The 72,089-nt window shown below is 43.3% G+C and overlaps 1 protein-coding gene across 1 annotated transcript; it reads left to right on the forward strand.

The window, feature by feature from the left end:
- The first annotated feature begins 1,070 nt into the window (after positions 1-1,070).
- Positions 1,071-32,911, forward strand: TMX1 (thioredoxin related transmembrane protein 1). The gene is made up of 8 exons (XM_033952551.1): positions 1,071-1,350; positions 7,504-7,619; positions 8,130-8,175; positions 14,724-14,852; positions 23,234-23,279; positions 23,381-23,482; positions 28,021-28,084; positions 30,502-32,911. Exons 1-8 carry the CDS (start codon positions 1,211-1,213, stop codon positions 30,681-30,683), a joined length of 825 nt encoding a protein of 274 aa, XP_033808442.1. The 5' UTR covers positions 1,071-1,210; the 3' UTR covers positions 30,684-32,911.
- The last annotated feature ends 39,178 nt before the right edge of the window (positions 32,912-72,089 follow it).

The following is a 72,089-nucleotide window of genomic DNA, read 5'->3' on the forward strand; positions in this document are numbered from 1 at the left end:
GGACAGGAGTGGTGGTAGAATCTGCACAAATGCGGAGTCATGTACTACAGGAGGTTCATGCCATATATGGGGATTGAATAATGAAGAAAAATTTAATTTAAAACATTTACAAAGGACAGGCAGGAGAGAAATGCTGAGAGCTGCTCAGAGGCTGGGCCCATGCACAGAACTTGTGAGCTGCAGGGAGATCAAAAAGATAAGAGGCAGGAAGCTTGGGAGAAGCTGCATTTAATAGCAGCTGTCTCATTAAGAGCCTCAGAACCATTAATGTGAGCTACGGGGGAGCAGAGAGTTTAAGGTAGCACAAGAAATTGGTGAAGAAATGGTGTGTGGCTACTGTGAAAATTTGTATACCAGCTCTGGAATTTGTGTGTATATGTGGAAAGAGTGAATACTTTTGAAATAATATTTCCATAAATGTTGATTTCATGAGAAATGCTGCAAATTAAACTTGCTTATGTGTTGTTGAGCTGAGGTGTGTAATGAGAAGGCTGTGAAGGAGGACACTTCTGAGTTTGTGTGAGTTGTGGGTCAAGAATTTGTCTGATACCTGCTGGTTCTCATGATTTACTGAGATTTCTAAATCAAGTTTGGAGTTATATTTCAAAGGAAAATTGTTAAGAACTTTTAAAGTGTGTTTCAGAGGTTAAACTGGATTTTTATGATTCCTGTTGTCAAAAAGAAGTGTTAAGTACTGGACGTAGAGAATTTTAATCCTTTCACTGTGTAAGACCTCTGATTCAACTCAGATTGTCTAATATTATTGGTATTTACAGTAAATGTTTTGTATGTAATTAAGTATGCAGCTGTTTTTCTGCTGGAGTGCATTCCTGCAGTCTTTTCTGATTACTAATCTGATGGGATCTTAGCCAGTATACACAGTTAAGTTTTTAAATAAATAAAGTAGTGTGAAGCTTGGAAAATCTGAAACTATTTTTGAAAGCTGAATGCTCTTTCGAGAACTGAAGGTCTACTCTAAAAGCCTGACGTCAGATATAAGGTGGCGTCTCACAGACGAAGAGAGGGGGCGCTGTTGACCTGGTTTCTGGATTAGCCTTAGCAGGGCGCGCAGGATGACGTACGATGAAAACGTGAGTCCGTGATGTGTGTCTGCGAGGACTTGTCCTGCGCAGTGTGGGCTCCTCTTGGCGCGAGAGCGGAAGTGGGGCTAAGTGGGTGAGCTGCCGAGACCGGGCGGGAAAGAGCTGTTATGGCGCTCTCCAGCAGGCTGCTTTTTAGCTGCGTGTGCTGTTGGCTACTTGGGACGGCGCTGGGAAAGAAGGACGAAGTGCAAGTTATCACCGACAGCAACTGGCAGGAGATCCTGAAGGGGGAGTGGATGATTGAATTGTAAGGGCTGACCACCTCGGCAAGCTGCGATAGCTGACGCTTGAGCACGTTTTAGTGTGCTTGAACTGGTTAAAGGCTAGAGAAGTGTTGCGGCTGTTTCTTGGGGAGGCGGTTAGCGAACAAAAAGTATACCCATAAATACCGGGCAGGATAGAAGGAAGCATTAAAGAGCCGTTCTGTATAGAAGACCTTTTACCCTGCTTGTATCCATACACGTTCTTATACTGTTATGGTGATTAAACTACTTTCTACACAATACTCAAACGCCAAAGGAATGTTCCCATTTTTGGAAGGACCCCGATGAGGTCACACAGCTGAGCAAGTTTCTATCTTGTGCTGCTAAACGTACAGTATTCTTTTAATGCTGAAAAAAAACCCCAGGGTTATGCACTTGGGCTGCAAAAATCCAGGAGAACTGTATAGTATAGGAGGTGAAGTACTTGTGTTTGCAGAAGAAGAGCTGGACTTGGATGGGATTGTGTCTGATGATCTCAGGGTGGCAAAACAGCTAGAAAAGGCAACAGTCAAAGTCAGGAGGATGCTTGGATGCATAAGGAGAGGAATGGCCAGTAGGAAAAGGGAGGTGATAATGCCCTCATACAAGTCTCTAGTGAGGTCCAATTTGGAATATTGTGTGCAGTTTTGGAGACCCCCACCTTCAAAAAGATAAATAGGATGGAGTCTGTCCAGAGGATTGCTTAAAAATTGGTTAGTGGACTTTGTCATAAATCATATAGGGACAGACTTAGGGCTCCTTTTATAAAGGTGCGTTAGGGCCTTAATGTGCGGAATAGCGCGCGCTAGCTGCTACCGCCTCTTGTGCAGGCGGTAGTTTTTCTTGTAGCGCAAGCTAAAAACGCTAGCGCACCTTTGTAAAAGGAGCCCTTAGAGACCTTAATATGTACACTTCTCCCTCCAAATTCACAGATTTAGGACTTGTGACTTTGGTTATTTGTGAGTTTCTAAACCCTGACCCACCTCCCGGACTTCTACACACCATACTTGGTGGCCTAGCAGTGATGCGGGGCAGGAGCGATCTTCCTATGCTCCTTTCCCGTGCAGAGCTATCAACAAAAATGGCTGCTGTGAGTTCTTGTGGTCTCACAAGACTACAGCGTGAACTCATGGCAGCCATTTTTGTTGACAGCTCTTCAACAGGGCAGGAATGTAGGGAGATCGCTCCTGCCCCGCTAGACCACCAGGTAAGGTGTGGGGAGGTCCAGGAGGCGGGAGTGAGTCAGAGTCGGCCCTAAAAGTTATTTGTGATTTTTCCATATTCGTGGGCTGGCTCTGCGCCTAACTCCCACGAATATGGCGGGAGAAGTTTATACTCTAGAACAGTGGTTCCCAACCCTGTCCTGGAGGAACACCAGGCCAATCGGGTTTTCAGGCTAGCCCTAATGAATATGCATGAAGCAAATTTGCATGCCTATCACTTCTATCATATGCAAATCTCTCTCATGCATATTCATTAGGGCTAGCCTGAAAACCCGATTGGCCTGGTGTTCCTCCAGGACAGGGTTGGGAATCACTGCTCTAGAAGAAGGACGGGAGAGATGAAATGTGATAGAGATGTTTAAATATCTCCGTAATGTTAATGCACAGGAGGTGAGTCTTTTTCAAATGAAGGAAAACTCCGGAAGGAGAGGGCATAGGATGAATTTAAGAAGTGATAGGCTCAAGAGTAATGTATAGAAAAGGTGGTAGATATGTGGTATAGTCTCCTGATGGAGATGGTGGAAATGAAGACTATCTGAATTCAAGATAGCATGGTACAGGCATGTGGGAGAGGAGATATAGGATGTTGTGGATGGGCCATTCGGCCTTTATCTGCTGTCATATTTCAATGTTTTTAGGGTAGAAAGTTGAGCAAGTTGTTAGTAAATTTGACTTCTGGTCAAGCATTGATCCTATTTTACCGTAGATGGCGCTCCCTGTCTGGTTTTCAGAATATCTTCGATGCATATGCACTCCCTTTAGTTGTATGCTAATATCTAATACATGTTCAGTAATATCCTTTATCTAACAATTGCCTTCAATGCTGATGAGCTGGTTATTTTCAAAACTACTTCCTTTTTACTCTCTTCCCACAATGTTTTTCCAAATAGTTTGGAAATTTGTTTGGAAGTCTGTGTTGGAAGTACTGTATTTTCATGCATATAACGCGCATACGTGTATAACACGCATACGCGTGGGAACAAAGCATTTCTGTAAACATTTTTTTTATATAGCACGCACACGCGTATACCGCGCATGCTGCTAAAACCTCCTCCCACCACCCTTGCTTACTCCCTCTTCTGGCCTGCGAACCGGCATCCTCCCCCCCGCTCGCGTCACACCCCCTCCCCCGCGATCCTACATCCCCCCCAGCACCGCAAAGACATCGCTTACCCAATTGGGTACTAGCACCAATGCACAGGACGTGCCAGTGCCCGAAGATCCTCCCTCGCCTGGGCTGGGCTGGGCGGTGCGAGGGAGATCCTCCTTCTTCCCTGTGCTGGGCTGGTCTGGGCTTTGAGCATTTGTGCATGCTTAAAGCCTTCTGGTCTCGCGCTCTCTGAGATTCTGAATCTGAGAATCTCGGAGAGAGTGCGACCAGAAGGTTTTCATATATTTTTCATATATTCATATTCTATGCCACCCTTGCATTTTATTGAATCTTGAAGAAAAATTGAATTTATTAGACTCCCAGGGAAAGGAAGAAACAGAAAAGGCCCATGGGTCATTTTTCATATATCTGAATTAATTAAAAATGAACTGTATATGTCTGAGGGGAAACAGCTTTTGAAACCACAACATTTCTTTTTCTTGCAGTAACTTTTAAGAAGCTTATTTACTAAGGCACATTAGTGTGGCTTTTAATATATGAGCGCTAATTGCATTAAACAAATAAAATACAGAAATTCCTATTAGCAGGCATGGAATGGGCAGGGACTGTAAAAATGGTACAACTAGCTATACCTTCAAAGGTATAGTGAACTGTATTCCCCATTTATTAGCTGTCTTTGATATTTGTTAGCAATAATTTCTCTGCCATAACTGCATGGTTGTTGCCTTCCTGAATATGCTGGGAACATCCCCAGCAGTTATGGCATTGCAGGTGTGAAACCTCTTCCTTAAATTTGACTATTAATGTGCATTAGCTTCAAAACCATAGCACACCTTAGTATATAAGTCCTATATAAAAGTAGGAGGTCTGCTCTTTCAAAAGCAAATACCAAGAGCAGTAAGTGAAATGTGTGTTAAAGAATTTGGTAGATTGCTTTAAGGTGTTGAATGCATAGAAATAAAGCTTAAAAATCAAATTGTGATGTCTTTAAGAATTTGTAACTATGAAGATTGATCTATAACTTCATCTTAATATTTTCAACAAACATTGAAATTTACTTGGTCTTTTCTAACTACACTTCCCCCTCCTGATTCATGGTTTTAGGACTCACGATTCACATTATTCACGATTTCCTAAAACTGGAATCGCCCTCCGCCTCCCGGACCTCCCCTGGTGATCTAGCGGTCTTTCGGGGAAGGAGTGATCTTCCTGTATTCCTGCCCAGTGCAGATCAATCATCCAAAATGGCTGCCATGAATTCCCGTCATTGTCTCGAGAGACTACAGGAACTCACGGCAGCCCTGTATGGCATCCCAAAAGACCGCTAGACCACCAGGTAAGGTCCGGGATGCCGGGGGGAAGGCAGGAGGGAGGCAGGGTGGGTCAGAGTTGGCCCTAAAGATATTCACAAATTTTCAATATTCGCGGGCCAGCTCTGCTCCTAACCCCTGCAAATATTGAGGGATGAGTGTAAAACTTTTGTAGCTTTCATAGGCTGCTGTAGAAAAGAGTGATGTACTGTATAAGGGCTTGATCAATCTAGGATGCTAGATCACCCATTTTGTGCCTATATGATTTTTTTTGTACTTGCAATGCACTGTTAAAGCAGGTGATCGTCTTCACTCTACACTGTCTCATCTCAAGTTGTGCATTGCAGGAATATTTGTGCTACTTTTGCAGACTTGAACTGAGTGGCACAGTGTATATTGGAGGATCACAGTGGTGGCAATGACGGGGATATACAGGGTGCCCACAAGAACACTCCTTGATTTTAAATGGTTACAAAATCAAAACATTATTGGAATATGTTTGTAAATAAGATGACAGAAAATACAAGTCCCAAAAAGCACAATTATCAAGATCTTACACAATCACTTGCACTTTCACCCTTATAAGCTACAATTGGTGCAGAAGTTACAAAATGACCAGGTGTTCCTCAAGTGGCCCCTGAGATCACTGGACATTACTGTTTATGACATTTTCCTTTTGGGGGTACATGAAAGACAGAGTATACGTACTTCCACTACCCACAACTATGGATGATCTGCTGGAATGTATCATTGAAACTATAAATGTGATCACGCCGGATATGCTTCAGAGAGTCTGATCCAAGCTCTATTATCGCATCGATGTTTGCAGCTGGGTTGCACATCGAGTATATGTAGTCAACAGATACCATATGAAACTTTGAGTTGATGAAACTGTAGCTTCAAAGGTGAAATAGTATGCCAATAAATTTTGGTTTTGTAACCATTTAAAATTAAGGAGTGTTTTTGTGGGCACCCTGTACATCAGGGCTACTCAGTTTGTGTGGAGGTCCAGAAACTTCAGCTGTCTGAAACACAGGGCTCGCAAAGTACAATGCGCATAACTGTGTTAGAGCACTATCACTTCCAATTACCCAAAGTTGATGTAATAAATTAGTAGATGCTTTTTTCCTACCTCTGCTGTCTGAGCCTTGCTTTGGTCTTAGGGCTAGGGCTCCTTTTATCAAGCCGTGCTAACGGTTTAACGCGCGTAATACCACGCGCTAAACCGCCGGCCACGCTAGCCGCTACTGCCTCCCTTGAGCAGGCGGTAGTTTTTAGGCCAGTGCGGGGGTTAACGCGTGATGAAACGTTGTGTGCGTTAACCCCGCTAGTGCGACTTGATAAAAGGAGCCCTTAGTGTCTCTCTTCTGCTTTTCTGTCCTGTCCTTTTGACACTTCTTCTTTCTCTGTGTCAAGCATTTATCTTTTCTTTGTGTCCTCTTCAGTACTGTTCAGCATCTCCCCTCTAGGTTCCTGTCTGTCCTCTGTGTTCCCTCCAGGGCCAGCAGTCTCTTCTGTGTCCCTGATCATCTCCATGTCCAGCTTTGCTCTCCTCTTCCTCCTGTACTCCCCCCCCCCGGCCCCCACACCAAATGTAGTCTAGCATCTTTCTCGCCCTCCTTTCCTGTTAGTTCCAGCACCTGTACCCCTTTCTCTGGTCCAGTCTCTTGATATTTATTTTCTGCCCCCCCCCCACGGGTCAGTTCAGCATCTCTTTATCCGCCCTGAGCCTGGATCCAGCATATCTCCCTGTTACCCCCCCCCTAATAGCTGTAGGTCTGATATTGATGTAGCTCCCCTCTTCCCCCTACTGGTCTTCCACACAGTTCCACAGAGTTCTGAAAGCTGCCTCTCTGGCCAGAGCAGCCTTTTTTTCTGCCATGCTCAACTCTAGTGCAACTTCCTATAGGGCTTGTGTGGTAGAAGAAAGGCTCCATTGGACAGAGAGGCAGCTTTCAACACTCTCTCTGCTGCAACATGCATGGCATGTGGAGGACCATTGGCGGGGAAGGGGGAGAAGAGAGATGCAGTGATATTGGATCTGGGCATGAGGAAAAGAAGCTGGAGCATTGCATCCCAGTGGTCCACACTGCAGGGCTCTGGTCTGAACTGTGGACTGCAGTCTGCCATTTGAGTATATCATATTTGCTACAGGAGGGGAAACAAGGAAGAGTGAAACTGCCGAGTAAAGAGAGGATGGTAGGTAGGGACTTAAAAACAGGTGAATTGTGAGGGGTTGAGAGAAGGGAGACAGAGGACAGAGTGTGAGGAATGAAATAGAAAAGGAGGCTGAGAGAAGACAAGGTAGGAGGATGAGGGAGAAAGACTGAAGGAGACCTGTGCCACAGATAAGTGATTCAAAGAGAAGGTCAATGTTGGTGCTGGCATATTTGGGGAAGGGAGGCTGTTGGCTTTTGACTTAACCCTGTATAACATTTAGGTGTGCTTGCTTTTTTACTTGATGTCTGAAGAGAGTAGTTGTTTTTCCTTTTTGATATAGGTTTTGTTTTCTAGCTATGCTCCATGGTGTCCTGCCTGTTTGAATCTCCAGCCTGAGTGGGAAGAATTTGCAGAATGGGGGGATGATCTAGAAATTAATGTCGCAAAAGTTGATGTTACAGAGCAGCCAGGTAACAGTTGTGCTTCCTTCTATAGAAGCGTTGAGTGAAAAAAAAAATTCTCTCTTATTTGTTTTAAAAGTATTGCTATGTAATTTCATGTGTATCATACCTTTTCTTCCTAAATAGTAGTTTAATGGCTGTATTTTGCACCAGCTACAGCCTTGAATTTGATTTGACTTACAGTTCATGGTAAAGGGAATTACAGTAATCCAGTTTAGAGATAGCAAGGGCCAGCAGAATGATCCTAAGGGATTAATGTTCAAGCATTGAGGGAACTGAGCGTATCTGCCTCAAAGCAAAAAAAGCTCCTAATAACAGTAGAGATTTGTTTGCAAAATAAGTGTGTTATCAAGGACATCTCTCAAGTATTTTGATAGCATCTCTAAGGGGAATACTGACACCATTAATGTTGCTTTTGGTGCTATTGGTAAAGACAGCAGTAGGAGGAGGAAAAAAAAGAGCAGTTCATTTTTCTTTGACATTCTCTAGCTTATAACAAATCATGTTTTCCTTTTGCAGGACTGAGTGGCCGATTTATCATAACAGCACTTCCCACTATTTACCAGTAAGTAACTAAAATCTAATAATTTGATCGTGAACAGATTACAGAAGATTTCATTTTGTATGCATTTAATAACAAGCATATCATTAATTAGTTCATTTTTTAAATCTAAAAAAATGGAAGTGGATATTGTCCAATTAAATTTAGATCAGTATAGCTATAGGGGCATTTTTACTAAAGTTTAGCATGCACTACCTCTGTTAGCACATGTTAAATGATAAGAAGTCCACAGACATAAAATGGGCTTCTTTAGCAACTCTCCAGACCAGCATAGGTTAATCTTACAAGCGGGTAGATATCTCATCATGATCAGCAGGTGGAGACTGAGACAAAACTTTGGAACTGTACATATCATGTGACCCCCCCTCCCTAATTACCTCAGTCTTCTCTCAGTCTCCAGCAAGTGTGGTAAGCTGTACCCATCTCACTTGGTAGCGCTCTTGGAATTTGTTTAGGAATTTTTGTCCCTTTTTGTTGCTGGACTGAGCTTGGGTAGACCCTGTTTGGGGATTCTTCTGACCTTGGGGGTGTCAAACTTGGCGGGTCTCGAGCGGGGTCCCTCCCCCCTTTCCTCCACCTCCCCAACATTTTTGTAAAGGTGCCTCAACAATAAGCCTTACCCCCTGGTGGTAAAGCATATTGTTTAGAGAGCCAGTGGAGTCTGTTCTGTGGAAAAAAAAAATCCTGAGGCAGTGTCGGTCTGAAGGATTGTTTTTCCTTTAAATATGCTGTAAATTACTGTATTTTTCAACTAACCGGCACTTTTCTTTCAGCTAGGTTGCATATGGAGCAATTGAGCACTTCTCAGGGGGAGAGGTGCACAATTTGGTCCAGATGTGAAGCACTTGCGGGTGGCCTGAAAACAGCTGTTTGGGTTGGTGCGGTGGAAAAGCCTCGTTGGCAGTACTTGCCGATGTCCAGGGCTGCCTGCCGCTAGTGCCTCGCGAGCCAGCAGAGCTTTGCAGGGAAGCCCGGTATTTTCTTGCCGCCCACGGAGGGATTTCCTCAGCTGCAGCTGGTGCATCAGGGGATTTCCTATCAGCTGTTTTTTTCTCTCAGCTGATGCCGGCTTTTGCCTGCTTTAGCGGCTGGGAAAGTTCAGTCTTCTCAGCCGCTACAGGCCCTGGAGGGGCTATTTTTGGCGTGTTTTTTGCCGTTTTTCCTCAGGTAGCCCCTCCATCTTGTATTTAGCCTCAGGTGCCTTCTCCCTGTTTTGACATAATAGGGACATGTTACAACTGGGTCCCCTGCTGGGGCAGGGAGTCCCATGGGGTCACCGGGGGTTCCCCTCTCATTTTCTTTTTGCTTTGTTTAAAGCATATTTTTTGGCGGCCGGAAGTCCTACTTGTGTCCAGGGGGGTCTTGGGGGTTTGTTCCCTCTGTGTTCCCTGAAGTTTTGACCCCTTAATTCTTTTCACGTCCCCCCACCTCCTCCCTCGTCCATGCGCCCATATATGGCCTTGGATGAGAACTTGTTGTTTGAGGAGAGTTTTAACTAATGTATGAGGACCTGGACCCTGGGGGACACCTCCAGGATCCTCTCGAGGGGACGACCACTGGTACCGGGTCTTGTTTTTTCTGTCTACCAGTGAGCAGATCTCCTTGGTGTTGCGCTTTGAGGAAGCGACGCCTACGACCCTGAGTGTGGAGGACCCTCTTCTTTGGGGGATTTCCTCTGATTCCCACTCTTGTCCAATACATCTATTTTTTTTCTCTGGATATTGTCCTGGCGCAGTGGACTTCGCCGGAGGCGTCTTTTTGGTTTGCGCGCTCCTTGGCTTGTTTGTATCCCGTCCCGTTGGGGGATAGGACTACCTTAAAGTCACCAGTGATGGACGCGGTGGTCTCGGCTATTGCTACGCGTCATGGCAGTTCTGTCTTAACAGACTCTGAGGAACATAAGTTGAAGTCCATTCTTAAACAGAATTTTGATGTGTCTGCCTTGGGGGTCCAGATAGCTATATGTGCGGGACCGGTGGCTTGGGCCCTGTTTCGGTGGGCCGAGTGGGTCCTTGACAGTGAGTCTGATGGTCAGGAGGTGGCGGAGATTCAGATGGCTGCCTCTTTCCTCTCAGACACCCTCTATGATTTCTTGCGGACGTCTGCCAAATCCATGGGTGCGCGTCGGACCTTCTGGCTTCGTGTTTGGTCGACGGATGCGGTGTTCATCACTAAACTCTGTAAATTTTCTTCTTCTAGGGGTCCTTGTTTTCCAGAGGTTTTGGACTAGTTAGTTCAAACTCTGATGGACTCTGAAGTGCCCTGCCTGCCTGAAGACAGTGCTTGCCAGGCTGTTTGAGGTAGCACTGCTCGGGGGAGTCTGCGAGATTTCTGTAGGTATATCGCCCTGAGTGTGGGACTGCTCCCTACCTGACCTCTGATTTTGCCAGGGGTCGTTTCTTTCAGCGAATGCAGTCCCGTCGGACCCGTCGGGAGGCTGAGAATCCCTCCACCGTTTCCCCCGCAGTCCGTCCTGCCCAATAACTCTGTGCCCGTACCCCCTCTGGTTCCAGTGGGTGCTCGGCTGGATGCTCTGGTTCAACCATGGCCAATGGAGGGGCTGTTGTATGTATTCCCTCCATGGCCATTAGTGGGCAGAGTTCTACTCCGCATTGTTCGTCACCCGGGTCTGGTGGTTTTGGTGGCTCCGGATTGGTCCCGACGTCCGTGGTATGCGGATCTGGTGCAGCTTCTGGTGTCATATCCTCTTTCTCTGCCTCTTTCGTCTGATCTTCTGACTCCCCCCGGCAGAGCTGGAAAGAAGTCGATAAACCGCCATTGATGATAAGACTGCCTGTGGCACAGTGTAAAGACCCTGGATCCAGTGAAGGAAAGGCCCAGCAACACCATACTCCTGTAATACCCAAAAAAGATACTGTCAAGAGATACTATCAAAGGCCTTTTCCATATCAAGGCCGGCAATCACAGAAGTGCCACCCCCTCCCCGATGTTCATGCAGTGCCGTCAATGCTTTAAGGAGGTTCATGGAGAAATAACGCTGAGGGACGAACCCTACCTGATCATCCCCTATGAGCCTGGGTAAGAACAAATTCAGCCGGGCCACTAGAATAGCAGCCAAAAGCTTGACATCTTGGTTCAACAACAAGATCGGGCGATAGCATCCAACCTGAGCGTGATCCTTCCCTGCTTTTGGTAACAAGGTAATATGAGCTAAATTACATCGGGGACTTGAAGCAATGGGAGGCACAGATGCGCCCTAACAAGGCTGTCCTGATGGCGGTTGATGCTGAGAAAGCTTTCGACTGGGTTTTGTGGGGTTTTCTTTGGGATGTTATAGAGCGTATGGGATTTGGGGGTTCATTTAGTAGGTGGGTGGAGGCCCTCTATGAATCGCCGCGAGCTTGTCTTCGATTCAGTCAGTCTTACACCAATTTTTTTCCTATATATCAAGGGATGCGTCAGGGGTGCCCCCTCTCCCCACTATTGTTTGCTAAAGGCTCAACCGAAACAGCAATTTGTATTCATTCCCACCCTGAACTGCTAGGGATTTCCAGGAAGAGGGTGGAATATCGTATAGCGTTGTTTGCAGATGAAATCTTGTTATATGTGGGAGAGCCTGCGGACACAATACCGCGGCTCTTACAGATTTTTGAAGAATATGGGAGGGTGTCCGGATTTAAAATTAATTTGGATAAAACGGAAATTATGAATTAGACACTGACTGACTTGGAGGTGGTGGGGCTCCAGTGGAGCGTCGCAGGGGATTAAATATTTGAGTATTCATATTCTTAGAAATCTATCTCAACTTTATGCTAAGAACTTTCCTCCACTATATCGGAGTATTCAACATAAGAACATAAGCAATGCCTCTTCTGGGTCAGACCTGGGGTCCATCGTGTCCAGCAGTCCGCTCAAGCAGCGGCCCAACAGGTCCAGGACCTGTGCAGTAATCCTCTATCTATATCCCTCTATCCCCTTTTCCAGCAGGAAATTGTCCAATCCTTTCTTGAACCCCAATACCGTACTCTGCCCTATTACGCCCTCTGGAAGCGCATTCCAGGTGTCTACCACACGTTGGGTAAAGAACAACTTCCTAGCATTCGTTTTGAATCTGTCCCCTTTCAACTTTTCCGAATGCCCTCTTGTTCTTTTATTATTCGAAAGTTTGAAGAATTTGTCCCTCTCCACTCTCTCTATGCCCTTCATGATCTTGTAAGTCTCTGTCATATCCCCTCTAAGTCTCCTCTTCTCCAGGGAAAAGAGACCCAGTTTCTCCAATCTTTCAGCGTATGAAAGGTTTTCCATGATTTACAGAGATGGCATGGACTGTGGGTTTCCTGGTGGGGTAGGATATCCATAGTTAAGATGAATGTACTTCCCCAATTGCTTTTCTTGTTTCAAACCTTGCTAGTACCTGTGCCTCCCGCCAACTTAGCTAGATTGAATGCGGAATTGAGGAAGTTTATATGGCAGCGCAGGCCTCCCTGATTGTCTCAAAAACAGATGTGGGCAGCTAGAGAGGAAAGAGGTAGAGGTGTGCCGAATCTATGGTGGTATTACCAGTCTGCCCAGATTAGACTGATATTGGACTGGAACATTGGAGATTTTAAAAGTGAGGTACAGTTGGAGCAGGAGAGTGGGGGGTCCGGAGCTGTTGAAGCATTGGCTTTCAGTTTTGGTGCACAGCAGACCTGGATTCAGGGTATTGACAGTCCTTTTCTCTGGCATCTGGGGCAATTGTGGACAAGGGTTCGAGCTAAATTGGGGAATGGGGCCTTGGTGTCTTCTATGGCAGGTATACAGGCAGAGCCACTTTTTCAAGCGGGACGGGATAATCACATTTTCCGTTGCTGGGCTGCTCACATTCTGGGATTTACTAGGGCCAAGCAGGATATTATCATTTGAGATGCTCCAGAGGAAATTTGAGTTGCTAGAGGGGGACTATTTGGCCTATTACTAGATCCACTATTTTATGCAAGCCTAAGGATGGAGATCTAGTTCACCTGTGGGGCAAGAATATTTAGAGAATATGTAGTTACTTTTGCGGAGGGTACCTCGACCGCTCTCTGTGTTATATCAGTATTGGAGGGGTCATTCTAATACCTCTTTCCCTTTTAAGACACGTTGGGAAGGTGATCTGGGACAGCGGTTTACTACTAAGGAATGGGAGATTATGTGTGGGGAGGTATATCGAGCATCATCTTGTGCTTTGGTTCAGGAAAATGCATATGGTATTATACCCCAGAGTGATTGCATAGAATATTTCCTTACGTGTCTGATCAATGTTGGAGGTGTGGTATGGGGGTGGGGACCTTCTTGCACATATGGTGGGAATGTCTGTCAATCCGCTCCTTTTGGAAGAGAGTGGTTCAGGCATTGACTGCTTTTACGGGAGGGCCAGTGGGAGTCACTCCTCAAGGTTGCTTGTTGGGCATTGACAACCATAGGGAACATAATTGGCAAACTAAGCTTCTTCATTTCGGTTTGGCAACTGCAAAATGTTTAATAGCGAACCATTGGAAAAGTAACTTAGCTCCAACCTATGATGAATGGCTTACTCGCTTGTTGTCCTTGGGCAAGATGGAGAGGTCTGTGGCATAGCGCTGTGCTAAATGTGGGTCTCAGGATTTTACTTGGAAAAAATTTGGGGTATACTAGATGATATTTCAGTGTTATAAGTTGTTCTCCTGCGTTCTCCTTGACCAGGATGGGGGTTGGTGGGGGGAGGGGGTGGCTGGGACTTAGGGGATCTGACTCCACTGCCTAGGGGTAGGGGGTATTGGGGAGTTGTTTATCAGGGATATTGTTATGTTGCTTGTTTCTCTGACAACTGCTGTTGACTGGTCAGTGTATTATTGCTGCTTTTTGTCAGTTGCTGTATTGTTGTATACTTTTATTTGAAAATTAATAAAAATTTTAAAAATCAAAGCTGTAAGTATTCTCACTTCTGCAAGTCTAGTTCACGGGAATGAATTGATCATCATATGTACGGGCTCCGGAGGAGATTAACAGATTATTTTCCAAGTAAGAACCTAATCTTAAATTTGTACATGTCTGTGTTTGGCAGGTTACCTTCAAAAATAGCTCACTGTAATTATATGGCTCTAGATATTTAATGTGGGGAGCTCTTGTATTATTTTTAATAAGAAAATAGAGATCCACTCACGTTACAAAAACTTCCATGTCTAATTTTTTAGATGCCAACAGTTACTTTCAATCATTCAAAACATGAACTTAAGGTTCATTTTTGCATCAAGGCTGCTTTCTTAATCCCATTACTGAACCAGTCCTGAATCTGGATTTTCCCCACCAAAACTGCTTGAATACTCCTCTGAAGAGAATTCAAAATAGTTGGCACCTGAATAGTTTGGCAAGCAAGGCTGCCATTGTTTGTAAGGATAGCAGATATGGACTGCAATGTCCTTCCTGTTTCTCCCCATGCAACTATCAGACTGAAGAGGCAAGCACAGGATGGTGCCTAATCACTTCTGTAAGTTGCCGAATGTGCTGGAAGAAATAAGTATAGCACGTAAGTGAGTGGCTTGTGATTTATATGCACATGAATACATTACTACTTTTTTTTTTTGCAGCTGTAAAGATGGAATTTTTCGGAGGTATCAAGGAGCCAGGAACAAGAACGACTTTATAAGCTTCATAAGTGAGAGAGAATGGAAAAGCATTGAACCAGTTTCCTCATGGTTTGGCCCTTCTTCTTTTCTGTAAGTATCCTGGTGGATGCATTTGGGCTCCACAGATTTGCTGGTAGTAATTTTGACTGATGGATAAAACTGTGCCTTATAGATGTGAACAGAGAGCATTGGAGTGCTTTGTAGTGTAGTAATTGACAGTGTTGCATTCTAGATTTATATCTGCTTGCTGCCCTTTGCAGGCTAGATGGTGTCTCTCTTTTTTTTTTTTTTTGTAATTCTTTATTTAAAACGCCGCAAATACAACCCACAGAGCATACAACAAAATAATGCAGTCATCACAAACAGCTCCAATACAATAACAGCACTAAAACTCAATGGCAGTGTTTACCTATTTCCAAAGTCCACAATGACCCCCCCACACTTGCATGAAAACAAGAAAAACTCCCTCCCTCGAGAGACAGCTGACAGAGCCCCCACCCGTATAACTACTAGCCCTGAACAGTAACATGACAAAGTAGAGCAATACAAGTGACAGAGAGTGTATTTATTGCCACAGCAGTAAGCTTCTGAGGAGGGTCAGGATACACAAATGTGAGTTTTATTAGAGCATGTGGGAAGAGCTTGGTCACCATATATGGAGCATAGGTAACATAATAAATATTGACAGATAAAGACCTGCATGGTCCATCCAGTCTCCCCCAACAAAGTGGCCAGAGTTGAATCTGGCAAGCGACCCAGGTTCCATTTCTTCATGATTAAACACTTGCATACTTAATCTCTATCTTGCCCATCAATTTTGAGGCACAGACCATAGAAGTCTGCCTGACACTGGTCTTCCAAACTACTGGAGTTGCTGTTGAAGCCTGTTCCAGTCTTGATCCTGATCTGATTTTTGCTATTTAAGGGACCCATACCATAGAAGTCTGCCTGGCATTGGTCTCGCTTCCAATCTCTGAAGCTGCCATCAAAGCTCACTCCAGTAAGATTTGGCTTTTTCTATATAGTGTTCCTCTATTTTATCTCACTCATTCTTGAATTCCATTACCATTTTTTGCCTTCACAGCCTCCTATGGGAGGGTATTCCAGGCATCCACCACCCTGTGAAAGCATTTCCTGGCATTGCTACTAAGTCTCTCACTCTGCAACCTTAACTCATGACCTCTAGTTCTACTGCTTCCCTGTCTCTAAGATTAGCTTTCATATTAATACCTTTAAATTATTTAAATTGTCTGTGTCACTTCCTCCCCTGTCCCTCTTTTCCTCTAGGGAAGGGATTCTCAACTCAATCCTCAGAACACACCAAGCCAGCCAGCCAAACACACAATGAATATGCATGGACAGATATGCATAGAATAGAGGCAGTGCATGCAAATTTATCTCATGCATATTCATTGTGGATATCTTGATAAATATACTGGTTTGGTTTGTCCCAAGGACTGTGTTGAGAACCCCCCTGCTCTAGGGGATACATATTGAGGTCTATTAGACATATTATGTAGGATGTATTTGCTTGAATACAATTTTGGAGGGTGGGTTGGGATTAAATCTTCTTTTTGAGAATTTGTAGAGTTTCAAGTGATGTTGTATATTGATTGTTGATTTTTCTATACACTTGATGTAATATTTAAAATGAATAAAGATATATATATATATATAAAAAAGACAATGATACAGGGACAGAATTTATCCCTGTCCCCACGGATAACTGCGGGAAACCTTCTTGTGTCATTCTTTAGTGTCTATCTCAATCTTAGTCCTTCTACATCAGCATTCTTCAATGCAAGACTTGAGGATTAGTGGCTATGCCCACTCTTCCTTGATCTGACCCCTTATATCGCTTCTGTTCCCTGCTTACATATATTAATTGTATCTGTACTCGCTGATTGTACTCATTCGCTGATTGTCCAGCCCTTCTTTGTTGTAAACTGCCTCGAACTACTACGGCTTTGGCGGTATATAAGAAATAAAATTATTATTATTATTCTTCATACTCTGATTCTTCCCTCTGTCCTTAAAGAATGACCTGGGGATGGTTTCCCGCAGTTGATTGTGAAGACAGGGACTAATTCTGTCCCTGTGTCATTTTTTCAAGTCTCTTTTACCTCTTTTGATGCAAGGGAGAAATGATGTAAAAGCCTAATTCCCCCTTTTTACAAAACAGTAGTGCGTTTTATCCCAGGACAAGCAGGCAGCATATTCTCACATGTGGGTGACGTCATCCACGGAGCCCCAGCGCGGACAGCTTTTCAAGCAAACTTGATTGAAGTTTCAAGTTTGCACACTGCACCACGCATGTGTGTGCCTTCCTGATCCACTAGAGGGCGCATACCCTCCTCATGGTCCTCAGTTCTTAGTTTTCCGCTGAGCCAGAAAGACCCTGTCTCTCTTCTCTGCGTTCTTCTAAGTGCCTTTCTGGCACCGCGGCTTCTTTATTTTGTTAAGGAGTCGCTGTGCGTTTGTTAATTGATCGTGTATTTCTTTGTTTTAAAAAAAAAAAAAAAAGGACTTTTTATTGTGTTTTTCCTCCGGCAGGCCTTTCTGGGGCCTCAGCCATGCGGCTAGGCCTCATTTGCCTGCAGCTGTATTTTCTTCTTCCCTGGCCTCTCTCTGGGCTCACCTTGGGTGAGCAGAATGGCCGGGACCCTCTTCCTTCGTTGGAATCGGACTGTGCAGCTTCGATCCCCGGTAAGTTTTTCTTTCTTTCCTTCTTCTAGGTGCGTTACCTTGGTAACGCCACCGGCTGAGTCTCAGGCATTCCAGGCATCGAGTGCGATCGTGCCCGCCTCGACGAGACCTCCGATGCGTGCCTCCTTTCATGGGAATACTCTTCACGAGGTTGCCCTTATGGAGCGTACTGCTGCACCTTTCTTACCAGTTTCATTGGTACGGTGCCGACTTCTGAACCTCGACTTCGGTGTGCCTCGACGTCGACTGGGGCTTCGTGCCTCGACGTCGACTAAGGCTGCATTCGTCGACGGAGGCTTTGTGCCTCGACGTCGACTGAGGTTTGGTGCCTCGACGTCGACGGAGGCTTTGTGCCTCGACGTCGACGGAGGCTTTGTACGTCGACGGAGGCTTTGTGCCTCGACGTCGACGGAGGCTTTGTGCCTCGACGTCGACGGAGGCTTTGTGCCTCGACGTCGACGGAGGCTTTGTGCCTCGACGTCGACGGAGGCTTTGTGCCTCGACGTCGACTGAGGCTTTGTGCCTCGACGTCGACGGAGGCTTTGTGCCTCGACGTCGACTGAGGCTTTGTACGTCGACGGAGGCTTTGTGCCTCGACGTCGACGGAGACTTTGTGCCTCAACGTCGACGGAGGCTTTGTGCCTCGACGTCGACTGAGGCTTCGTGCCTCGACGTCGGCTGAAGCTTCGTGCCTCGGCGTCGGCTGAGGTTTTTTTGCCTCGACGTCGACTGCGGCTTTGTGCCTAGACGTCGACTGGGGCTTTGTGCCTCGACGTCGACGGAGGCTTTGTGCCTCGACGTCGACGGAGGCTTTGTGCCTCGACGTCGACGGAGGCTTTGTGCCTCGACGTCGACGGAGGCTTTGTGCCTCGACGTCGACTGAGGCTTTGTGCCTCGACGTCGACTGAGGCTTTGTGCCTCGACGTCGACTGAGGCTTTGTGCCTCGACGTCGACTGAGGCTTTGTGCCTCGACGTCGACTGAGGCTTTGTGCCTCGACGTCGACGGAGGCTTTGTGCCTCGACGTCGACGGAGGCTTTGTACGTCGACGGAGGCTTTGTGCCTCGACGTCGACTGAGGCTTTGTGCCTCGACGTCGACTGAGGCTTTGTGCCTCGACGTCGACTGAGGCTTTGTGCCTCGACGTCGACTGAGGCTTTGTGCCTCGACGTCGACTGAGGCTTTGTGCCTCGACGTCGACTGAGGCTTTGTGCCTCGACGTCGACTGAGGCTTTGTGCCTCGACGTCGACTGAGGCTTCGTGCCTCAGCGTCGACTGAGGCTTTGTATGTCGACGGAGGCTTTGTGCCTCGACGTCGACTGAGGCTTTGTGCCTCGACGTCGACTGAGGCTTTGTGCCTCGACGTCGACTGAGGCTTTGTGCCCCGACGTCGTCTGAGGCTTTGTGCCTCGCCGTCGACTGAGGCTTTCGGCCTTGACGTCGCCTGAGGCTTGTGCCTCGAGGTCGACTGAGGCTTTGTGCCTCGCCGTCGACTGAGGCTTTCTGCCTCGACGTCGCCTGATGCTTGTGCCTCAGCGTCGACTGAGGCTGTGTGCCTCGGCGTCGACTGAGGCTTGGTGCCTCGAAGTCGTCTGAGGCTTGGTGCCTCGACATCGTCTGAGGTTTTGTATCTCGGCGGCGTCGGAGGCTTGGGCGCCGGCGCGGCGTCTCCTGAGACTTGTGCCTCAACATCGTCTGAGGCTTTGTGCCTTGACGTCGACTGCGGCTGAGGTTTGCTGCCTCGATGTCACCCGGGGCTTGGTGTCTCGGCATCGATGGATGCTTTGTACCTTCGACGTCGGCTGAGCCGATTGCTCCGCGTCGCCTGATGCTTGTGCTTCGGCGTCGACTGAGGCTGGGGGGCCTCATCGTCGGCTGGCGACCGAGGCTTCGTGCCTCGCCGTTAACTGAAGCTTTGTGACTGGGCGTCGCTTGGCGCTTTGTACCCTTGGGTTGACTGTGGCCTTGTGCCTCGGAGTCGACTGGGGTTTTGGGCCTCGGCGTCGACTGCGGGTTTGCGCCCCGGTTTCGACAGGGGCTTCGTGCCTCGACTTCGTCTGTGGCTCTGTGCCTCGGCGTCTCCGGCTCCTATTTGGTTGTGGTGCGGAGTTTGGTTTCCTGGTGGAGACTCTCTCCCTGCTCCCGCTCTATTGCTCCCGCCATGCGTCATCTCGCTTGGGGCAGAGTGGGGCTGTGGACCCTCCAGGTTCGTCTCACCACCTTCCCTTGCGTGAGTACTGCGTTCCTTGAGGCCTCTCTTGCCGATGCCACTAACCACCTTTCAGACCGCGACCGGTCCTTCGCCTATCGGGACGCCTTCAGCTGAATCCCTTCTTCCTTGGTGATTTTGACTCTTTCTCCGGAGGGGCCCTCCGGATACCCTTCTTGGGTTATCTCGGCCTCCTGCGCGGCAGTCGCTATAGCTGCAGCGGCTTCGGGTTGGGGTCCAGCCGGCTTCGGCGACTCCTGGCCGTCTTTTGGACTATTCTCGCATAGCCTCCGGGCTGCTCTCTTCTGGGGATTTCTCCCCTCCCTTCGGGAGGGGTGTCACCGTGTCTCCGCACTGGGAGTTTAGCCTCGCCTCTGTCGGTTGGGCTTTCCCATCCTCCGGGCTACGTCTGGTCCGGGCCCTTCGGGACCTGCACTAGTTTCTGATCTGGGAGCGTTTCAGTCTCTGTCCGCCCCGGACTCGGGAGTCTGTCTGGGCGGACCTGGACCCAGTTTGTCTGCGCTCCTTCTTGTCTCGACCTCATGGAGAGGGCCTTGTCTGTTTATACCGGACGATGGTCCCTCTGTCCTCGGTCCGCCTCCGGTCTTTTCGGCCTCTGCCTCGGCAGGCCGCCTGTCTGCGCCTGAGTCAGCTGGTGACTCAGCGGTTTTCGACCTCGGCCGAGCTGATGCTTTGGGATCTTGGGTCTCCACGGTTCATGTCCCGATGTTCGCCTGGTTTCCTCTTCTTGTTCCCCACTGCACCCGAGCATTTCAGTGATGGCAGGATAGGGATCCCGCTTCCCAGCGCTTGGATCGGATTCTTTGGTCGGGTGCGGACCGTCGCAGCCGCATCAATCTGCTGCAGCTCCGGGCCATTTTCAATGCCGGGACGGATTTTCGTTATTGATCAATGGATTGCGGGGTCCTGGTGAGTCCCGTCATCCCGGGGGCGATGTATCCTGTGACCAAGCCAGGGTGGACAAGGTTCCCTGTTACTTTGCAGGCGAGCCCTTCGTCTTTGGCAGGGGGCGTCACCCCGCTACTTCTTTCTTTGGGCGGTGTGTTTTCGGGGCGTGCAGCATTGTCTGGTGGACACGTTGCGTCACCCCTTTTTAGCCGCATGAATGGTCGTTCCATTCTCAGACTCTGCGGCATGTGGTTGCCTGGTGGGGAACCCCACAGGTAGTTCTGTTCGCTTTGCCCCTCACTCACTGGTGGCCTCGATCTTGCTCGAGGATGGTCTCCCAGGGTTCGCATCGAGGTGGATGCTTTCCTTCTCGATTGGATGGGCAGGTTCCCCTATGGGTTCCCTTCCCTTACTTTGTTACTCCTCCTGTCGGTCTGCGCCACCATGATCTTAATGGCTCCTCGGTGGCCCTGGCAGCTGCGGGTCTCCCGGCTCCTCCAGCATGTCAGGGAGCCTATGTTCCTACCTCTGCTCACTTCTCTGCTGTCTCAGAGTTGAGGTTTCTATTGCATTCCATTCTGCAGTCTCTACTCTTATCAGCTTCGTTCCTCGCAACGTGCCTCCCTCCTTCTGTTTCAAGTCGGTGGGGGTGTTTTCGAGGCCTCTCGAAAGATCTCCACTCGGCAATGCTATTCCCTGAAATGGTCCTGATTTGCTGCGTGGTGTGCTGAGCACCGCTTGGATCCGCTCTCTGTCTCCTTGCCTTCAGTGCTGGTTTATCTGTTTCTCTTGTCTCGGTCTGGTCTCGAATTGACATCTATTCGAGCCCACCTCTGTGCTTTTGCTGCCGGTCATCGGCCGCTTGATGGGACGCTTCTCTCCGTCCATCCGACGGTTCCCCGCTTTATGAAGGATCTCTTCAATGTACATCCTCCGCTCAAAGCCCCTCCGGTGGTTTGGGATCTTTGTGTGTCCTGACTCAATTGGTGCTACCTCTATTGATTCCATTGCTAGAGCTCTTTGAATTATTTCACCAGGCAGGTGGTATTCCTGGTTGCTCTCACGTCTGCTCGCGAGTCAGTGAGCTACAAGCTTTGCTTGCGGACCCGTCTTTTCCTGTATTTTTTCATGCACGGTGGTTCTGTGTACTCAACCCCAGTTCTTGCCCAAGGTGGTTTCGGACTTTCCGCTCCCTCATTTCATTGTTCTTCTGGTCTCTTTCCTGTAGCCCCACTCGCCTCCGGGCGAGGTGGCGCTTTACACACTTGACTGTAAGAGGGCGTTGACTTTTTATCTTCAACGCGCTCAGTCTCCTCAGACGGTTCCTCAATTGTTTTTGTCCCTCGACCCTAATCGGTTGGGACGCCCAGTTCCAAGCGCAACTTGTCCAACTGGTTGGCTGCTTGTATTTCCTTTTGCTACGCTCAGGCTGGTCTCGAGCTGCATGGTCAAGTTGCGGGACATATGTCCGAGCGATGGCGGCTTCTGTAGCTTTCCTCAGGTCGACGCCTATCGAGGAGATTTGCAAGGCTGCCCCTTGGTCTTCGGTTCATACTTTCACCTCCCACTACTGCCTGGATACTCTGTCCAGGAGCGATGGCCGGTTGGGCCAGTCGGTTTTGAGTAATCTGTTTTCTTGAATTGCCAACTTCCCTCCATCCCTTTTTTGGTTAGCTTGGAGGTCACCCACATGTGAGAATATGCTGCCTGCTTGTCCTGGGATAAAGCACAGTTACTTACCGTAACAGGTGTTATCCAGGGACAGCAGGCAGATATTCTCACAACCCGCCCGCCTCCCCGAGGTTGGCTTCTTTGCTAGCTATCTGAACTGAGGACCATGAGGAGGGTATGCGCCCTCTAGTGGATCAGGAAGGCACACACATGCGTGGTGCAGTGTGCAAACTTGAAACTTCAATCAAGTTTGCTTGAAAAGCTGTCCGCGCTGGGGCTCCGTGGATGACGTCACCCACATGTGAGAATATCTGCCTGCTGTCCCTGGATAACACCTGTTACGGTAAGTAACTGTGCTTTTTAGCTCCTGCCAGGGTGGTAACAGCTCAGACGCCCATAGAATTCCTATGAGCGTCGGAGCTGTTACCGTTGTGGCCGGTGTTAAAAACTGCACTATGGTTTTGTAAAAAGGGAGGGGGGGGGGGGTAAATGAAACCTGGGAGGAGCAGGTATTTTCTGCACAGCAAAAACAAGACAATGAATTTTTAAAACCAATTTTATCACCTAATAGAACTTTTTTCAAAAGAAATCTTACCCCCTGTTTTACTAAGGTGCGCTATGCATTTTAGCGCACGTTTAGTACGTGCTAAATATATGCATGTATGCGTGCGCTAACTGCTAACGCGTGCATAGACTAACATGCACGCGTTAGTGTTTAGCGCGTGCTAATATTTAGTGTGCGCTAAAACGCTTAGCGCATCTTTGTAAAAGGAGCCCTTAGTTGTTTTTTTTTTTTTTTTTTAAATAACTAAGCAGTGTCCCTTGGTTAAGGTTAGGATTTGCTTGATAAATTCTGATGTCACTGATTTATTTTTTATTTGCCCATCCTCTGCCTCAGTCTTAAACTGGGTGATCTTCACGGGACGTGATTTGTATTAGAATTATTTTTAATTCTGGATCACTTTTCATATCTTTCAGAATGAACTGCATGTCTGGTTTGTTTCAGCTGTCCATGTGGATTAGGGTAAGTAATATAAATTCTTTTGTTATTGCCACTATCCCAATAAACAAAATTTAAATATTTATTTGATTTGGCTAAATATCATGTTTTATTCTTTATTTTAGCAATGCCACAATTATTTTACAGAAGATATTGGTATACCAGTCTGGGGATCTTATATTATTTTTGCCTTGGCAACTCTTTGTTCAGGCTTAGCATTGGGACTGGTGAGTAAAAATACATTTCTCCTCTATAAAAGAGCCTTGCCTTCACAGTGTAATGGTTCTGTTTGTCCAGATTTGTGCCTTGCTAAAACCATGCATATCGCTGGACCTCTAAATGCAACCAGTAACATAATCTAATTTAGAGAGAGAAGATGACTGAATTTCAATTTGGTTTTGGATTCAGCACTGAAATTTGGTGCGAAACTGGGTTCAGGTTCTGGCCAAAAGTGCCTATGCATTTTTGGCTAAAACCCAAAACTTCCTCCCTCTCCCTCTCCCCCCCTCCCACCTGACCACCCACAGGCTTTAGGAAGCCTTAGTCTAGTGGGCTCTTTGAGGGCAAGAACGAACCCCACTTGTTCTACCCCATGCCACTGCTTCTGATGCAATGGCTACTGAGACTTCCCATAGCATTCTTGTGAGACTGCTGCAGGAGGTCCTGATAGCCATTTTAGGATTGGAACCAGCACAGTTAGGGGGGGTCTTTTTTGGTCATGTGTGTTGGGGGAAGTAGTTTCATTTACAATTTCAGTTTCTAACAAAACAGTGGCCAATTTTGGTTGCAGATTCAGTTTTGGCAGAAAGAGAAGATAGTAATAATAGCTTTATTTATATCTCGTCATACCTTTTCAGTTCAAGATGGTATACAACAAGTGGAGCTGTAAGGACAGTGAAGTTACATCAGTTAGATTTGAGAGGGATAGATAGACAAATAGGTGACTGGACGAAAAAAGGGAAGGGATGTGTAAGGCATGGTAGGTGTTAAGCAGAATTGAAGGGTCAGATAAATCTGTCGAACAGGTGGGTTTTTAGTGATTTTCTGAATGAATGGTATGTTAGTGAGTTCAGGATGAGGTCACTTAGGGTGGTATTCCAGACCCTGCTTGAAAGGAGAGTGTCCTGTTGCGGAATCTTTTTAATTTGCATCCTTTGGGGGAAGGAAATGTGAACAGTAGTGTTCAGCATGAAAAGTGGAGTTTGTCCTATAGGGTGAGATGTTTCAGGAGGTAGATGGGTGCGGTGCCGGAGAGTCTTGAAGCAGAGACAACCATATTTGAAGATAATTCTGGCCTCAATAGGTAGCCATTGAAGTTTCTTGTAGTATGGGGTGATGTGGTTGGATTTTTTCAAGCCAAATATTAGTCGAACAGCTGTGTTCTGGATAAGTCTCAGTTTCTTGATGGTTTTTTTGTGAGATCCTAGGTAGATTATGTTGCAGTAGACCAGTAAGCTTAGGACCAGGGACTAGACCAGCAATCTGAATGATGTGAAATCGAAGTATGGTTTTAGGGTGCGTAGTTTACATAGTACGTGGAAACATTTTTTAATTAGGATGTTGGCATGGGCTTCTAGTGTCAGTTGATGATCTAGGGTGACTCCTAGGATTTTGATGGTAGGGTTAATTGGGAAGTTTCTTCCATTTAGGTTGATAGTAGATTCGGTTGGTTTGTTTGTTGGGGAGGTCATAAATATCTTGGTCTTTTCCGGATTTAGCTTTAGTTTGAAATTTGTTGACCATTGTTCTACTTTGGTTGATGATAGATGAGTCTGGTTTTGGTTGACAATGTAGAGATGGGGACGATAATTGTGATGTCATCAGCTTTGATGTATGATTGAAGGTTCAGTTTGGATAGTTTCTGGCCTTGGGAGGACATGTATAGGTTGAATAGGGTGGGGGATAAAGGGGAGGGGTTGGTCCAAGCTTGGGAGTAGGTTTGCTCGCTGATGACTTGGTAGGATCAGTTTTTTAGGAAGCCTTTAAACCAGTTGAGTACATGGCCCGAGATACCTATGGCATCTAGACAGTTGAGCAGGATGTCGTGGTCCACCTGGTCGAAGGCACTGCTAAGGTGGAATTGGAGTATTAGTGTGTGTTTCCCTGAGCTGAGTAGTTGTGTGATGTGATCTATGATGGCTGTTTCGGTGCTGTGATGTGAGCGGAATCCTGATTGGTATTCGTGAAGTATTGAGAATTTATCCAGGTAGTTCATCAGGGCAGTGTTGATCAGACCTTCCATCAATTTGGTGAAGAGGGGATGTTGGCTACTGGTTTGTAATTGGATGTTGTTAATATGGGGTCTTTGCGATTCTTAACAATGGGCGAGACGAGGATGTGTCCAAGGTGGGTTGGGAATTTGCCATTAGGTGAGAAGATCCTGTCAAAGAGCATGGCCTTGAAGGGGGTGGGGGCTGCTCTCATGATGGGCGTACAATTGTCTAGGAGGCAGAAGGTTTTGGCGTATTTATTATAGAGCTTGAGAAATTGGAACCAGTTAGGTAGCTCAAAGTGGTTCCAATTCCTGTTTATCGGGATTGAGTTAGTGGGTGTGGGTGTGGTAGTTAAGGATGAGCTAGATAGTGTATTTTGGAAGGAGGTCCTGAGATTGAGAACTTTTGACTTGAAGTAACATGTGAAGTTCTCAGCGGTCGGTAGTTGTGTGGAGGAGGATCTTTTGTGGTGATCAGTTTTAAGTAGTGAGGTGATTAATCTGAAAAGTTCTTTGCTGTTGGTTGTGGAGGATCCTATTTTGTTGGAGTAGAAGGTAAGTCGTTTTTCCTTGGTGATTCTTTTGTACTCATTGATTTTGAAACATAAAAAAAGGCCATAATAAAAATGTATGACTTTGCTTGCTGTTTGTACCTGTTGTGGTTTGTTGCTTAATAAAAAACAGATTTCACCTAAAAAAAACAAAAAACAAACAAAAAAAAAACGTATGGCTTATTCAGTCTGCCTATCTCATCCTTTCCTTTAGAAATCCTACATACTTTCTTGAAGTTAGATAATCTTCACTCCACTGAGAGACAGAACACATCTTTTAACCGTGTCACCTCAAATAGAAACACAACATGCAGTCATATTTTATTGAATTTCAGCTAGGAGAATATAATTACCAAGTACACTTCTCCCTCCATATTTGTGGTGATTGGGGCTGGACTGAACCGCGAATACGTTGAAACCGCCAATAACTTATCATATGTTGTTTCAGCCTTCTCTGCCTGTGGCCTCTTTCAAATTGAGCCCGCCGCCGCCATGATGGTGAGCTGAGAGAGAGGGGGGATGGTGGGCAGGGGAAGCCAGGGGGTACCTCTTCCCTGGCTGGAGGAAACCATACTCATGCTTTATCCACCAGCTCCCGCATTGTCCACATATTCAGCATGTCGGCAGCTTCCCCACAACGGGGATGGGCTGGCCTCGACTGGTCCCTACGCGGCCTCTGGAACCGGACAGGAGCGCAGAGGGGGCAGGAGAGGGGAGGCAGCCCACCACGGATTTCCTCTCCCACTCCCGGGAATCCCGACAGAGCAGCCAGGCCTCGCGCTCCTGCCTCCAAAGCCACTCCAAGTCCAGTTGTTCAGGTGGAGAGTCGCAGCATGCATGTTACTGTGCTCTGCGTGGGAAGGCACATTCGCTCGCAGGGTAGCCCTGGGAGGTGTAGTTCATGGGGACAGGAGCGAGAACTTTGCTTCCTGGTTTTTCAGTTTAGTTCCCATGTCTGGACTCATGGAAAAACCGTGAATAATCGAAATCGCGAGTGCAGAAACTGCGAATACAGAGGGAGAAGTGTACAGACTTTAGTATGAAGGTTTGCAACTGGGCTGTTTCATTTCTCACTGTGTGTAATAAAGATAATATTCAAGCTTGTCTATTGCACTTTTGTCCAAAGTGCTCTTCAGATGTACTGAGTAATTTTAAGAAATCATAAAATATTCCTTATAACTTATTTTTTTTGCAAGACTTCTGTTCTTTTTATGTCTATTGAAATTTTGTTGAGAAGCTTTTTACAACTGAATGCTAGCCCAGGGAATAATGGAATAAGGCTAAGAATAGTTGGCTTTTGCAGTCTTTCCTGTGTATTTGTTTTCTCCATGGTATTTCATTTTGGAGGATTTTCTCTGGGCTGCACAAGCAAAGCAGCAGTAGAATTTATTTTGGTGGATGTGAGTTACTGTATGCCAGAAAAAGTTTCCAAAAGGATTTTTTGTTTCACACTTACTTTTTTTGAAGCTCCCCCATATGTGTTAGCGCAAAGATAGATATGTATGCAAGTATGTACAGCAGCACTGTTCAAATACTGCATCTTGAGAGACTAACCCAGAATGGATGAATTCATTTTTGATTGGTATTAAACTGCTAATGCATGCACTTAGATTTCTCAGAGACTTGGTGAAAATATTAGGCTAGAAAATGAAACATAGAAAAAAAAACCCAACATAGAAAATGACGGCAGAAAAGGGCCACGACCCATCTAGTCTGCCCACTCTAATGACCCATATTATATTTGAATAACTTTTGAGCAATACATTCTCTTCATCAGAACAAAAGGGAATATCATTCTGTTTTGACCTGAAGAAGTGAGTTTAACTCTAGAAAGCTAATCAAGAAACTTTGTTTTTTTATAGGCACTATCTTCTTATTGGGCTTTAGGGTTTTTTCCGCACATTCAAATAGACTAACACAGCCACCACATGACTCATCCAGGATTGCAGATCCAGAAATTTGCAAATAGATTATTTCTTTTTTTTAATTTTTTTTATTGCAGGTACTAGTGTTCATAGCAGACTGCCTATGTCCAAGACACACACCAGAGCCACACTCTTATCCAAGTAAGTGGACTTTTCCCCCTCTTAGCAGTTTCTTCCTGCTCCTTTTTTATTTCAGCTCAATTGAAACCAGGCTCTTCTGCAGTTATGGACTATGAGCCTTTATTTGCCACTCCCTAAGGATTATTTTAATGCTTCCCTATAGCCTTGCTATTGCAGCCATTGTTCCCAGTCAGGAGCCATAGATTGTGGTTCCATCCTGAGTCCTGTACACATGAGTTTGGTCAGTAGGTGTCACTGTTGCACAATGACTGACACTCTATACCCCATCCCCAACTGATCATAAATCATGTTCATGTGGATACTCACAAGAACCACTTATTGATATAGTTGGTTCAAGTAGGTATATCCAAGGTCAGTGCTTCTAGCAAGCAAAACAAGTGGCCACCTAGAGCAGTGTCTCTTAGACTTTTAATTTTTTTTAGCTCCACACTAAACGGAGCAAATGTTTTTTGTGGCACATTATAATTGAAATTATAAAAGTGCAAAACCAACAAAAAATTAAATTTTGAGTTATTTATTTAAAGTTCTTTACGCTATGTATAGATAATTATAACAAAGGTGAAACTAAAGTAGAATAGAATTGCTAATCATTGCGATGGATTAACTTGGTTTTGAGTGCAAATTAACTCAAAACGCAGCTCGATAGTTCTCTAGCAAATGCACATTTCATCATCCACCATCTGCAGTTCTCTTTTTTTTAAATTTAATTTCTGTCAAAGCTGAAAATCCAAGCTTTTAAAGATGATAAAATCTAAACTGTAACAAAGCCTTGATTGCTTTGTTGCTCAAGTTAGGATAACTACTGCATAAAAAATAAAATTACTTGCCGTTAATTTTTAAGGACCAATCACGTCAAAGAACGACGCTTGTCTGGGCGGTTGTATCGTTAAGCACGCAGACACTCATAACATTGACAGACTCTTGCGTACATGACATACATTCATCTATTCTAGTGTATACTTATGAAGGGAATTTTAAAAAATAAAGTAAAATTCTGGGATCTCTTGTGGCACACCCGGAATCTCTTTGGGGCACACCACTGTGTCGTGGCAAACAGTTTTGAGATCTTCCAAAAACAAGTACTGTAAATGAAAAAATGAATTTACAGATGATTTCAATAAAAGCTGGACCGATGAAGATTTTAGCAGTTGGAAGTACTCGATTCCTATCTGCATCCTGATGGTCCATACAAAAAATTCCTTACATCTGTAGCTTCTATATGCTAAGCAGGTACATGTAGCTGCATGATAAATTTAATAAGAATGCAGTATATAAATTAGTACTTGTTTTGGGAAGATACACTATTGAGTACTAATTAAGAGGCATAGTACCACAACACAGTTTTGAGAGACACTGACCTAGTGGATGAGATTGGGGGGGAGGGGGGTGTTGGCAGCAGCAAAAAAGAGCAGCAGTCCAGATGAGTATAAAATTATCCCTCCCAATTGGTGGCTGCAACAACAGCAAGAGCGAGCAGGCAAGCCAGCAGCTAAACAAACAAACAAAAAAAAGTGGGACCTCGGCACATGCATACGATGAAGGCTGTTGTGTCTTTGCCCGCTCTAAATCGAAGTCTGCATTGGAGTTGGGGATGCGGCAGCTTCAGCACACACATACAGTATGTGTGCTTCCTTGCATAGCTGCTGGTTTGCCTGCTTATCCCTGCTGTTCTGCATGTCATGGCACTAATTCAGTGTCGAGGGACAGGGAAGCGAAAGGGGAGATTCTGGCCCATCAGGTAGGAGAAGGAATGCTGAGCTATGGGAGAGAAGCTGGACTGCTGGGGTGGGGGTGGGGAAAAGAAGAAGGGATTGCTGATCTATGGGGAGGGAGACAGGAAGATGCTGGACTATAATTGAAGGGGGGGGAGGGCGAACGAGATTAAAGGCTCACCTAGGATTCCTCATGTATTCAGGCCTACTGCAAGTATATCTTAGGTCTGTGTGAATGAATCGCTACAAAAAACATATCGCTAAATGCCTCTGTCTCCATATATTTGATGATTACATATGTATCTTGTGAACTGCTTAGGTGGGCTAGAAAATTTATAAATAATATAGAACTGGCGAGATGAGAGGTTTACATTTCCCTTAGTTAGTAAGTATTGCAGTAACATCATGGAACGTCTTCTACTTAATGTGGCTGTGGTATAACTCTGCATCACTAGTCAACACAAAGATTTTACATCTGATTATATACCTTAACTGTGATTGGAACTGATAACACAGTTATAGAGCTTGGAATATATGTACCCTGACAATCTGGAACACTTATATCAAGTGATATAAGTGTTCTAAAGATTGCTGAGTTTTCAATATACCACAATGCTTTCTATAGCAGATACATAAACTGTGGGCAGCAATTTCATACTTGTGGAGTCTGCATTTCACTGACTGTATCTGTCTTTTGGGTTTAAGGAACGTTCCAGCCTGAAACATCCAGGCGGTTACAGAAAGTAGAGAGTGAAGACACGCTAGATGAAGGCGATATATTGGACAGTGAAGTTGAAGAGAGGATTAAGCAGGTTGATGGGGACTCTTCCCAGAATACTGCAAGGAAGCGCACAGTGAGCTCGTGGGAGGCAAAGGATGCATCTTAACCCTAGTTACATCAAAGCTTTTGTTACAGTTCAACAGAGAAGCAGCAAAAACAAAAAAATGGGCTCAGTAGTACCCAGTGGCTATATATTTTGAAGTGAGCCAGGACTTTTGGCTTTGGTGCTCTAAGGGGTTTAACAGCGGGAGGCCTACTAAAATGTGTAAGAAATGGTGCCAAGCAATAGCTCTTTTTCATGATCTTGAGTAAATCTATTTTCTTTGTTTTACAAGAAATGCCAGTGCACTGGTTAGTTGGCTGCTACTCAAGCTAGACATCTGAGGGATTTTTGCAAGGTTTTGTTACGTGCATAGACAGAATACACTTTCCCTTCCTTAACGTGCTGTGTGCTTGGTGAGATTACTATTCGGTTTACTTGAGCAAACAATACATTAAGTTGACACTGTAACAGTAGATCCAGGGGGGAAGGTGTTTGATATGAACCCCTGTTAACAGACCAAAACGCGGCAAGGTAGGAGAAATGCTCAGATATTGTGATGTCTGGTGCTCTGCACTTTTGGATTAATGAATTTACGGAGTCAGAGACAAAGATTTAACAAACAGTGCGTGGGGTAAAAGAAGTTAGATATCGTCAACGAAGAGCAGCAGTATGGTAGTAATGTCTTTAATTGAGCTTCAGCTCCAGACATTTTAGGTTAACCTAAGACGAATGCTGTGTAAGCTGGCAGAGAACATTTTGATTTTCTGATGTAATTTTGAGGAAGCTGAGAAGAGTTTTTTATTTTAATTATTTTCTGGATGTCTGGATTTGGGATTTCTTATATAATATCCTATGTCCCTGAAGTAGGTGGAAGCCAAAACATGGCTGCTTTGGGCAGGCATTTTTTTTTTTTTTTTTACTTTTAGCAAATGAGTAATAGACATTACTGTGCTGCTGCTGTTTGTGGATGCTATCCAACTTTTTTTTACCCATAGTGACTTTGAGTTCCTGAAGTAAACCTAAAACAGTCCCATATGCCAGACTTGCAGTCATTCTCATGCTGTTTGCCCCTTTTTTTCCACATTCCTTCTTTTTTAAAATTTTTTCCCTAATTTCTTTATTCCCCATAAAAGTTCTGTTTTTTGTTTTGCTTGAGTTTTTGGCCTCTTCTTCCCCTTCCCCCAAGCTCAAATTTTAAACCAGGGCTTCTGTCAGCAGGTTTCTCTTCCTGCTTACTATTTAAACTTGGTCTTTGGCAGCTTGCTTTCTATCTTCTTCAACTCATCTCTCACCATGACTTTTCTCAGTTCAGTTTTTAAACAAGAGTATTTTAGATTAGTATTTTAAAAGTGGAACCATGTGATGAAAGTTGGGAAGCGCTGGGTCATGCAAGCAGTTCTAGCGTGCTTATTATTGCATTTCATCTCTTAAAGAAAACTTGAAGAGCCTTAACTTTCTGTATGCTTCGTTTAGAAAATATTCATATCTGATTGTTGTCCTTCTTGGAGAATTATTTCAATAATCCTTTTCATCTGGTCACTTGGTTTGTTTACCCTACCTTCATTTTTAAACAGCTAATATTTATATTTTAAGATCATGGCATAAATGTACATGAAGGTAAAATAATTTTTTAAAATACATTTTTGGAATTTTAAACTGACTTTTGTATGGTGGTGTTTATGAACTAGTCTGATCCTAACATGCATTCACTGCAATCACAGCCATCAAGGTCATGCCTATTTCCAAAGCTCATGTCATATTTTTACCACAACTGAGATGGTCTGGCAACATTGCCATTTGGATAATGTACCAGTTCTCACTTTCAGCAATGTAGATGCTTATGGCAACTTTTTAAAACGATTTTGGTCCTATGATTTATTATTTTAAAGACTGAGCAAAATACTGTTATGCTTTAATTTTTGGGGGTTCTAGGGTTGTCATTGCCCATCCTGCCTTCTCTTGTAAAATGTTCACCAGGTATGGTAGGTCACACGTAGGGACTATTCTCTTCACATTATCTTAAAACAGAGTGGGAATCTTTAAAGAATTCCTTGCTTTGAGCTTTCTCCCATCTAGCTTGTGCCCCTAGCCTTGTTTGCTATTGATGACACCCATGACATCCCGTTACCTGGTATATGAATAGAGCTTTTGCAGCATTCCAAGCTAACCCAGAGTTAAGAGAACTTAGGGCTAGATTCACTAAGCAAACTGATCGTGTACCGATTAGAGAGTTGCACGGAGACAGAAATCCCACCCGCCCCCGCCAAAGTCACACCCGTCCCCGTGAGGAATCCCACCCATCCCTGTGAGGAATCCTTCCGTCCCCACCCGTCCCCGCGAGGAATCTCCTCCGTCCCCGCCTGTCCCCGTGAGGAATCCCCGCCCGTCCCTATAAACTTCAGAAATAGTTATTTCAATTAATTATGCTACTGAATTAAAGGCTCTGGTAGAAACCCATTTTCAAATAAGCAAAAAGACTTTATTAATTTGGAAATATTAATTGGGAAGAATACATACTTTGTAAACGGGTTTCTACCAGAGCCTCTAATGTTTATAAATTTTTATCAACACAACTAATATACTACTTTATCCTGAAGCAAAAAAAATAAAAAAATAAATGGAATTCTTTTCCTACCTTTGTTGCCTGGTTTCTGCTTTCCTCATGTTCTCATTCAATTCCTTCCATCCACTGTCTCTCTTCCCTCTGCGTCTTTCATTTGCTCTGTTACTGTGCCTCTCCCTTTCTCCCCCCTTCCAAATTGGTCTGACACCCATCTTCTTCCCTCCGCTTTCCCCATAGTCTGGCATCTCTGTCTTCCCTGCCAGCGTCTTCTCCCCACTCTCTCTTCCCCATTTCCTTTCAGCGTCCTTCTCCCCCCCATCTTACCCATGTCCTGTCAGCGTCCTTCTCCCCCCTCTGTCTTCCACATGTGCTTTCAACGTCCTTCTCCCCCTCTGTCTTCCCCATGTCCTGTCAGCGTCCTTCTCCCCCTCTGTCTTCCACATGTGCTTTCAGTGTCCTTCTCCCCCTCTGTCTTCCCCATGTCCTGTCAGCGTCCTTCTCCCCCCTCTGTCTTCCACATATGCTTTCAGTGTCCTTCTCCCCCTCTGTCTTCCCCATGTCCTTTCAGTGTCCTCCCCCCCCGTCTTCCCCATGGCCTTTCAGTGTTCTTCTCCACCTGTTTGTCTTCCCCAGTGCTTTCAGCGTCCTTCTCCCCCCTCAGTTTTACCCATTTCCCTTAAGCGTCTTTTCCTCTCCACTCCACCTTTCCTCCCTTTCTCTCTCCCTGCTCCCTTACCTTCGTGGCGCTTTCCCGCCCGAGCGACAACAGAACAGGCCCGGTCCGACAAACCTCCCTGCCCTTAACCGCGACTCTAAATTACCTTCTTACAGCTGCTGCTTCTTACAGCGGCTACAGGGCAGGGAGGTTTGTCGGACCGGGGCTGTTATCGGTCGGTCGGTTGGGGAAGCGCCACAAAAGTGAGGGCACCTGGCCGACTGTGCTGCACCTGGGGCGGACCGCCCCCCTCCCTTGGTACGAGGCTACTCTCCTTCTCCTTACCTTCCATGCCTGCAGCATAGAGCCGAACGGAAGTCTTCCCGACGTCAGCGCTGACGTCGAAGGGAGGGAGGGCTTTGTTTAAGCCATCCCTCCCCTCCCGACATCAGCGCTGATGTTGGGAAGACTTCTGTTCGGCTCTGTGCTGCAAGCAGAGCAGGTAGGGAGAAGAAGAGCCACGCGACTGAGTACATCCAGCCCCACGGGATTCCCGCGACCCTAGGGGGCGTCCCCACGGGATTCCCGCGACCCTAGGGGGCGTCCCCACGGGATTCCCGTGACCCTAGGGGGCGTCCCCACGGGATCCCCGTGACCCGAAGGATGCCCGCGGGTCCCGCGGGATTCCCGTCGTCCCCGTTCCCGTGCAGCTCTCTAGTACCGATCGGTTTGTGAGCCCTTTGTGATCCGATTTCCTTCCGACCTGATTCACTAACCTGTGTCCCGATCATCCTCTGATCCGCACATGCAAATGAGGGGAATCGGCATGCAAAGCAGGAAGGACGCGATTCACTACACTTTCCGACTGGCTGGCTGATCAAAAAACAAGCGACTGTTCTCCTGCACTGGCCGCCCTTCTCTCTGCCCTGTAATTCGTATGTTTAAACCCTTCTCGTACATGCAGCCATAAACAAGCCATGAAGTCCAGGCCGATCTGCTAACGACCTGGCGAAAAGTCAGGTAGTCAGTGGAATCTGATGTATATAAATTGATAGAATATGGGCATGAAGTACCACCGGTGACTGGGAAAGTGGAGGCGGTGAGCAGCTTAACAAATCTTTCTGTGCGCCCCGAATCTCTCCTGTCCTTTCCCACACTGCAAGCCTGTGTTTTTAACCCATGGGTTAAAACCACGGGCTTGCTGGGCTAAAGTAAAATAAAGTAAAAGTTTTTTAAAAAACATCGCAGCTCACAGCTAGAAGCATGCGCAGTCCATCTACAGATGATCTGCGCATGCGTTGGGATCACACATTAGCAATCCATGCAGTCGGAGTGGGGTGTTCCTCCAATCACCCTCATTTAAATGTTTCTGCTTTGGGAATTCGTCGGGCCTGCACAGATCGGCCACAGATCATGAATGAAATTCAGGTTAGTGAATCTAGCCCTTAATCCGAGAATCAAAGCAGGGTCCTTCCTCAAGGCTGCACACAGAGCTGCTGCTGGCCACTCACTTTCTCAAAGCTTTGTTGCCTGTCCCCTGCTTTTGATGTAGAAAAGGTTTCTCTGATCTGTCCATTACAGAAGATGCTAAATAATAACGGATTATTTGCTACTTTAGGGAAACAAAATATTAGGTACTACAAAGTGGTCTGTCACAGAATCATTAGTGGTTGTGAAAGGAAATTAGCAACTGATTTCAATATGATGGGAACACTTCTTTTTCCAAATGTGGAATTTGCACACCTCGAGTGGCAAACCTTAGTGTCGCATGGTTTAACTAGTCCAGATATCATATCAGTGTATTAAAGGGTGATCGTGTGAAGTTAAGTCTTCCATTAGAAAAGTCTTTATATGTAGTTTTCAAAAGAGGTTTAGTTGGATAGAAATGCTAATGTGGTTCTTCAGAATCCCTTCAAAAAAAACCATGGCTGACAGATAAATGATGATTTTACTGTTTCTTGACTCGCCATGCAGTAAAGACTGCTAAAATTACAAGAGGTGAAAACTGGTTTCTGTATTCTTTCATGGAGGAGTCTGATCTTGCCACTGACATAACTGGGACACTTCAGGCAAGTATGGGAAGAAATATGTACTCCTCAAATCCAGATATTAAAATCAGAAATAGCATCTGATGTGCATTTCATGAAAGTCAAATCAAGAGTGGCTTAATCAATTTAGGGCCATCTTACTAAAGTGTGCTATAGCAGTTAGCATGGGAGTCCCTGCAGGGTGGAGGAGGTACGTGACATTTACTACATATGGAAGTACAGTGGTGCCTCACACAACGAACTTAATTCATTCCAGGAGCAAGTTTGTTATGTGAAAAGTTCGTTATGTGAAACGCGTTAAGCGCAGTGACTAACGACTGCCTGCAGTGCCTGCGCGGAAGGATGCAATACATCGGCAGCGATCGTGGAAGCTCGGGCGACTTCGTTGTGTGAAACGAAGTTCGTTGTATGAATCATGAAATGAAGTTCGTTGTGTGCAGCGTTCGCTGTGCGAGGCATTCTTTATGCGAGGCACCACTGTAATGGGAATTTTAAAAGCATTACTGGCTGTAAATACAAATCCTTTTTTGGATAGGACTCGTATGTATCAAGCAAGCAAACAGCAATCCTGGTTAAGGAACTGCATTAACAGAGCCAGACTGACCTATGACGCCTTTAGGAAAGAAATAAAAACTGCATTGTTTGATAGATTTATCTCCTAAACAGAAGTTACACTAAATCTAATACTTCCATCACGTCATTTCTTATGTAATCTGCTGTATTTTCAATAATCTGCATATTGTAATTCACTGATTGTCCAGTTCTCTTCGGTGTGAAGCGCCTAGAAGTCGTCTGATTATGGCGGTATAGAAGAATAAAGTTGTTATTATTAACCTCTAGGGTGGGCATTCCAAGTTAGTCTAGGTCCACTGCACTTTAAGAACACTAAATTAGGGGGCATAACCAAGTAGGCTATTCTGGAGGCCGCATTACCGCAAGGATGTGCTGAGACTGGAATCGGTCCAGAGAATGGCCACCAGGATGGTCTCGGGACTCAAGGAGCTCCCATACGAGGAGCGGTTAGGGAAGTTGCAGCTCTACTCACTCGAGGAACGTAGAGAGAGGGGAGATATGATTGAGACATTCAAGTATCTCACGGGCCGCATCGAGGTGGAAGAAGATATCTTCTTTTTCAAGGGTCCCGCGGCAACAAGGGGGCATCTGTGGAAAATCAGGGGCGGGAAACTGCACGGTGACACTAGGAAGTTCTTCTTCACTGAAGGGTGGTTGATCGCTGGAATAGTCTTCCACTTCAGGTTATTGAGGCCAGCAGCGTGCCAGATTTTAAGGCCAGATGGGATAGACATGTGTGGGATCTATCTGCAAAGATAGATAGGGAGGGTCATTGGAGTGGGCAGACTTGATGGGCCGTGGCCCTTATCTGCCGTCTATTTCTATGTTTCTATGACATGAATTGCGCATTGCAGTTAGAAAATTGTGATTAAGTGCATCTGTACTAATTGCAAATAAATCTAATGAATGGTAAAGAACATTTCTGTGCAGTAGCTGCAGGGAATGTGCCCTCAACAATACTACTCGCAAAGCCATTTTTTCAGTCTCTGTGGAATGCCCTCCCATTAGATCTTCAATTAGAGAACTCTCTTGAAAAATTTAAAGCCAAACTTAAAACTTTTCTCTTTAAAGATGCCTTTAGTACCAGCTTCCACTTCTCAAGCCTTGAAACATCAAACGATTCTTCTGAAGCGATCCCCATCCTAATGTTTTGCCAGTCCCCATTTACCTTCCTTTTTTTTAAAATTAATTTTACTTTGTATTTTAAACAACCTTTCCCTCCCCAACTTCCTTTTGTTCCATGTACGTCAATGTGAATTCGTCTAGCATTTTTAATATTTGCTTTTATTTACCTGTTTTAATTGTTTTCTATAATCTTTTTTATATTGTACACCGTTTTGGATAGACGGTATATCAAAAATAAACTTGAAACTTGATGCATAGACTATGCACTGATTGTATGTTTTTGCTGTTGAAAGATAGTCGGTTCAAAAACTTACTACACTTCAGTAAACAGACCCTTTAGATCAGGGGTCTCAAAGTTCCTCGAGGGCCGCAATCCAGTTGGGTTTTCAGGATTTCCCAAATGAATATGCATGAGATCTATGTGCATGCACTGCTTTCAATGCATATTAATTGGGGAATCCTGAAAACCCGACTGGATTGCGGCCCTCAAGGAGGGACTTGAGAGATCCCTGCTTTAGATTGACTCAGTTTGTTTCAAAATTAATTCTTTAGTGTCATAAAAGGCACCACATTAGTTGGCTGTGCTAAATGGTAGATATAGATTGATACAGTAAGGCGTTGGATAATGTGCACAGTAAGTGCATAAAGTCCATATTAAAAAAAAAGTTGATGATCATAATTTCTTGTACAACTCCACTGTATTCCTGAACCCTTGGGTAGTCGATCCCTTCTTGCAAGATCTCTTATAGGAAGCTTCATTTGCATACTTTTGCTTCTTCTCTCTTACCTCTGGACTGCTCTCCAATTCCTCAGTTATCTTTCTACAAGGGTGACAATAGGCGCTTGTCTGATCTGCTCATGTTTATTTTCTTTAAATTTAAATCCTTTTGCTGATTTTGTGCTGCAGAGGATCTCTGTTAGAGACAGCTCGGGCTGCAGGAGACTGCAGACTCTGAGACATATGACTGTTAATTGATCTATGGGATTTTCCAGCTTATTTTCTATACTAAAATTGATTTTTCCCTTGCCCCATGTCATTATCCTTAATTGTTACTTTCTTTCAAATTGTATTTTTCCCCACTATCCTATTGTCTCATGTAAGTAAAGTTACGTCAATAGTTTGTTAACTGGACCCCTTTTTAAATTTTTTTACTGTAAAATGCTTAGAATTTATGATTAGCATTTTATCAAATTTTTAATAAACTTGAATATCTGTAGATCTAATATAGATGAACTTGGGTATGCTGTCGTCCTGGCTGTTTTTTCTACCACAAGTTAGAACACCTAATGAATGATTAGGAAGTCCTAGTTAGATGATTTTTATTCTGAAGAACTTTGAGACTCCTGAAGCAGGCCATTTGGGCCGAAACATGTACATGTCGGGTCATTTACTTGTTGAATGAATAAAGGACTTTTTTAAAGAAGATTCAGTTCACCAGATTTTATTGGACATTTCCACCCCACCACCCTAGGGTCCACCATCTCTCCCTTTATTTTCCCAACTACCCTCCTATCCAGTATCTCTATCCCCCCTCCACACCATCCCTTGTGTCCAACTTCTCCCTTTCTGTTCCTTCCCTCCCTAAATCCCATTGTCCACCATCTCTCTCCCTCTCCTCTGTTTTTAGACCCATTATTTCTTCCCCCCCAAGTTTGGCATATGCACATCTCTTTGACCCCCCATTCCCTCCCTCCCTCCATGTACTTCTACACCAGGGCCCCCCTCCCCTGAAGGTCTGTGCCATCACCCCTGAAGCCCTATGCCACCACCCCTGAAGGCCTGTATCCCCCCGAAGGCCTGTACCAGTATCCCCAGAGGCCTGCACCCCCCGGGGGGGGAAGCAGGGGGGAAGCCGGACACCAGCAGGCGGCCAGGGGAGAAGCCGGACACCAGCACTTCCTGACTGACCCTCCCCCCTCGCCCTCTAATGCAGGAGCGGCAGTGGCTGGCCAGCAAGAAGCAGCACTGCCGCTCCTGCTTTAGGGGGTGAGGGGGAGGGTCAGTCACCGAATTGGGAGGCCGATTTTTTGTTTTTTTAAATTGATTCGAATCGATTCACCTGAAATGAATCGGTGAATCGATTCGAATTGTGAATCGGGCAGCACTACTGGGAAGCGCTGTTAGGGCCCTTGAGGCTATGACTAAGCTCTATCCGATAGCTGCTTCCTTTAATCAGCTTTTTGCTAAAGGTGGATTCTTTGGTGGCACAGCTTACCAAGCATACATTAGAGCAGTGTTCTTCAACCTTTTTACACCCGTGGACCGGCAGAAATAAAAGAATTATTTTGTGGACCGGCAAACTACTAGGACTAAAATTTAAAAACCCCGTTTACGCCCCATCTCCGCGAGCTCGGTCCCCGCAAACCATCTGATCCCATCTGCACAAGCCGCAATTATGATTTTATATTGAACGTATTTTATTAAAGTATAAAAAGAAATAATATTCTGAACAATTGTGATTTTATAAATACAAATATACAGAGCACGGACCAACAAAACCCCTGTCTCCCCTCCCCTTTACATATATCCCCTCTACTATCAAGAAAACTGAACAAGCCAAGTTATTATAGAATGCTACATAGAAATATCATGCTAACAGAATACTGCAGTCCCCAGTTATGTCTCTAGCAGGATATATAATTCAAACCTGATATATTCTAATGACAAAATAGAAATAAAATTATTTTTTTCTACCTTTTGTTGTCTCTGGTTTCTGCTTTCATCTTCTTTTCACTCTTTTCCTTCCAGCATCTGCCCGTTCCATCCAATGTCTGCCCTCTCCCCCTTCCATATGTATCTGACTTCTTTCTATGCCCCTCTTCCTTGTCCATCCTCCTCTCTCCTTTTTACATCATTCATTCCAGCTTCACTGCCTTCTTCATTTTTATCTCTCCTACACCAGATCTAGCATCTTTATCCCTCTCTCATTTCTCTGCTGACCCCCTTTCTCATTCCTCTCTCTCCCCTTTCTCTCATCTGATCTCTCCATTCCACCCTGACCCCCTTCCCCTCCTGTAATCTCCCTGCCAGCTGTTTCCTTCCTTTTTTCTTTCTCCCTACCCTCCTTCCTTATTTTCCTTCTACCTTCCCTCCTCCCTCTATCCAACATTAACTCTCTTCCCATCCCTTTCCCTCCTCCCTCCCAGCAGCATCTCTCCTTCTTCTCTCCTCCCTCTATCCAACATTAACTCTTCCCATCCCTTTCCCTCCCCCCCTCCCAGCAGCATCTCTCCTTCTCCCTTCCCTCCTCCCTCTATCCAACAGTAACTCTCTTCCCATCCCTTTCCCTCCTCCCCTCCCAGCAGTATCTCTCCTTCTTCTCCCTTTCCTCCTCCCTCTATCCAACATTAACTCTCTTCCCATCCCTTTCCTTCCTCCCCTCCCAGCAGCATCTCTCCTTCTAACTCCCTTCAAGTCCAGTAACAGCTCTCCCTTTTCCAGACCTTCCCAGCCTCCTACAGTGGCTTCCTCCCCTTCCAGCAGCTCTCGGTACTTGCCTGCAGGAAGTTGCCGGTAAATCACTGCCCTGGCAAATTGGAGAGCTGGTGGGAGGGGAGACAGCCACTGTGAAGGCTCCACAGGATCTTGTTCGTACATGCTGACCATCTCCCTGCACCTGAATCTGCAGCTCTCTCCGGTCTAATCGCAACTTCCCCGCGGCCCTCTTCAGCAACTTGGCAGGGGTGGCGATCAAGACACGCTGCCGACTTTGGGACCTTCACTCTCTGAGTCCCGCCTATTTTGTTTCAACTTCCTGTTTCTGAACAGGCAAGACTCACAAAGGGAAGGCCCCGACGTTGGCAGCCTATCTTGATCGCCTGAGGCTGGGAGGAACATTAATCAGCAGGAACCGCAGTCAGGAGGAACCGCAGTCGGCAGGAAATTTAACTGCCGACTTGATCTCGCCGGCCCTGCGCGGACCGGCGGTTGAAGAACTGTGCATTAGAGAATGACACGGTGACTGTTACATTACATTACATTAGAGATTTCTATTCCGCCTGTGCCTTGCGGTTCTAAGCAGTATCTACAGGTAACCTGCAGGAATGGGGGAGGGGGAAAAAGACTGTTTGCCGCAGGTATGGGGACAAGGCCATTCACCTCCCTGTGGAGCGATGAATGGCCTTGTACCCCGCAGAAAAGCATGCAGAAGTCTCCCTCCCTCCCTATCATGGATCCAACAGCCCCCACCCTCACATCCTCTTTCAATATGGTGGGTGGCAAACCCCCCCAAAAAAAAACAACAAAAAAACCCCAACAAACCTGCTAGTGCAATTCTCCTGGGTCAGCCCCTTCATGCCTCTCGCAGGTGTACCAGCCTGTTGGAAGCTTCCTGCACACAGGGCTACTCTGACCAGAACCTTCTTGCCGCCGAGTCCTTCCTTCCAATGTAACATCTGACTGGAAAGCAGGAAGAGAACAGTGTGACTCAGCTCCTTTGAAAAGCTTATGTGATCTTGTAGCACAAACATGAAAATCAGCACTGAAGCAATTAAGAATTACTTCCTTTCTTACAAATACAGTACTGTAATTTGGTATTTTTTTCCCTTTCTTATGAAAATGAAAAATAATGTTCAACATGTAACACTCAGAATACATGTATGTGCTTTGTTCAAAAAGGTATGTCAAATCATCCGGATTTCCCTTTTTCCGGACTATCCTCTGTCGAGGTTAGTCTGGATAATCGGCATTCCACTGTATTATTAATACTCAACTCTTCCATGATTTGCTGCCTGCCCATCTTGTGGCGACATAACAAATGAAGAGAGAGAGGTAAGCTCAGATTTAGAGCGTTTACTGGTGGGAGCAGATGAATCAGCCTCCACCTTTGGCAGCTTTTGAGGTTACTGATTTTTTTTTTTCTTCATAGAATGACTTTTATATTATGGTAAGGTACTCATAATTGTTAAAAATATAATCCCTGCCAAGAGGCATCATCTAAGACTACCAGATTCAGTTTTGCATAAGAAACCTGGTCCATATTTACAGATTTCTTTTTCTCTTACGCAGTGCAGTTTTAGAAGCCATATTGACCTTAGGGGAAAGCAGGAGCCATTACAGGTTGAACTATTCTATACCCGTTTGTTGGCAAATGGGGCTGCTGTACCAGTAGTGACCACAAAGTGTCAAAATCTGCCTATTATTATAGGACATACAGGTACTGATGCACAGAACACTGAAAACCGGTTCAAAACATTGGGTGTTTTGCATGCAAATTATATGAATGCTGTTTGTGTTGAGGATTGGTGGTAAAAGGAGCAGTAATACGCCTAGTGCCTATGTACAAGAGCTGAGCGGTATGCACAGTGCTTGTGCGCAGGCTCATTAGAGTGCAGAGTCGGTGTGTGGCACAGTGGTTGGAGCTACAGCCTCAGCATTCATGGTTCAACTCCCACACTGCTCCTTGTGACCCTGGGCAAGTTACTTAATCTAGATGCCACAAAAATACTATGCTCTATGAAAATGCATGACCTTGTATTATCAACAATATTGATGGTATTATTGATGAGAAAGAAAAAGGATCTCAGAAATCCAAACCATAGACTAGTTGGTAATCAATGGATTGTGATATCTTTCATTGATCCTAAAAACCTATTTTCTTTTTTATATATTCTTATATATTTCTTTATATATAATTATTAAGTGGCTCTCATTTGAAAGAGAAAATTTTTTGAAATATATAAATAATCAACCTTTGGCTGGAAACTTATAATGCTATCCCATTGGCACACTATATAAATTGCTTAGGGGGGAATATCAAGTAGAGACAGTGTCTTTATCAAAAACTCCCTGGTATAACGTAACCAAGTGGCAAAACTTTCAAAGTAGCCTTCAGAATAACTTGTCTGCTCCGGCTTACAAGCAAAAAATCTCCAGCATGTATTTGAATCCTCTTTCTAAATGAACATGTGAAAGAAAAATCAGCCTTGTTGAACTATTTTTAAAACACACTTAGAAGCAGAGGTAGGTTATAGGATTAGTCAGAAACCACTTCACAGGTCATGGACCTGATGGGCCGCTGGGCGCAATGGACCTCTGGTCTGACCCAGTGGAGGCAACTTCTTATGTTCTTATGACTGTGGCTCTGTTCTCCCCATATAGCAAACTGATGGGAACCCGTTTCGCCGATTAGGCTTCTTCAAGTTTTGTGCTATTCTGGAATTGAATCATACAGTCAACAATTGCATTCAAGTCAATAGATAGGAACATGACAGCAGATAAAGACCATTATCTCTCTCTCTCTGAGAGATCCCACATGCCTATCCCAGGCCCTCTTGAATTCAGACACAGGCTCTGTCTCCACCACCTCTCCTGGGAGACTGTTCACGCATTTACCACCCTTTCTGTAAAAAAGTATTTTCTCAGATTACGCTGGAGCCTATCACCTCTTAACTTCATCCAGTGCCCTCTCATTGCAGAGTTTCCTTTCAAATGAAAGAGACTCAACTCATGCACATTATATTATGTAGGTATTTAAACGTCTCTATCATATTTTCCCTCTCCCACCTTTCTTCCATTGATTACCAACAGACAGTCAACTAGTCTATGGTTTGGATTTCTGAGATCCTTGTTCCTTCTTATCAAGAATACAATCAATATTTTTAATGGTAGAGGTCGTGCATTTTCATAGAGCATAGTATTTTTGAGGTATCTAGTCTTTGGTCTGATTGTTCTCATTTTTTGGGGTATTGTTTGCAAGTTACTTAATCCCCAGGCAGAGTGAGAGCCCACCGGGACAGATAGGGAACGATGCTTGAGTACCTGAATGTAATCCACTTAGGCTATAAGTAGTATATAAATACTAAAAATAAATGATTGCTGAAACTCTGAATAAGAAGCAGCAAGGACAAAACCAAAAACTGCTGCTGAAGCGTCTTTGTTACAGTAGGTTCTAGAGTCCTTGTGTTTCATGGTGATTTTAGATGTAGCTGTTCGGCATGGGACACACATGTACCCAAACACACACACACACACACACATACATACATACATACATAGTAACATAGTAAAAGATGGCAGAGAAAGACCTGAATGGTCACTGACTAAAATTCAAGCAAAATGTTTAAAATTCAGGTAAAATGCTCCTACCTTCATTCTGCCGCCAGCTCCAACCAGCTGGAAAAGTTTGTAAGCTAAAAGGCGGTCAGTCCTTGCTCTGCAGTACTAGAGAATGACACAATGACAAAATTCATCACCGTTCCGTCCCTGCGGATAACTGCGGGAAACCATCTTCAAGTCATTCTTTAAGGAAAGAGGGAAGAATCAGAGTATGAATAGCCACAACCACTGACCCGCAAGCTTTGCTTTGAAGAATGCTGGTGTTGAAGGACTGAGGTTGAAATAGACACTAGAAAATGACATGGGATTATTTCCCACAGTTATCCGCGGGGACGGGAACGGTGATGAATTTTGTCTCCGTGTCATTCTCTATGCAGTACATGGAGTGCTCATTTTCATACTAATGAGCTCCTTGTAATGTATTTGCATAGGATTCTCAGTAGCTGCTACTGCAGTTGGTAAAAGCTACTGAGAACCTTTTTGTGCATTGGTGGCTGAACTAACTCACAAGCTCGACTGGCTTACAACCAGCTTTGCTCAAAAGGTATGCTTTGGAACATCTGCCTCACCATACAGTATGTTTGGAGTGGAGGCCTAACCTAATGGTTAGTGCAGTAGCCTGAGAACTGGGAGGAGCAGGCTTGATTCCCGCTGCCACTCTTTGTCCCTCTGGGAAAGTTGCTTAACTCTCCATTGCCCCAGGTCCAAAATAAGTACATCTATATAATACAGTATATAGGTGCTGTGTTGTTTGCAACCATAGGAAGATGGTATAGCAAATCCCTTTCCTTTTGTAGAACTGGATGGCAGGGGGGATTGGGTCCAATCCAGTGCCATCTTGCTGTTGGGCAGGGGACAACACAAATGCCAGCGGTGAGGAGTGGTAGTAAGGGCTGCAGTCTTAGACACATTACACCTAATGTTATATAGTATAAGGAGAAAACATTTTCATTGTGCTTTAAAATAAAATAATTCCTGATGCAGCAAGTAAATGCTGTACATTAAGAATTTAAAAGGGACAAAACTAGGAGTGAAATAACCACCGTATTTATTTATTTATTCATTCATTCAATTTTTTATACTGTTCTCCCAGGAGAGCTCAGAACAGTTTACATGAATTTGTTCAGGTATTGAAGCATTTTTCCCTGTCTATCCCGGCAGCCTCACAATCTATCTGATATACCTGGAGCTCTGGGAGATGAAGTGACCTGTCCAAAGTCACATGGAGCAGCGCATATTGGAACCCACAACCTCAGGGTGCCAAGGTTGCAGCTCTAACCCCTGTGCCACACTCTCAGATATAGTATGGTAGGAGATAGCATAGCCAACATTATCTGATAGGGATGGCAAAACATAGTTAACAAAGCATGAGAAAACATAATTTGACAAACATGGGATGATGAGCATAGTTAGGGTTGTCAGATTTTACGACTGTAAAATCCGGACACCCTAGACCCGTTCAAGTCCTACCTTAGCTCCACTCTTTCCCCCCCCCCCCCCCCCGCTGCCTGCTTTGGTTGGGCAGGAGGCAATCCGTGTATGCGCGGATTACCTCCTGCCTGATGTGATTGAGAGGAGGCTTTTCAAAACCCAGACAAAGCATGGGTAACACAGAGCGACACGAATTGGCAAAATTGGTAAGGCAAGCGTGCGTGGTGAAATATAGCACAGAAGACATGGAACAGCAAACATTGTGAGGCAGACATGGCATAAGAGATTGAAGCATGGTAGACAATGTAGATAACATAATATGGCAAATATTGCGTATGGTATTGTAGTCCAGACACAAGAGTTGCAAAGAAAAGATGTCAAAAAACATACAGCAGTGGACGATCCAAAGCAAATTTTATTTAGTCAGTAGCGTAGACTCGACACTGACAGTGTTTTGGCAGTTCTGCCTTTGTAAAGAGTCTAATCTCTCAACATAATATATGTGTATTGGTTCTAGGCTTGCAATTCACTGTTGCAGGCGGATTTTCTCTCTTCAGTGTTTTTAAGATTGACAAATGTGAATTGCAAGCCCAAAACCAATACACATATATTGTGTTGAGGGATTAGACTCTTGACAAAGGCAGAACTGCCGAAACACTGTCGGTGTCGAGTCTACGCTGCTGACTAAATAAAGTGTGCTTTGGATCATCCACTGCTGTATGTTTGGACCGTTTTTCCTCACGATTCTTGTGTCTGGATTGCTCTCCCCGTCGTAGAGGCCTTTCTGGCTATTCTCTCCAGTTTAGTATAGTCGGACAAAAATGGTGAAGAGTATGGCAGAGTGTGAAAGAATATTGTATGAGAAAACATGGCATGGTCAGACATAGGATGAAGCACATAGTGTTTTAGATTTAATAGAGTGGCGGGTCGGGTTCATGGAATTTGATTGATGCACTCAGAGGGTCAGGGAAAGAGATGAGTTTTTATTGCCTTCTTGAAGTTCAGTAAGCCCTCTAATGATCTTTTGTGGGTAGGTAGTTTGTTCCAGATGCGTGGTAGGTAGCGTACTTAAGGTCTTTTTCAGGCATTCTCAAGGCGGAGGTCTCATCCTGAGGGCATGCATAATCATTTTTCATCTGGCGAGTGGAATGATCGATTTGGGGCATAGGGTAGAAGTTTGGAGGCCATACAGGCCACTATCAATGTTGTGGAAGAGTTTGTAGGCCATCACTAGGCCTTTGAAATACATTGTTTGTCAATCGGCAGCCAGTGGGCAGCTCACCCCCCCCACCCCCCTTAATACCAGTGATTAGAAATAACTCGCTCCTCTCACACTTTTTGTTTGATATCCTGTCTTTACTTTATAACAGGGATAGGGAACTCCGGTCCTCGAGAGCCGTATTCCAGTCGGGTTTTCAGGATTTCCCCAATGAATATGCATGAGATCTATTTGCATGCACTGCTTTCAATGCATATTCATTGGGGAAATCCTGAAAACCCGACTGGAATACGGCTCTCGATGACCAGAGTTGCCTACCCCTGCTTTATAACATCAAGGTTTCTTTAGTGCAAATAATCATGAAATAAAAGATAATTCAAATAATAATTCCTGGTTCTTGTCTTCAGAGAAGGCAAACAGCAAATGTTCAAGTTCAATTTATTTAATATACCGCAAATATAAAACCAGAAAGCAAATCTAAGCGGTTTACAATAAAAAGTTAAAATAATCCCCCCCCCCCAAAAAAAAAACCACCCCAAATTAAATAAGGTAAGAACAAAAGGAAGACAAAACATAAAAACAATTGAGAACATGGGGAAAGGGATGAACAATGTGGTAAGGAAGAAAACAAAGTACAGTAAAACCTTGGTTTACAAGTATAATTTGTTCCGAAAACATGCTTGTAATCCAAAGCACTCGTATATCAAAGCGAATTTCCCCATTGGAAATAATGGAAACTCAGACACAATCCAAAAACTTTAATTCAAAATACATACTTATATTGAAAGATCTCGCTCATTTAGAGCAGTCACTACACTCTTGCAGCGTCAGAGAGAGAAGAACCATCGGCTCAGTTGTGATGTATGTATACTGTAGGTACTTGTATTGCAAGACATTGCTTGTATAGGAAGTTAAAATGTAATAAATTGTTTTGCTTGTCTTGCAAAACACTTGCAAACCAAGTTACTTGCAATCCAAGGTTTTATTGAATTTAATTCTGCCCACAAAAAAGAAAAGTAGCCCTCAGGAGGAAATAAATTAAGAGCTAAAGGCCAAAGAGAAGTAGTATGCCTTTAATTGTACCTTAAAGGTTACAAATGATTTCTCTGAACAAAGGTAAAAAGGCACTGATTTCTGTTGAATAACTGTCATTTTTAAAACTGGAGGTTCAGCCCTATTCAAAATTCTCGTGTACTTGTAGCTGGTGACGATCCTCAAGCTCCACCAGCTGCTATGGTCCTCCGGCAGCAAAAACGCCCCCCTCACCTAGTTGCTGTAGCCTATGGCACTGTGCAAATGCTGCCCCCCCCACCCCACTGTACACAGTTTCATGCAGGTGCAAGAACTTGAATATTTGTAAGTGACTTTAAGTACCCATTTCCTACCTATAGAAGTAAACGGAAGAACATAAGAACATAAGAGTTGCCTCCGCCGGGTCAGACCAGAGGTCCATTGCGCCCAGCAGCCCGCACCCGCGGTGGCCCATCAGGTCCACGACCTGCCAAGTGTCCCTGCCTTTCCCATACCTATCTCTATGTCTATCTGTCCCTGCCTTTCCTATACCTATCTCTATGTCTATCTGTACCCCTCAATCCCCTTATCCTGTAGGTATTTATCCAAACCTTCTTTGAACCCCTGTAGCGTGCCCTGCCCTACCACATCCTCCGGGAGCACGTTCCATGTGTCCACCACCCTCTGAGTAAATAAGAACTTCCTAGCATTTGTTCTAAACCTGTCCCCTTTCAATTTCTCCGAGTGCCCCCTTGTATTTGTGGCTCCCTTCAGTTTGAAGAATCTGTCCCTGTCTACCTTCTCTATGCCTTTCAGGATTTTGAAAGTTTCTATCATGTCTCCTCTAAGTCTCCGCTTTTCCAGGGAGTAGAGCCCCAGCTTTTCTAACCTGTCAGTGTATGAAAGGTTTTCCATACCTCTTACCAATTTAGTTGCTCTTTTCTGGACTCCCTCAAGTATTGCCATGTCTTTCTTGAGGTACGGTACTTCACAACTAGGGGTGGGCATTCCGAATCTGCACTAAGAAGTGACATATAACAGTGCTTTAAATTTAATGGCTTGGAAGTAACCCCATGTGCAAGTCATTTCTATGCATTAGCATGATGTGCTTTCTGAGCATTATACTTGTGTACTAAAATCGTCTAGCAGAAGTAGGGAGGAAGGGGATGGGATTTGATATGCTGCCTTTTCTGTGGTTACAATCAAAGCATTTCTTTAAACAAATTATATACAGGTACTTGTAATAATTTGCACACTAAAATAGGAGTAAGAGGACGTGGTAAGTATAGCTCATCTTATTAGCATTGGCCTTATTCTAATCCGGGGTTGTGTGGGAGTGGTAGAACGCCCCATGTTTCAGAAGGAGTGAGAGGTGGCTGGGAGTAGAGGAGATCAACTAGAGGAGGTGACGTCACAGAAAGGATAAGCTATCAGGACTGGGGGAAGGTTGGAGGGAATTTACTGCATATGAGAGAGGACAGGTATTAAGAATGTGTACGAAAAAGGGAATGGATGCTATGGCTGGGTTTATATATAAGAAGGTACCGGAGATGGGGAGTATAGGCTGAGAGGGAGGTGATCCTGGAGCCAAGGGACATTCCTTCTACCCCCTCCCCCCTTTCTATATTTGTAGAAGCAATGTTGCAATAGATTAATTTTACAGGAAATGATTTGCGGGTCTCTTTCAGTGTAAGAATTAGGCAAACTATGCACATTGTTAAGATCTACTCAAAGGTAACACAGCCAGTAACGCCTCTTAATTTCTAATGCATACACTATGAGCTTATTAATAAAGGAAATGTTATGGAGATTGGGTGGCAGTCAGCAAATTCTACTTTAGCATCATCTCAGCATGATTAAATATATTCATGTCTCCATTTTTCTGTTTTGTAGGCAAGTTTAAACTAAACTAAACTAAACTAAACTAAACCTTAAGTTTATATACCGCGTCATCTCCACGGAAGTGGAGCTCGACACGGTTTACAGGAATTAAAACAGAGAAAGGAACTCCAATGGAAGGAAGAAGGGCTGCTAAACAGGAAGGAAAGAGGGGGCTTATATATAAAGTTTATATATAAAGTTTATATATAAAGACTTCCTTGAAACAATCTCAAATAGGACAAAATTTGAAAACTTGACTTATGCTCATGGGATAACGTATTTTGCCTAGGGATACTTGAATTAAGTTCACAACCTTTTTTTTTTTTATTCCTGAGCTTTGAAAGAGTAAAATGTATTTAAAGAGAATTATTTGCTATTTGTAAGATATCATATTTAGTGATATATTTAATTGGAGAGCAAGTGCTTATTTGTAATTTAAAGGTCACAAAATGTCATTTAATTAGTGAAACATGAACAGAAACTTGAAAATCTGGTAGAGCAGTCAAGGGTTTGAAAATGACGCTTCGCTACAGAAGTGTGAAAACCCTCAGGGGTACCAAATTTCATTAGCTATTTATCAATGAAATGGACAGACTAGAGAACTGGCGAACCAGAACAAGGCCTGAGGCTAATCCATCTCGGATGACTTAAATGTTACCAGGGAGCGAAAGCTAACACCGTGTGGGTGCTGGAGTAACATTGCCATGGTAAGGTCCCTATTGAAATCCTGAGTGCTGTGTTCGGTAGAGGACATAGCCTTTGGCTACAAGAAAAGATTTTGCACTGAGAGCTAAAGTGTTTTATAATGGACTCGAAGAGAAACAATGAAGAATAGGGTGACAGTATTTGTCCTTAAAAAAGCATTCAAGAGCAAGAGCTCATGATGTAACAGAGGGAGGAAGGGGAAATAAGAGAAGGTGCTAGATGCCTGAATTTACCTATATCAGTAGTAGAGAGAGTAGAAACCAAAACTGACCCTGTAAAGAAGCTTGAAGATAGTGGATAGTGGTACCTGGGTCTTGGTTTGGAAATGGAAATCTATGCTGTGTGCTCTTCTACCCTGACTAGCCGGTTAAAAGAGATGGCAAAACACAGAACAACTGCACTGGAGAGAAAGTTAACCAACTTGCAGCTGTGACACAGTAAAATAGTTGTACAGAATCAAGGTGGAAGAGGTGGCAATATAGCGGCCTAGGCAGCATTTTCCTAAGGCCAAAAAGGAGAGATTATCTGCAAGTAGCCAAGCTGGGAACTGTGCTTAGAAAGGCCCAATTGGGCTGCTTAGTTGGACTAACGTACCATCTACTGTGCGATCATTATTCAAACATTGTCATGCTAATGTTGCGGAAACTACAGTTATTCCATTAATAAGATCTAGGTAATGGTAAAAATTGCATTTGTAGATAACATTTAGTTCTAGCTAGGTGAGGAATGCAAAGATCACACTCCATGTTGCAACTGGGAATCTATGCTGACGTCAAAACGCATTCTTCCTGGGAGAGAGAAGGAGGAACTAGGCACAAACTTTCAATTGGTAGAACATCTGTTTTGTGACTTATTGTGCAACTGGAGTTGCATGGGTTAGACCAGGGGTGGGCGGTCCTCGAAAATATGCATGAGATCTATTTGCAGTAACACCATAGGGGGTAGGGTGTAAAGTAAACCTCCCCTCAATACCTTCTATACCACAAGTGTTTGTGCGATAAAGTCTTCAGGCCCTCAGAGGTGCCACCAGAAGCTCAATATCTCTTCATAGCAACTGGCTTTATGCCCCCTATCGTCATTGGGTCTATTTAATATTAGTGTGCAATGCTTAGAACTTTTTTTGTTTTCAATAAATAATCATAAATAGTTAATAGTTTTAAATAAAGTATTTAACTTAGCTTGGGTGGTTTAGCCAAGAGGGATAGAGATCTATTTGCATGCACTGCTTTCAATGCATATTCACTGGGGAAATCCTGAAAACCCAACTGGATTCTGGCCCTTGAGGACCGGAGTTGCCCACCCCTGGTCTTTATCGAGGCTGTAAGACAGATTTTCAGTTATCCTATTTGAAGAATCTCATTAAATTCTGAAGGTATCCTGTTACCAACATCCAGTTTGAAAAGAAAAGCACATTAAATTACTCTGTTGAAACTTTTTAAAGCATATTCTGCATCTTTCTGAATCACACCAATTAATACTCACATTGACCACAAACTCTCACAGTTATAATACGTACGTATGTTTCCCTATTTTCTTTTTCATTTTTGTACCTTAATAAACCTATTTTTGAAAGGGGTTCTTTCATTTTATTGTTGTTTATTAAAAGCTTCTATACCTCTACTAATGACTAGGGAGTTAATTCAGAGCGGTTTACATGAGCTTCTGTAAAGGTGTAGCAAAACAGCGTTGGCGTTTTCTGAGACGGTTTTCAATACAGACACATTTATACCATAATCAATCATCCTATGTATATACACATATAATACTAGTATTGTGTACTTGTTCATTCTAAATCCTACTTATTTATACGCATAATACCTGCATTGTGTTCTGTGTTCATCTTAGATTTACATACATCCTGATAATTCTAGTTATCTATACTTTGTTTATCATATCCTCAGCAATTCTGGTCTCTCTACTCTGTTCATCCTATTGTGTTCCTAGTGGGGACTAGCCAGCTATCTCCTATGTTGCATTATTAGTTAAAGTAGTCTATGAAGAGGATGGTCTTTATCATAAGAACATAAGAATAGCCTTAGACAGTGGCCTATCTAGTCCAGTAGCCCGTCCTCATGGTGGCCAATCTAGGTCATTAGTACCTGGCAAAACCCCAAAGAGTAGCAACATTCCATGCTAATGATCCAGGCAAGCAGTGGTTTCCCCCATGTCTGTCTTAATAACAGACTATGGACTTTTTCTCCAGGAAATTATCCAAACCTTTCTTAAAACCAGTTACACTCACTATCCGCTCTTACCACAACCTCTGGCAATGCGACCCAGAGCTTTCCTCCTATTGGTTTTAGAGTAAATCATGTTTTATTGATGTACAATCAGCAAATACGCCATACAAAACATTAGGACAATAAGGTCGAGAGTACCAAAAGTACAACAAAACAACTTTTTGAATAAACCCCCGTTCCAACCCCCACCCACACCCAAGTGCTAATACACCCTCCACCCCAGAATCCTCCCTCAAATCCCTCCCCATACCAGAAACAAACCAGAGAGACTGCTGAGCAAGCTGTGTTCTCCTATTGGTTTTAAAAGTATTTCCCTGCAGTTTCATCGAGTGTCCCCTAGTCTTTGTAATTTATGACGGAGTGAAAAATCGATCCACTTGTACCCGTTCTACTCCAACCAGGATTTTGTAGACTTCAATCATATCTCCCCTCAGCTGTCTCTTTTCTAAGCTGAAGAGCCCTAACCTTTTTATCTTTCCTCATATGAGAGTTGTTCCATCCCCTTTATCATCTTGGTCGCTCTTCTTTCAACTTTTTCTAGTGCCGCTATATCTTTCTTGAGATAAGGAGACCAGAATTGAACGCGATACTCCAGATGAGGTCGCACCATGCAGCGAAACAGGGGCATTATAATATTCTTAGTCTTGTTAACCATTTCTTTTTTAACAATTCCTAGCATCTTGTTTGCTTTTTTTGGGCCACCGTCACACATTGGTGTCCCCTTCTAGTTTTAATTTTCTAAGTGTACAGATCTGTTTAGAAAGTAAGGCCTCCTTTTACTAAAATGTGGAAGACCTTCTTACCACGGGCCAGCCAGGTAAATGCTCCGATGCTCATTCAGTGTAAGTTTGGCCCGGTGTTCAAGCAAGATTATAGAGATTTGTCATGTAACTCTTTTAGAGTATATGGGATCACCTTGAATTAAAGTTGCTTCACATGAGAAATCCATATTTTTTTTCCCCAGAGGGATTGCTACTCATGGACAAGATACTTTTTGAAAATTGCATTTATTTTTAGCATGTGGGAAAAGGGACACGTTCAGGGTGGGCTCAAACATGGCTTAATTTCTGGAGGAATGGCCTGGAACTCAGTTCCACCACTTTTCAGACTTCAGAGCAGTAGCAGTAGAGGTGCTCTGCTCCTGTTCTGCCTTTCCAAGATGCTTGCAGGAAAATGGATTTGGGGAGCTGAAGCAAAGCAGCAAGCAATGCTCTGCTCTCCATTCCAGTCCCTCTTCTCTTGTCACTCCTGCCCCCTCACTGCATTCCACACTTCCATTTTTATTTACCTACAAATTAAGCCCTGAGCCCAATAAAGTAGTAGTAGGGATTTTATTTTGCACCTGTAAAAGATGCAAAATGTTAAAAAAAAAAAAAATCCCATGCGATTGATCAACCATTGGATTTTTGAAGGAAAACTGGTAAAGGGTCATGGATTTGATATACTGCCTTTCTGTGATACAATCAAAGCAGTTTACATTTATTACTGTCTCTTTTTTTTTCCAATTCTTTATTCATTTTAAAATCAAACAAGTGCACATAAATATATCATAAATTGATTCCAATATATCACTTTAAAATCTAACACATAAATTCTAATAGACCGTTAATGATATAAACCCTACCCACCCACCCTTCAACAGTTATTCTATATAAAATATATTATACTATTATTATAAACATAATTATAAAATTTCCTCCATAAATCCTCCCTCCCCCCTGAATGTGCATATAATAAATCTAAAAAAGGAAGAAAAAATGATGCCTATTCATTACAATACTTTTACAATGGCCCCCAAATCTTTACGAAGTTATTATAATTCCCTTTTTGCAATGCTAATGCTCTTTCTATCTTAAAAATATGACATAACGAATTCCACCATAATGTGCAATTATGATTTTTGTAATTTTTCCAGTTATTGGTAATATGTTGAATGGCAACCCCTGTCAAAATTAATAAAAGTTTATTGTTGTGTGATGATATTTGACTCTTTTTTCTCATAACCATTCCAAATAAAACCGTATCATAAGAAAGCGCAACATGGTTTTCCAATAGAGAATTTACTTGAGTCCAAATTGAGTTCCAAAATAACTTAATACAGGGACAGTAATAAAGTAGATGATCCAGGTACTGTCTCTGTTCTTAGTAGGCTCACAGTCTAAAGAAATTTTGGGTACCTGTTGAAGAGTTTCTCTTTGAAAATTAGCTTGCAGAACCTTGTTAAGGCAGTACTACTAATATTTATCACTTGTATAGCGCTGAAAGGCATACAAAGCACTGTACATCTTGACATTTGATAGAAGAACTTGCAATCTAACTTGGACATACATTACATATAGGGTTGGCGATGCAGAACCCAAGGTGAGAGGAGTTAGGAGTTGAAAGCAGTCTTAAATAGGTGGACTTTTAACTTGAACTTGATCACTGCCAGCGAAGGAGCCACATGAGACAGCTACCTGTGTTTATTCAGAAACCTGGGATGGGAGATTCTCAAGGACTGGGCACCATCCATCCTCCCTGGTGAGCAGCACCACAATCACCCAGGGATTCAAACTCCAGGTTTTGGGGAAGCCAAGAAATAGGTGCGGACAAGGAATCAGCCAGGCATAATATACCCTTTGATATAGAACATATTCAGGCTATTTAAACCAAAAGTGAATAAAGTAGAATTCCTTATGGGATAAACCTTTTTATAGATTAACTAAAAGTGGTTTAGTAGTTCTAGTCTTTTCCATAACAAAACTGTAGAGGGCACTAGAGTTCTGCCTTGCAGGGGATGTTTACAGTTGAACATGCCAAGTACAAGGGGCCGCTGAAAAGTTATTAGCTCAACCAACAAAGCTGGGGCAGTCTCTATCGAGGGATAAACACCTAGTCCAGCGATTTTCCACTTTTTTTTGTTCTGTCAGAAAAATACAGAATGAGAAAAGTGGAAAAATCACTGAACTACGTGTATAGCCCTCGATGGAGACTGCCCCAGCTTTGTTGGTTGGGCTGAGAACTTTCAGCGGCCCCTCGTAGAAAACAAACCAGCAAGTTTCTTGGTTCAGTAATCGGTAAAGATGTATGGACCTAAATATTATGATCACTGTATGCTCTCACACTTTAATTAGTTGTGTCTATGATCTTGAAAATTTCTCAGTCACTGTAGTGTGTCCATGGGCCGTGCCCAACATGTTTGACCAATCTTACCTGTAGCATGTACCACATAAAGTTTTGTACGCAATTCTCATTTTTTAAAATAAATTTAATTGAAAAAGACATAGGGAAGATTTTTCTCTATTGAACTTATTTATAAAGGTGATTGATTGTTTTCAGCATAATTTTCCTTTGCCAAAGCAAAACTGTATTTCAAAGAACATATGAACATAAGAATAGCCTTACTGGCTCAGAACATCTAGCCCTGTCATCTTGGTGGCCAATCCAGGTCACAAGTAGCCCTGTCTTCATGGTGGCTAATCCAGGTCACAAGTATCTGGCAAAACCCCAAATAGTAGCAACGATCAATGCTACTGATCCAGGGCAAGCAGTTTTATCTGCACAGCTGGTTGGCTTCTGGGCAAATAACATTTGGGTTGCCACCTGGGCAAATAACATTTGTAATTGTTAAGCACACTAAAGTTTTCAGCAAAGGTAGTTCATTGTTAAGTGTGCCTTCATGCAGGGGAAATCAAGAAGTTTTGGGTTCATTCCTTTGTCACTTCCACCCATCTCACTTCAAAATGGACTGTTTTGACCTGAGGAAGCTAGTTCTGGCTTTCAAAAGCTAGTCAAAAAATGTATTGTTACTTTTTAAAAATTGGACTATCATTTTTTTTTAAGCCTTTTATCACTTTGCTAATTATTAAACTTAGGTGTTAGAAAATTGTGATTGCTGTGTTCACTTGGATATGTTTAAACGAGTCAACAACCTCTTGAAAACTCAGAGGCATTGTCCAATAAATAGGTATTACTTCCAAACTTCGTTGTTGGCCCTTATATCCACTTTTCAAGGTAATATTTAGAAATCAAACAAAAACAAAGGAAATAAGGTAATACCTTTTTTATTGGACTAATTCAATGCATTTTATGATGAGCTTTCAAAGGTAACCTGCGCTTCTTCAGACTTTCGAAAAGCTAACCATAAAATGCATTTCTTTCTGTTTTATTTCTAAATATTACCTTGGAAAGTGGACTAACATGGCTACCACACCATTCCACTTTTCAGAAAGTAAGAAGCTTTCTTAGGGATCCTTCTACTAAACCATATTAGGTCCTTAGGGCTCAATTCTATATATTTCAGCCGAAGTAACTTCGTTTTGAAATACTTTTTAACATTCCTGCACTTTTTTCTTTGCACTTTCTACTCTTTTTCTATGAACTTTTAGCTTTTTTAGTCTTTCAAGCACTATAGCACTTTCAACTTTGATGAGTTTAAATGAAATGTAGGATTGTTAATTTTAAAATAAGGAGTTAAGATATACCTAAAACATAATGAAATAAATTGAAATGCAAGAAGATAATTAAATTGATACTCTAACAGAAGTTGGTCTCGAGTCTCAAAAAATGATATGCTGATTCTTAAATTGAATTATTAAATTAAATTAATTTAAAATAGACTATAAGTTATATGTTGATTCTCTACTAAATTAATTAAAATTAGATCAAAAGTTATCTTATTTAATTAATTAAAGTAATAAAATATTTTGGTAGGGAGGTGGGGAATTAGCCTGTGATGTTATAAGGAGGCAAGAGATTAATTCATTCTTTTGAATAGTTCCAGCTGGAAAGATTTACTCCTAAGTCTGAGGCATTTCCCCATAATAATTAATTAATAATTGAAATATTTTAAACAATTAGATTTAAGGTTTATAGTAAATTTTAATAAATAGCTTTGGAATCGGTGTCTCTTTTTTGAGTTCTATGAATGGTTTTTGTTATTTGTTTATTTTATCAATGTAGTACCATTTGAATTTTTGTTGTTTTTGTTGTTATCAATTCTATATATGTTACCTAAAATATAAAAGCTAGGTATCCATTATAGAATCACGCTTAGCACATGTGCTTAGGCAGTACTAAGTGTTATAACCTTTTGCTAGGGATTTCTTGGCCTAAATGCCTGTGCCTAAATTGGGCCCAATAACGCCTAACTGAAAAACAGGTGCCAAACTCAAAAACATACTCAAAAGCCGCATCCTAACTATGCCCAGTTTTAACTGTGTCTTTTACACTAGGCGCATAAATATGGTAGAATCGCCACTAAAACAAAGAAAACTGCAGACGGGCGTACAATGATGCAGGCAAAGTTTATTATAACAATAGATAAAATGCGGTTAAAAACATCACCTAAAAGCAAACAAGTGGACCCAACACGCCTTCATCAGGGGTCCCAAATGAAGAAAGAATGAGTTAAAACCGCCTGTATAGGGCAAGGGTAAGAACTCCGGTCCTCGAGAGCCGTATTCCAGTCGGGTTTTCAGGATTTCCTCAATGAATATGCATTGAAAGCGGTGCATGCAAATAGATTCCATGCATATTCATTGGGGAAATCCGGAATACCCGACTGGAATATGGTTCTCGAGGACCGGAGTTCCCTACCCCTGGTATAGGGGGTAATCACAACTACCAAGTAAGGTGCCTAACATTCAATTAATTCCACTTAGTGCTGATTAAAAGGTTTTGAGTGCTGATTAAGCTTATTATTTGCTTAAGTATTTATATACCACTTATAGCCTAAGTGGTTTACATTCAGGTACTCAAGCATTTTTCCCTATCTGTCCAGATGGGCTCACCATGGAAAACAAAGATGAAAATGTTATAATGCCCATGTATTGCTCTGTGCTACGGCTGTAACTTGAATACTGTGTCCAGTTCTGGTTACCGTATCTCAAAAAAAGATATAACGAGACTAGAAAAGGCACAGAGAAGGGCAACAAAAACGATAAAAGGTTTGGGACGCTTTCCCTATGAGGAAAAGCTAAAGTGGCTAGCGCTCTTCAGCTAGGAGAAGAGACGGCTCAGGGGTGATATGATAGAGGTCTATAAAATAGCGGAGTGGAAAGGGTAGATGTGAAATGCTTGTTCACTCTTTCCAAAAATGCTAGGACAAGGGGGCATGTGAGAAACTGGAGAAAATATTTTTTCACAGAACGTATAACTAAACTCTGGAATTTATTGCTGGATAATGTGGTGAAATCATCAGTTAGCTTGGTGGAGTTTAAAAAAGGCTTAGATAATTTCCTAAAAGAGAAGTCCATAGGCTATTATTGAGATGGCTTGGGGAAATCCATTGCTTATTCCTAGGATAAGTAGCATACAATTTGTTTTACTACTTGGGATCTAGCTAGGAACTTGGGACCTGGGTTGGCCACTGTTGGAAACAGAATGCTGGGCTTGATGGACCTTCAGTCTGTCCCTGTATGGCAATTCTTAAAACTAGGTTTGATTGTGGGTGGAGAATAGGTGTGGTTGACTTAGGCATCTGAGTTAGGTGCTGGTAAATTAGGTCTGGTTGGGCTCCCTCCTGCCCATATTGTAAGGGGAGTGGGGGTGCGTTGTGGGCAGGAGGGGTTGGGCTCCCTCCTGCCCATATTGTAAGGGGAGTGGGGGTGCGTTGTGGGCAGGAGGGGTTGGGCTCCCTCCTGCCCATATTGTAAGGGGAGTGGGGGTGCGTTGTGGGCAGGAGGGGTTGGGCTCCCTCCTGCCCATATTGTAAGGGGGTTGAGGGGTCGTGGGGCTCACGCCTCGGCAGGAGGGGTTGGGCTCCTTCCTGACGGTATTTTAAGGAGGGTGGGGGTGGATTGTGGCAGGAGAGATTGGGCATCTCTCCTGCCACGGGTCGCGGCTGTTCAGGGGTGGGGCGATCGCAGCAAGAGAGATGAGGCATCTCTCCTGCCGTGATCGTTGTGGTTGGGGGTGGGTAGGTTGTCGGGGCTGAGATCAGCTCAGCTGCCCCTTTTTGGAACTTATGCCTGTTTTGACTTGGTTTAAGTCAAAACATATAAGTTCCGACTGGGCAACCTGCTCAAGTTTTTGGTTATACTTCCTGTACAACTAAATCTAGGTCGGCCCACCTCCTGCCTATTCCCCTCCTCTAAAAACGCCTCTTTTCGCTCTAGGCGTTTAGAGGCAGGGGAAAGGTCTAAGCTGGTTTTAGATACGTCTAAAACCAGCTTTGATTATCGGTACTTGGACGACTGGCTTTTTGATCGTCCAAGTACTGATTTAGGCTCCTTTTTGGACGCTTTTTAAAAAAAAAAATTATTATGAGCCCCGCATTGTACTCATTGACATGGTTAACTTTCAAGGTTATGTATACATTTGCAATTTATATTATTAATGCAGCTTTTGTTATATTGTATATTTGTTGAAAATTTATAAAGAAAAAAAAATGAGGAGATATCCGGGGAAATCCAGACATCTAGTAACCATAATCCTTTCTGGATAGCAGACTGAAGATTACCACTGTCCAGATAGTGGCACTGAATATTGGGATAGATTTTGACTGCTGTAGTGGCATTAAAAAAAATAAATACTGCTAGTGGCAGTTGAATATTGACCTGCATTGGGTTCTGACTTGAAGCACAAACAAAGAAAGTGAAGGGCTGGCTTAAAAGTTCACCATGAGCATTCCTTTCTTGTGACAAAACCCAGGTCATAATCCTTCAGCTTCTCTATCACTTTTGGACATCTCTGACAGTCCCTGCTGATTAGCGTGACGCTGGGCAGAGAGAGTAAACAGCAAATGTTTCACGTCCCTCCTCTCTGCTTCGGTCAGTGGACCTGGCCCCTCGAAGGAAAGTTTCTCTGATCTTAGGTTTCCCCCAAGTTGCTAAAGTCAATAGAAGGCAAGCTGATTAAAACTGCAGGAGCTCTAGGTCATATGACTTTGTCGGAGTGAGTTTTTCACAAACACTGCCACTATCAAAGGACTTTAAACAATTCAGAAGCTAAATGAAAACACTTCTTTCGGTCTCTTTCATTTGCCCTCTTTTAGCCAGAAAGAAGAAATGAAACTTTTCCTCTCTCTTTACCTGCAGATGCAGAACAGCAATTTGATTTGTATGGACTTCTCATGAACATTGATGGAAATGACTTGGTTCAGTTTATGACTGAGCCAAAGCTAAACAATGGATTCAGGCACAGGCTGATCTTTTAGTGAAGAAAATGCCTCTTGAGGGCCACGACCCTGTTAGGTGTTCAAGATTTCCACAGTGAGTATGCATGAGATCAATTTGCATACGGTGGAAATCTTAAAAACCCGACTGGATTATGGCCTTTGAGAACTGTGGTTGCCCATCCTTGGCTTATATCTTTTTGAAGATGCAGTGAGTCTCCAGAATTGCGCACAATATTCTAAATGAGGTTTCACCAGGGTCTTATACAAGGATATCAATACATCCTTTTTCCTACTAGCTATACCGCTCCCTATGCACTCTAGCATCCTTCTAGCTTTCACCATCACTTTTTCAACCTGTTTGGCCACTTTAAGATCATCACATACAATCACACCCAAGTCCCACTCTTCTGTTGTGCACATAAGTTCTTCACCCTTAAACTATACCATTCCCTCGGGTTTTTGCACTCCAAATGCATCACTTTGCATTTCTTAGCATTAAATTTTAGCTGTCAAATTTCAGACCATTCTTCAAGTTCCGCTAGGTCTTTCTTCATGTTATTCGCTTCATCCGGGGTGTCTACTCTATTGTAAATTTTGGTATCATCCGCAAAGAGGGAAATCATACCCAACAGCCCTTCAGCAATATCGCTTATAAAAATGTTAAAAAGAACAGGCCCAAGAACAGAACCTTGAGGCACACCACTGGTAACATTCCTTTTCTCAGAGCGATCTCCATTGACCGGTGTCAGGTCAAAAGCGCGCCGGGACAAAGGCGCGCCCAGACAATTGAACGCAGTGCGCACTGCCGCGCCACTCTAAATTACTGTTTTTAGTGCTCCGATGGGGGTGTGTGGGGGGGAACCCCCCACTTTACTTAATAGACATTGCGCCGCGTTGTGGGGGCATTGTGGGGGGTGTGGGGGGTTCTAACCCCCCACATTTTACTGTAAACTGAACTTTTTCCCTGTTTTTAGGGAAAAAGTTCAGTTTACACTAAAATGTGGAGGGTTACAACAGCTAGGTTTAATATCACTGTTTAACAGAACTCTACAAGATATGCACCAGAGTAGATGTATCAGTGGCAAACAGGCTGGAGTAGTACAAAAGACACCGAACTTAAGCCATTCAAAACTGAGATAAGACAAAAGACCTGAAGGCTGGTACCTGAAATGAAATATAGAACATAGAAATTTGTCTTATTGCTATGGAGAATTTTGTTAGTGGTTCTACAGTTAGGCCAATATTGCTATTGTCTTTCCACTGTCAAGACGTTCATAGTATAGAATCTCTCAATAACGTAGACAAAAAGGCACTTGATGTCAGTGGGTCCTTTATGCTACAATTACAGCATTTACAGGAAACTTTACCTGTGGAATTATTTCTTCCTTCGCTGTCCTGTAAAATCTTCTTTGCAGTCCACGATGAATCAGCATGGCTCGTGTCTCGTTTTCTTCCTCCTCCCGGGATTCGGTGGGAAAGCAAGGAGGAGTAATCTGAGCAATAAGTTTGAAGCTAGGAATGAACATGTGAGAACACTTGTTGATAGTCGCTTTCACAAGTTTTTGTTTGTTGAATCTTGAATGCACCGTATTATGTTATTCTAAAGTATTTTATCATTGTCACAGACTTCTATTGCTTCGCGCTCACTCAATGCTTTGTGATCTTGTACGCAAAAGTTCTCACACTGTTCTTTGTCTTAGTTTGTAAGGATGTCTTCTTCTCGAGACAACAACACATTTTGGTTTTCATGATGTTTCTTGGGCTTCATTGGGCCCTCTTGAGCTTCATAGGCCCTGGAGCGATGTTCTGGCTGCACCCCCCATCTCCTCAGGCCTTTATATATATATATATATATATATATATTCCTTTCCTCTCTTCATGTTATACAGGTAGACACTCACTCTTAATCAATCCTTCTATGCTGCCATGGATCTAGCTGTGTGTGCAAAACCTCTTTTTGCTTGTTTCACATGCTATGCATTTGCAAACCTGTAATAAAACTGTGTTAACCCCATAGTAACTGTGCAGAAACTGACCCATTACTTGTTGGGATCACTAATAAACAGCAAATGTTTAAATAAATTGTAGACTATAGGTTTTAACTGATAATTATTGATACCAAACAATGAGAAAAGTAAATAGCATCGTTGAGTCTGTCATATATTGTGTCAAGTTGGAGGTGGAAATGATTCAACTATTCATGGCATTTAGCGGGTATAACTTTGATATTAAAACCAGGCAAAGATCCGATATCCTGTTCCTTTTATAGACCCATTTCACTACTAGATGTGGATTATAAATTGTTTACTAAGATTTTAGCTAGACGTTTACAAATATATATGCCACATCTAGCGGTTGATGATCAATCTGGATTTGTAAGAGGTTGCCAGACTTTTGATAATATTCGTCGAGTCTGTCATATATTGTGTCAAGCTGGCGGTGGAAATGATTCGACTCTTATTATGGGTATTGATGCCGAGAAGGCATTTGATAGGGTTTATTGGCCCTATATATTTCAAGTGTTAGAAAAGATGAGGATAACTGGAACTTTCCTACATTGGCTTTGATTATTATATATGGCCCCTTTGGCTTCAATCAATATCAATGGAGGATATACAGAATGTTTTAATTTGGGGAGAGGGACTTGCCAAGGATGTGATTTGTCATCTGTTCTTTTTGCACTAGTTATGGAGCCCCTTGCACAATTGGTGTGACAAACTTCAAATATCTTAGGTATAAGCTGTGGTAGGTTAGAAACTAAAATACTACTATTTGCAGATGACATTCTTTTCACAATACAAGATCCTTCCACCTCACTGAAAACTGTAGTAGAAGTTCTTACAGCTTTTGGACAGATGTCAGGATTTCAGATAAATATGTCTAAGTCAGAAATTCTGGATCTTACCTTGTCAGATTTAGATTGCGGATGGATTTCTAGTAATTATTCCTTCAAATGGGCACAACAATCATTTCGATATCTGGGGATCAATTTAACAAAACATGTAGAATTGGGAGAGGCAAATCCTTTGAGTGTTACCATCTTGGTGGACTTTGACCCTGCCCAGGACTGCAGCGCTTCATTAACAGCAGAAGCCGGAGCGTCGGGAGTCGTTTCCCAGCGGGCACCCGCGGAGACAGACGCCCTGACGTCACGCGGGTCCTTCTCCTGTGGGTTAAAGGGACGCCGCGACTGCAGGAGACTGGAGAGGCAAATCCTTTGAGTGTTACCATCTTGGTGGACTTTGACCCTGCCCAGGACTGCAGCGCTTCATTAACAGCAGAAGCCGGAGCGTTGGGAGTCGTTTCCCAGCGGGCACCCACGGAGACAGGCGCCCTGACGTCAGGCGGGTCCTTCTCCTGTGGGTTAAAGGGACACCGTGACTGCAGCGCGTGGCCGCAGGGCGTGGCCAAAGGGGCGTGCCCTAAGGGGCACGTTTGCCCCTTGGGAGCCCCTTGGAGTCACTGGGAGAAACGGGAGAAACTGTATGTATTACATTTTTAATAATATGGGGAAAAGAAAAGGTAAAGCAAAGGTGTCCACGCCAATATTATTAGGTCCCATAGATCGGCATTTTATTTCTTCTAGTGCCTTAGGCCACAGCCAGGGAGCGGATTCGCTATCAGGGGCATCTCTTAGTCCCCCAGGTAGAACTCCACCGCCTCCACCGAATATTCCTGATGCTCTGGAGCCCAAACCTGGCTCCAGTATTCAGTCGAATGGACTCCCTGAGCAATTGGGGTCACCCTCATTAGTTTATGGGGTGATGCCCAAAGCCTTATCTTTTCAAGATGAGGCCTTGTTTGCCAGAGAGCCCCAGACTGAACCTCAGGAAGTTACCTTAAAAGATCTTTGCCAAATTAACACTCGTATGGAGGGGTTATTAAAGTCTGTGGTGACACAGAATGTTAAATTTTCGCAAGAGGTGATTGAAAAGTTTGTAAACGTTGATTCTAATTTAAAAATTATGGAAAAATCGATTAGAACAACAGAGTCTCAAGTGGTTACATTACAAGCAGTTTCTTCAACAGCAGTTAAGGACTTTCATATCACTCATATGAAATTCGAGAAAATGGAGAATTTGTATAGAGCAAAAAATCTACGTCTAGTTAATTTCCCCAAAACTCACTTGCTATCTCCAGAAATATTGGTCAAGAAATATTTTAAAGAAGTTTTGGGGATGACGGACATAGAAAATTTGCTTTTAACAAATTTGTATTATATTCCTCAGAGGAAAAAAGTTTCCATAGAACCGGGTATAGATCAGTTGGAACAAATTGATTTTGACTTAACTGGTTTCCTAGAAGACTCACAGGATATAATTCAAACTAGATCTATACTCCTTATAACTTGTACAAGAGAGAGAGATAAATCCTTAATAATGAAAGCTTATTTTCAAAATAAGCAAACTAAATTTTGTGGAGATAATGTATTGATTTTTCCAGATGTGGCCCAAGCAACACAATTAAGAAGAAAATCCTTTTTGGCTTTGAAATCTAGGGTGTTGGCTTTAGGAGCCACATTCTATTTGAAATTTCCCTGTAAATGCTTGATTAAATTTAAGGAGAATGATTATGTTTATTGGGACTCTATTCAGTTAGAACAATTTTTGCAACATCAAGAATCTAGTTCCTCTGCCACCACATAAATAATATCTGGAGTTTTTGAAATATTTAACACTAATATGATTGATCCATATGATCATGTTTATTTTTGAGATTTTGTTACGTTATATTGTATTTGTTCTCTCACGTTATGAGGACTAGAGGAATTTTGTGATAACCTTTTGGTTTTATAACTGTTTCTTTAATTTTGTTTATGTATTATCCTTTCCTTATTATTATGTGCAAGTAATAATGTTTAAAAATTTGAATTAAAAAAAACCAAAACATGTAGAATTGTTATATGCTGCTAACTATTCCCCCCCCCCCTTTTGAAACTGATTTGGCAGGATATCGAAAGGTGGAAACATTTAAACATCCCCTGGCTGGGTAGAATACAAACAATAAAGATGGTGGTTCTCCCGAGGTTGTTATAACCATTCTCAGCCTTACCAATCCCTCTACCTAAAAAATTCTTTTCACAGTTAGAACGGAAGATATTCACTTTTATTTGACACCATAAGACTCCAAGAGTTTCTGCCAGGAAACTGGGAGGAATGGCAGTACCACAATTTCAATATTATTATCAAGCAACCCAATTAGGATATTTAGTTAACCGGAAATAGGTTAAGGGAAAATCTTGGGTATGTATGGAACAGGAGATATTGGGAGTGCTTACACTGTGGACAATACCCTGGCTCCAACTTTCACAACTCTCTGTAATAGCTAAGAAGTCTAACCCTGTAATACGACATACTTTTGATTTGTGGATTCAGATACGTAGGTGATGTTACGGGGATAAAAATTACTTTATGGGGGCAGCTATTATATATATGCCTAATTTTACTCCAGGAGAAGTTGATGTGGCCTTTCATCTTTGGGGAAAGAAAGGTCTTAAAACAGGCCAATTGTTGGAAGATGGGGAAATTGTCTCTTTTGAATTATTGAGAAAAGAATATAGCCTCACACTAAGTGATTTATTCTATTATAGACAAATTAAAAATTTTATTAGAAAAGTGGTTCTAAAAGAATTAGTAAGGCTATGATAAAAGAGAGTGGGAGAGGAAGTATTACTAGATTATATAAAGCACAATTTGAGAATCTTCATCCCTCTTTGAAATATAGACGTCGCTGGGAAAGGATTATAGGTAAAATTTATTCTGATAAGGAATGGTTTAAAATATTGCATTCTCTTTTATATGGTTCTATAGCCAGCAATATGATAGAGAATGGATACAAGATGTTTTTTGGTGCTACTATACACCAGCACGATTGCGAGCCATGTATGGGAATGGATCGGATAAATGTTGGAGAGCATGTATAGAAGTAGGCCCTTTTGAACATATTTGGTGGTATTGTACTAAAGCACTGATCTATTGGGATAAAGTAATTTCCTTCACTGAGGAAGTACTAGGTATTTCGATCCCTAAGACCATGGAATGCTGTCTGTTGACTAAGAGGCCATACGCCCTGCCCTTAAAACATCAGAAATGGATACATTTGATAATGAGAGCAGGTCGACTTGTCCTGGCATCTGCCTGGAAACAATTAGATTTACTAGAGTTACGAGTATTATTGGCTAAAGTTCAACAGATGTCTAAATTACCTGCTCTTCGGAGAAATCAGTTACAGAATTATAACACCATTTGGAGTGCTTATGAAATTTGGATTAACTCCCAAAATGATAGTCCCAATTGATCTCCGATATATAATCTTTTGCCCACATCTTATGAATCTCCTGCACATATCGTTTCACCGGGGTTGTGGGCGGGGTGGGGGGTGGGAGGTGGAGCATGGATGGGAGGGATGAGATATATCAGACATCACAGATAATTAAAAAAATTACTAGCACTTGTCATGAAATAAGATATAAAATGAGTCAATGTATTGTTTTGTACACAACTGTATAAGTTAGATGTTTTTAATTGCATTATTTTTCATAAAATAAAGAAAAGAAAAGTACATAAGAACATAAGCAATGCCTCCGCTGGGTCAGACCTGAGGTCCATCGTGCCCAGCAGCCCGCTCACGCGGTGGCCCAACAGGTCCAGGACCTGTGTAGTAATCCTCTATCTATACCCTTCTATCCCCTTTTTCAGCAGGAAATTGTCTAATCCTTTCTTAAACCATACTCTGTCCTATTACATCTTCTGGAAACAGCAGAAAAACAGCCCTCCCCTAGTACAGTCATACCTGGGCTTATGTTTAACCTCCATTGCCAGTTTTTAAGATTTCATGGTCCTCCTTAAATTCTATAGTGTTTTGGTTTTTTTTTTTTTTAGAAATTCAATACACATTTACTACCACTTTTAACCATTGATAGATTTGAGGGGAAAAAGCAGATAAATTTTCCTTCTCTTATGAATGAAAGATCTTGGGCCAAACCAAGGGTCCAGCTAAATCCAGCAGTTGCTTATAATTGTAATTTCTGGGAAATGACCTAAAATGCTTTTCCACTACCATTTTTCAGATCCTACAGCAACAGGAGTGTGAACTTCAGCCCTTTCCCTGCGGGGAAGATAAGGGGAGGTTGTAAACTGGACAGAGAAGAGAATGGTGAATTTGCTTCTTTATTCCGCCCCTCTTATCCACTCCCTTACCTGGATCCACATTACCAGTTCTTGTTTGCCTACAAATTAAGGCCATCTTTTACTAAGCCATGGTAGAGGTTTCTACTGCAGTCTGGAGCACTAAATGCTCCGATGCTCAAAGAAATTCTATGGAGTGTGGGTTCAGCGTTGGAACATTTAGCGCTCCAGGCCAAGATAGAAACCTCTACCATAACTTAGTAAAAGAGGGGTAAGATCTTAGTACATCATTTGTAGTGCGGTCCTTCCTTTACCCAGCAGTTTCTAGTGGACGATCAAAATTTACTGTCCATTCCTTCTTTGAGAGTTATTAATATACAGCGTTCAAGTAATTTTTCTTTTACAGCCCCTCTGCTTTGGAACTCCTTACCTGAGGGAAGAAAAAACTCTAGATAGGTTCAAAAGGAAACTGAAAAGTTTCTTGTTTAAAGACGCCTTTGAATCTTAAAAAATCCTGTGGAAAGTTTGCTCTGACACCTCTCTTATTCCTGATTGATTCATATTCTTGCTCTATGCTTTCTGATCAACCTTGACCCCTCCTGATGTTCTTACCTTTCATGTCCTTCTTTCCTATAACTATTGCACTTTCTTCCCCATTCCATTTGTTCTGTGCGTCCGTTAGTATTTTTGTCTTTGTTCATCCTTATGTTCGTCTGTTAATGTACTTTCCCCATTTTTTAAAAATTTACTGTAACATCGCTTAGAAGTTTTTGATAAGTGATTAAATCAAATTTTAAATCAAATTTTAAATAACATGAGCATTCTTTTAGCCTATATAACTAGGTGTCAGGTCAAAAGCGCGCTGGGACAAAGGCGTGCCCAGACAATTGAGCTCAGCGCGCGCCGCCGCACCGCTCTAAATTACTGTTTTTAGCGCTCTGACGGGGGGGCGTGGAGGGTGAACCCCCCCACTTTACTTAATAGACATCACGCCGCGTTTTGGGGGGCGTTGTGGGGGTGTGTGGGGGGCTGTAACCCCCCACATTTTACTGAAAACTTCACTTTTTCCCTGTTTTTAGGGAAAAAGTTCAGTTTACAGTAAAATGTGGAGGGTTACAACCCCCCAAACCCCCCATAACGCCGGCGCGATGCCTATTAAGTAAACTGGGGGGGTTCCCCAACAAAACCCCCCGTCAGAGCCCCTAAAAACTGTAATTTAGAGCGGCGCGGCGGCGCGCGCTGCGCTCAATTGTCGGCACACGCTTTTGTCTTTCACACCGTTGTCTACGAACCATATAACTACCACTATGGGTTCCTTTTACTAAGGTGTGCTAGCGGTTTTAGCGTGCACTTAGCGCACGCTACAATGCCGCGCATGCTAGACGCTAATGCCTCCATAGAGCTTGCATTAGTATTTTTCATTTAGCGTGGGGTTTGTGCGCGCTAATCTTCAGCGCGCGCTAAAAACTCTAGCGCACCTTAGTAGAAGGAGCTCTATGTATTAGGCCGATGTCGCCATGATTTCTTTCCTGAAAAGTGATGGTCAGCCAGTTAACGTTGTTGTCTTCTTCCCACACACTTATCAATTAACTCATATTCCATCTTATTGCCTGCTATTCAGTTTTTTTGTGAGATCTCATCAGCTCTGGCTTTGATTATCTGGAACAATATTGCACCATTTCTGAAAACAAGCCAGTCCCACAGGGCAAATTACTGTTTGATGTAGATATTTTAGTCAATTTACCAACCTAATGCACAAAATTTTGCATTTGCACAGCAAATTGTCCTTCCTTGTACTTCAGATTCTCATCACATGCCTAATTAAGCCATGGACAACTATAAGATGCCTTTTGTATAATAAATCACATTTATACTTCAGTTTCAATCAGTGTTGGTAGATTTATAACAAAAGGCTCCATCACATAGTTAAATGGCAATTTTCTTGGCAAATGAGAAGACATTCACTATCGAGATGTACTATTTTCTGAAGAATCATGTTGAACACAGTCTTTGCTTAAAGCATCAACTTTCTCTAGAAATTGCTGTCAAAAGCAACCAACTCATCTTTCTTGGTTTCTTCATCTGTCTTTAGTCTTCTGTATTTCAAACATTTATGAACTGCCTGTCACCGGACTTTCTAGGCGCTTTATAGTAAAACAGCCTAAAAAAAGTTTAGGCAGAATATATAACTTTATGTATATTTTATACTAGGCATTGTAAACAGCCTGGATTTTACTAGAGACAGACAGATATAAACCATAAACCATCCTCAGTGTGGTCTACAATTTATAGTAATTTCCAGCCCTTTCAAATCACTGGCAAAACTACACATTTCCAATCAAAATGTTTCTTACAGGATGTGGATTTGCTTATGAAACTTATTTTCCAAATGCACAGGTTTCTTTCATAGGTCAAAGAATGTGGGGTTTTCCGGATGTCACAGAAATTAACTCGGAAGACTAACCGACCCTGTTAGAATAGTCTTGGTAAGTCGGAAGTTGCCAATGACTACAGCCCTTTACTTCATATTATTTCTCAGTAATTAATTAGTGTATCCTCAGTGTGATCATGAAAGCTAACAGAACCTTGGGTCCTAGGCTTATACGCTTCACACCATCATAGGAATACACTGTGTGCGATTCAATTAGATCAGTGCCAAACACATAAATTAAGTGAAGTTGCAATACTTAAAGAAATTGTAGAAAACTTCTTTCTTATGTTGCACCAACAGGCAAAGGCTTTTGGGGCTTCCTATGCTTTCTGTTTTCCTTGTAAGTGTGTAGTTAATTTTGCAAATGCATACTATCCCCTGGATTCTACAAAAAGTGCTACAATTTGCGTATGCAAATTTGGGTCCGTGCCCAACGTGTGTGCACAATTTAGTAAAATAAGCCAATTAGCACAGATAATGGGAATTTTAACAAGCACCTTAATTTGAGGTTTAGGGCTTACAATATTCCTGCACTATTGGTTAGTGCATGGTAATGTAGCTATGCTAATTAGCCACTCTCTGCCCCAGACTTGCCCCTTCCAAAAATATTTTTAGCATACAAATTTAATAGCTACTGCTGGACACCTGTGGTGCACTGTTTTAAGCTGTGTTAGTGCATTACGCACACATTAACACCTAATGTAGCTTCATAGTTTTTCTTCTGCAATGATAAACCTAATAAGATATATTACATTTTTTCAATACAAATAAAATTAATTTGTGGCAAGAAATGGGCTTAGCTTGCTCTTGCATAGGGCTATCCCTCCCATTAAGTCCATTTCATGCACGGCTGCAAAAAGACTGTTTTTCAATTTGTTTGATTTATGACCGTATGTATGTTATCATTAGTGCAAGGCCATTTAAAGAAGTTATTAAGAACATAAGGACACAAGAATTGCCATACTGGGACAGACCAAAGGTCCATCAAGCCCAGTATCCTGTTTCCAGGTCCCAAGTACACTTCTCCCTCCGTATCCGCAGTTTCTGTATCTGCGGATTCGCTTATTTGTGATTTTTCAGCTGCCGACTCTGCTCCCTAATTTTCATCACGGAACCCGGCGTTTCACATTGGAAATTGCTGCTCCCGGTGGTTCCTGAAGGAAATAGCTGCTCACGGCATTGTACAGAGTAAATCACAGGCCAGGTTATTCACGGTTTATTATCTTTTTCAGGTCTATTTTACCGAGAAACCGCGAATAACATGCAAAAAGTTATTCGCGGTTTTTTGGTATTCACGGCTATGTT

The sequence above is a fragment of the Geotrypetes seraphini genome, chromosome 7, assembly GCF_902459505.1.
Source record: "Geotrypetes seraphini chromosome 7, aGeoSer1.1, whole genome shotgun sequence".
NCBI lineage: Eukaryota > Metazoa > Chordata > Amphibia > Gymnophiona > Dermophiidae > Geotrypetes > Geotrypetes seraphini.

Bases quoted from the DNA above. Each gene is read 5' to 3' on its own strand.
- TMX1 (XM_033952551.1), top strand. From the start codon at position 1,211: ATGGCGCTCTCCAGCAGGCTGCTTTTTAGCTGCGTGTGCTGTTGGCTA. The intron at 7,620-8,129 runs GTAACAGTTGTG...TTCCTTTTGCAG, and splicing joins TGATGTTACAGAGCAGCCAG to GACTGAGTGGCCGATTTATC. The intron at 14,853-23,233 runs GTAAGTATCCTG...CATATCTTTCAG, and splicing joins TTTGGCCCTTCTTCTTTTCT to AATGAACTGCATGTCTGGTT.